Source organism: Thamnophis elegans, chromosome 14 (genome assembly GCF_009769535.1).
Source record: "Thamnophis elegans isolate rThaEle1 chromosome 14, rThaEle1.pri, whole genome shotgun sequence".
In the NCBI taxonomy this organism is placed as follows: Eukaryota; Metazoa; Chordata; class Lepidosauria; order Squamata; family Colubridae; genus Thamnophis; species Thamnophis elegans.
This window is the reverse complement of record NC_045554.1, coordinates 39,776,601-39,848,689: the sequence shown is the minus strand read 5'-3', so window position 1 is coordinate 39,848,689 and position 72,089 is coordinate 39,776,601. Positions and strand designations below refer to the sequence as shown.

Genomic DNA, 72,089 nt, shown 5'->3' with positions numbered 1-72,089 from the left:
TGCTCAAGCGTCAGATGTTACAGACTCCAGCTCTCACTACCCACAGACTATGGAAACGATCAGCCCAAACAATTCCACGGAGCTGCATTGAAATGCTAAAAGAGCCCCACCCAAGAAGATCAGACGTCCAGAAATCCCACCAAATCCTTCATGAATGTAGGGCAACTTCTCTTTTTGTTGTTGTTATTTATTTTCCCATTTCTGTTTTATTTTGTAGCCGGCCCTAAAAATGTCCCTGTAAAACTGTTGAGGAATGCAAATCAGGCAAAATCTCATTTGAATAATTAATTTCATTTAGAAAAACCAATTGATCTGATTTCATTCAATTAAACTGGAAAAATCAATCCGCTTCGATGAATCTAGTCGATTTGGAGAGTCATTTGAGTGCTGAGTTTGGACTGGCGACTTCCCGACGAAATCTCTCAAAATGAGTTTTTTTTGCCCAGCCTTGTTAAACACAGATAAAAACATATCAGTGTCTATTTTTCATTGTTGCTTCAAAAAGCAACAGATCACACGGGGAGATCTTTTGCTTCTCTTCTTAGATATTAAACACTGCTCCATTTACTGCTCATAAAAGCAGAAAAGGAAGGCTGTAACAGCGATGATGATAATAATAATAGAATGGTTTATATCGGAAACAGTGTTGATCCGGTCAACTTCCTGCATTATTGGCCTTTTCAAAGCTTTTAATGGGAGTATAAATAATATCCCATCACATCAGTTTGATTTTTGTTGGAGCTGAAACCCAGATGGAAATTGGGAATACAATCCAAAGACTGCAATGCAAAGAATGCAGCGAAACCTCGTTGGTTTATCTGCAACCATTGACATAGAGAGGAGAGGGAAGGGGAGGAGAGGGAAAGGAAAGGAGAAGAGGGAGTAGGAGGAAAGGGGAGGGGAGGGGAAGGGAAGGAAAGGAAGATAGAAGAAGGGAAGGGAAAGGAAAGGAAAGGAAGGGAAGGGACGGAGTTTGGAGTTTATTCAATTTGTAGGCCGCCCTATTCCCCGAAGGGACTCAGGGCGGCTGAACAAAAGCCAAGGGAGGGGAAATTACAAAAAGTAAGATAAAAACAATCAGACAATACGAACAATTTAAAAGCACAACAGACACAGCAAATTCTAGTGGGGGGGGGAAACTCAACCCCAGGCTTGCTGGGACAGCCAGGTCTTCACGGCCGTCCGGAAGGCCCGAAGGGTGGAGAGGGTAAGAATCTCCACGGGGAGCTCGATGGGAAGGAAAGGAACGGAAGGAAGACAGAAGAAGGGAAAGGAAAGGAAAGGAAAGGAAAAGAAAAGAAAGGAAGTTAAGGGAAGAAGATGAGGGGAGGGGAGAGGAAGGGAAGAATCACCCCCAATATTTCCTTTATAGTCTTGTAGGAAGGTATCACCCAGCCCTCTCCCAGAAAAATGAAATATCCTAGGAAATATTGAAAAGGGAGAATATTTCTTTGGATGTGAAAGAGAAAGAAACATGTTTTAAAAGACAGAATAGTTGCCTATAGCTTCCTGCCCATCCCCACTTTGTCAATGGGCCATTAAGAAGGCCAAGCTAGTCCCTTTACATAATAAAGACTTCTCCACTTCAGCTGCAGGGGGGATGGGATTAAAGCATGATAATATTGGTCCCAACTCACCACAGGGCATTTGAGAACTCAACCAAACCTGGATTCAAAACACAGCCTGGAGAGTTGCCCCTGCATGGCCCCATGGGAGTCTGACAACCAATCAGAATACATTTCTTACACAGGAACAGGAAACAGAGAGGTGGGACTGAACAGGTTATAAAAAGCCTAGCAAGCCCCTCCCTCAGCCCTTCTCTTTTTCTCCACCAACATTGAAGCATGCGATCACCTTTTCTGTTCAGGGCTCAAGCCATGTGGCCCTGTCCACCATTAAAACCATCTTTCCAAGCAGCCTCCATGTCTCCAGTGTCTTTTTCCCCACTTGGAGCCGAACCCAGAAGGACATTTCTTTCATCAGTCTAAAAGATATGGCTGATAGACAAAGGTGATAACATGTTTGCCACTTCCCTGGAATTTTACCTTGAATTTTCCCTACCTCCAGTTTCCCAACCTCCTGGGTTGAGATCTTTGAGAACTAGCACAATTCCTCGCCCGGCTGCTGCTTATATGCCGACTGACTCCCACTTGAGCAAGGAGGCACCAGCTCACCTTCTCAAACCCAGGGCCACCAGTGGTGGGTTTCAAAAATTGTTCAAACCTACTCTGTGGGCGTGGCCTCCTTTGTGGGAGTGGCTTGCCGCCCATGTGACCGGATGGGAGTGGCTTGTCGCCCATGTGACCAGATATGAAGATGCTGACGACACTTGTCAGAACCACCTTAAATTACCCCACACACAGCACTGGCATGCATAAGAATATGATGTAAACTTGTTTTTTAAAAGGCATCTTTGGTTTGCGTTAAAACAACTTCAACACATGCAATGTTCTGATTGCACCACAAACGCAGTAGTCATCCTTACCTTTCATAGAGGCACTGAGTTTTATAAATATGAGCATGATAGTGTAGAATAAACATATCCAAAGACCAGTGGTGGGTTTCAAAAAAATTTGGAACCTCTTCTGTAGGTGTGGCCTGCTTTCCAGGTCCAGTGGTGGAATCTCTTCTAACCGGTTCGGTAGATTTGATGGACCGGTTCTACCGAATAGGTGCGAACTGGTAGGAACCTACCTCTGCTGGCCACAAACCCATCTCTCAGCATTTTCTCCCCTGACAGCCTGGCTCTGATATTTATGAAGAGGCTCTTGGTTGGCGGTGTTTCTCCCCCCCCCCCCACCCCTCGCTGCAGTGTGCTTGGATGGTTATTTTTGCATAGCAGCTAGTCAATATGTTTCCCTTTGGTGATATAGTAAGTATTAGGAAGGAAATAACTGCAGGCAACTTTCTATAATAACTTGGGTAATAACAATATTGCCAGCTTTAAAACAAAAAACATTTTGGGCCTGGAGCTTATTGTTTAATCATAACAAGAGGAGGGGGCGGGGTGCACATAGATTTTCCAGGGTCTAGAGCTCCCATCCCCATTTCTAATTAAATTGCTAGTAGCAGAAAGCGATGACCTCAACAAAGGCAGGTTACAGAAAAAATGATGTTCAGAGAGGAGCATGCTAAACTTGACAATATGGCACTCTCCCTAATTTCACTTTACGGGTCCTCCCATCAGAAAAGGGCTCAAATAAAATGCACAGGTACAGTACAGGTGGCACCTGGCTCAATAGTAGTAACTGCGAGAGGGATCTTGGAGTCCCCGTGGACAACCATTTAAATAGGAGCCAGCCGTGGGCAGCAGCTGCCAAAAAAGCCAACACAATTCTAGGCTGCATAAATAGGGATAGAATCAAGATCCTGTGTAGAAGTAGAATTTGCAGATGACACCAAGCTGGCAGGAATAGCCAACACTCCAGAAGATAGGCTAAAGATACAGAAGGATCTTGACAAACTTGAACATTGGGCACTATCTAATAAAATGAAATTCAATGGTGAAAAGAGTAAGGTTCTACATTTAGGCAAGAAAAACTACAGTATAAGTGGCACCTTGTTCAATAGTAGTACCTGTGAGAAGGATCTTGGAGTCCTAGTGGACAACCATTTAAATAGGAGCCAGCCGTGGGCAGCAGCTGCCAAAAAAGCCAACACAATTCTAGGCTGCATAAACAGGGATAGAATCAAGATCCTGTGAAGTGTTAAGACTAATCTTACTGTGTTCTTTGACAAAGTGACAAAATTAGTGGACCAGAGGAATGCCGTCGATACAGTTTACTTGGACTTCAGTAAGGCATTTGATAAGGTAGACCATAACGTACTACTAGATAAAGTAGAAGAACGTGGGTTGGACAGCATCACCACCAGATGGATTCGTAACTGGCTGACCAACCACACTCAATGTGTAGTCCTCAATGGAACTGCATCTACATGGAGGGAAGTATGCAGTGGAGTACCCCAAGGCTCTGTTTTAGGCCCAGTACTCTTCTACATCTTCATCAATGATTTGGATGAGGAAATAAATGGGAAACTCATCAAATTTGCAGATGACATCAAGCTGGCAGGAATAGCCAACACTCCAGAAGATAGGCTCAAGATACAGAAGGATCTTGACAAACTTGAACATTGGACACTATCTAATAAAATGAAATTCAATGGTGAAAAGAGTAAGGTTCTACATTTAGGCAAGAAAAGCGAAATGCACAGGTACAGTATAGGTGGTACCTTGTTCAATAGTAGTAACTGTGAAAGGGATCTTAGAATCCTAGTGGACAACCGTTTAAATAGGAGCCAGCAGTGTGCAGCAGCTGCCAAAAAAGCCAACACAGTTCTAGGCTACATAAACAGAGGGATAGAATCAAGATCACATGAAGTGTTAATACCACTTTATAATGCCTTGGTAAGGCCACACTTGGAATACTGCATCCAATTTTGGTTGCCACAGTGTAAAATAGGGCAAACTCACCTAACCAATGTTTCACTTAGCAACATCTATTTCGGGTTCAATTGTGGCCATAACCTGAGGACTACCTGTAGAAAGTGTTGTGGCTATTGCTAAAAGCTTCCAGTGATGGAGTACCCACAACATTTGAAGGCAAGCCGTCCCATTGTTCATTGTCCATTAATTGTCCTCACCGTTAGGAAGTTTCTCCTTAGTTCTAGGTTGCTAATAGATTTTTGGCACAGCATTATTTTAAACACCATGCAGCATTCTACGCACGCTCCCTGACAATTGTGTCAAGTCCGTCTCAGCTGGATCTGAATGAGGAATTATACGGATATTTAATGCATACATTAGGCATAAACTACAGAATCTTGGAACCTGATAAAGATTCCAGCCTTCATTGACTACTTAGGCACTGAATTATTTGAATCTCTTCTTTCCAGTCTGGGCTGAAAAAGCATTAGAAAGTAAATCACTAAGAAACATCTCTCTTATCTTTGGATGGTGTAATGTCCCTTCCATCACTTTCCCAGTCTCTCCCAAATCTCATTGTCATCTTCTTTTAACGACCACATAGCAGGGTGGAGTCTGGGCAACGGAATGGAGCCAGCAGAGTGTTTTACTGGCCAGATGTCTTTCCTGTTGCCAAAGTGGAGTTCTGTTCGGCAGATATGTTCTCAGTGTGCCCAGAGAGAGAAATATCTGCCTCTACCTAGGATCGAACTCACAGCCCTCCTGATTGTGAGGGGAGAGCTCCACCCCTGGGCCACCACACCATTCTTCTCAGATTGGACCACGTGACTGCTTGTTTGCAGAAAGAGGAAAACTTTTAATTTTAATTAGGTGAAAACCGTGGGAACATCCAGAGTCGGTTTTCATCAGCCTGTACCAATATGCTATGTCCAATAAAACTATTCTTTGAGGAATATATTTGCCTCGGAGTTCTGTTTGCGATGGGTTTATTACTTGGAACCCTGACAGATGCTTGGGCAAGGAGGGATGGGCTCTGTCCTGATTTACCATGTGTCTATTTGTCATAAGAGATTCCCTGTCTATCAACTTGGAGTGGAAATCTCCTCCTCCTCCTCCTCCTCCCCCCTCCCCCCTCCTCCTTTTCCCTCCCTCCCTCCCTTCTCCTCCTCTTCTTCTTTTTCTGCTTCATCTCCCCCTCCCCCCTCCTCCTCTTCTTCTTCTCCTTCTCCCTCCCTTCTCCTCCTCTTCTTCTTCTGCTTCATCTCCCCCTCCTTCTCCTCCTCCTCCTCCTCCTCTTCTTCTTCTTCCTCTTCCACTTCCTCCTCCTCTTCTTCTTCTTCTCCTCCTTCTCCCTCCCTTCTCCTCTCCTCTTCTTCTTCTTCTTCACCTCCCTCTCCACTCCTCCTCTTCTTCTTCTCCATCTCTCCCCCTCTTCCTCCTTCTCCTCCTCCTCTTCTTCTTCTTCCTCTTCCTCCTTCTCCTCCTCTTCCTCCTTCTCCCTCCCTTCTCCTCCTCCTCCTCTTCTTTTTCTTCTTCTTCATCTCCCCCTCTCCCTCCTTCTCCTCCTCCTCCACCACCACCTCCTCCTCCTCCTCCTTCTCCTCCTCCTCTTCTTCTTCTTCTTCTTCCTCCTCCTCCTCCTCCTCCTCCTCCTCCTCTTCTTCTTCTTCCTCCTCCTCCTCCTCCTCCTCCTCCTCCTCCTCCTCCTCCTCCTCCTCCTCTTTCTTCTTCCCCAAAGACAGCAGGGTTTAATGAAGCAAGACGCACAAGCTCTTACAGCTACAAAATATGATCCCAACCAAGGAGGAGGAAATCCCTCCCTGAGAAGGGAAAAAAATATCTACAACCTGAAAAATGATTTTGACTGTCCCTCAACCCCGGGTCTATCCAGGTCTCCTGCCTCCATTTCTGCTGCTGAAACTTGCATAGTTGCTGAAACATAACTAACGCTCAATAAAAGGCAGCAGGGAGGCTGGACTTGATTAAAAGCAAGGTTTTCTGTTCCCCCTCATCAGCATCCTATGTTTTAATTTATCTGCCCCTGGGCCAGTGAAATACTAGCTTGTGTTAGAAAGATGCGCCTAGGATATACTGACAATGTAGATACTGGAGATGACATAATGGGTCATAGGGGAACCGGTAAAGGAAAAGCTATCAAGAGTGCATTTCCTCCATGGGAAGTAGCCATCCATTCTGAGACTTAATGAAAACTCCCACTCAGATCCTGCCTCGCATCAGCAGAGCCATTTCTTTTCAGATTCCCAAACAGTCAGGGGCAGCTCTACTTTATGTTGCTGGCTCAGCTCCAAAACTGATTCCTTACTTGTAAGGAGGAGGAGGAAGTCACAGGAGCTGAGCAGAGATATTATAGCTATTATTTAAGGAATTGAAAGGAATTCTAAAAGCCATGCTTGGCATGCTTTAACTGTTTCTTTCTTTCCTTCCTCCCTCCCCCCTTCCTTCTTGCTCCTTCCTTCCTTCTTTCCTCCCTTTCTTCCTTCTTCCTTTTTTCCTTCTTCCTTCCTCTCTTCCTTTTTTCCTTCCTCCCTTCCTTCCTCCCTTCCTTTCTTTCTTCTTCTTCCTACTTCCTTCCTTTCTTCCTTCTTCTTCCTTCCTTCCTTCCTTTTTTCCTTCCTTCCTTCCTTTCTTTCTTCTTCCTTCCTTCTTTCCTTCCTTCCTTCCTTCCTTCTTCCTCCCTTCTTTCCTTCCTCTTTCTTTCTTCCTTCATCCTTCCTTCTTTCCTCCCTTCCTTCTTCCTTCCTTCCTCTCTTCCTTTCTTTCTTCTTCCTCCTTCCTTCCTTCCTTTTTTCCTTCCTCCCTTCCTTTCTTTCTTCTTCCTTCCTTCTTTCCTTCCTTCCTTCCTCCCTTCCTTCCTTTCTTCTTCCTCCTTCCTTTCTTCCTTCTTCTTCCTTCCTTCTTTCCTTCCTTTCTCCCTCCCTTTCTTTCTTCTTCCTTTCTTCCTTCTTCCTTCCTTCCTCTCTTCCTTTCTTCTTCCTCCTTCCTTTCTTCATTCTTCTTCCTTTCTTCTTTCCTTCCTTCCTCCCTCCCTTTCTTTCTTTCTCCTTCCTTCCTTCCTTCCTTCCTTCCTTCCTTCCTTCTCAAAGAAGACACAAAACCATGTGAACTCATCCTTCATGGCTCTTACGCACGCTATTCCTCAAGTGATTTTTCCAAGCACATGGAACACAAATTCTTTGGGACTGATCAGTCATGCAAACTCTTGGGTCACCATGCAACATTACTGTTAAATAGAAAGAAATGGAAAGTTTGTGCTGTGATCACGCTGGCTATGCCTAAGGCCCTGATTTCATTAGGCAGGCAGCCTGAGAGCTGGACTGTAGCACTCAGCCTACTGGAGAAATCTCATTATATAACACTTACAGACTACATGAAGTGCACATCTTAACCCCAGGAAAGGACAGGATGTGAGAGAGGGAAAATGAGACTTCACAACAAGTCATACAACCTATAAGCAGTTTCAGGAGACCTCCAAAGTCTCCATAAAATAGTTGGAAAGATTCTGTAGGAGAAGAACAGGCAGAGTTGGGTTGGGGGGGGAGTTAAATGCACCATCAGCTTATAATCATTGCATTCCCACAAGTGCTCCAAATCCAACCTTCCTTGAATTCCATTGACCCTTATCAGGCACCAATTTAGTTTTGTACTTTAGTTGACCAGACTGTGTATAGACTTGTGTATACACAACAGGGACGTGCAGTCACTAGAGGCAGGGGAAGCATGGCCTCACCAGTCATGAGGAAAAGGAAAGAATTTTAAAGAATTTTTTAAAAATAATTAAAGCCAAGGTAGTTGCTACCAGATTCACAGTGACTTGGAACAGTGCTTTGTGTTAACCATAGGAGGAGGCCAGAGAAATAGGGGCCTCCTGTGCATAAGGAATTTTTTGCCTTTTAAGAGATAACCAAGGGTTAAAATGCGAAGAATTCCTTATGCAAATGAGGCACGTATTCTCTCGCCTCCTGTAGAGGGCATTTTTAGAGGCTTTTTAGAGTTCTCTGGGAGCAACTAGCTCAGTCTGACAGAGCTCTGGCCTTTCATGAGGGGAGGGCAGGGCAGGGCAGGCAGAAGCAGAGTTAAAATCATCTCTGAAACAGCTGGAAAAAGGTGCCTGTGTGGGGAGGGGGGAGGAATTCAAAAAGTTTTGATCGGAAGGCAGCAGGGGAAGGTGGGGTATGGCAGAGGAGCTGCTTTCAAGCCTTTGGAAAATATATCCAATCCAACTTCTGTGTTTGTTTGAGAGTGAGGGAGGGAGGGAGAGAGGGAGGAAGGAGGGGGAGGGAGAAGAAAAAAATGGGAAAACTTATTTTGCAAGGGGGAAAAATGCTGTCACTTTAAATCGGAACTGAGCATGCCTGGCTGTGGAATTCTGGGAGTTGAAGTCCACAAGTCTAAAAAGTGCCTCACCAGCCCTAAAGCTGACTGCACGTCTCTGATACACAATCCTATCCTATCTTTTCCTAAATTATTTCTGTATTCTATTCTATTCCATTCTATTCTAAATCTCATTCTACTCAACTCAACTCGACTCTTCTCTAGTCTATTCCTATTCTATTCTAAATCTTATTCTATTCTATTCCCTATTCTATTCTACTCTAAATCTTATTCTACTCTACTCTAGTCTACTCTGTTCCTATTCTAGTCTAGTCTAAATCTTATTCCATTCTATTCTATTCTGACTGCACCAATTTTAAAGGTCGCCCTTCACCACAAATCAGTGTAGGACCTTCTTAAAAGGCGACAGATTCTCAGCCTCACCCACTACAACGATAAGCACAGATGCAGAATAACTGACGAAGAGCCGTTCGTCCTCACTTCACCAACGTCTGCAACTTAACTAGTCAAGTTGCAGACGCCCAACAAAACAGGCTTCATCTTCTGTACTCTTTTGGGTGCTTAAACTTTCTTCCGTGGCTCTTTTTAGCTTGCTTTATTCTTGGAAGTGACAGCTACTATCCCTCCGTGCTGCTATTTTCTGTTGGAGGGTTTCTGCAGCTTCCTTAGCTTGTCTACACTTCAAGATCTGGAAAAAAAAAAATCTCCCGGGGAGAATTCCTTCCAGATCTTTTGCCTTGAGATTTAATTGCTGCCTTAGAAGCCACGGACCCTGCAGATCACTAGAGAGATGATGGGGAGGGGGAAAGTGTTCACACACAACCTTTGGACTCGTGCAACTAACTCCCTGCAAGAACACTAATTGCCACTTATTTTCCTTTGCCTTTCCAAGAAGTTTGAAAAATAGTAGCAATAGCTGTTCAAGTTATATATGGCCCCAAAGTGCTTTTACAGCAGCCTCTGGGAAGTTTACAAATATCAGCATGGTAGCACCAACAATCTGGGTCCTCATTTTATCAGCCGCAGAAGGATGGACATCAACTTTGAGCCCCATCAGGATTGAACTCCAGGTGGTGGGCAGAGTGAGCCTACAATACTGCATTCTAAACACTGCGCCGCCAGGGCTCTTAAAATAATAACAATAGCACTTAGGCTTAGCGCATCACAGCCCTCTCCAAGTGGTTTACAGAGCCAGCCTATTGCCCCAAATAATCTGGGTCCTTGTTTTACTGACGTCAGAAGGATGGAAGGCTGAGTCAAACTTGAACCGGTCAGGATTGAACTGCTGGCAGTGAGCAGAGTCAGCCTGCAATACTGCAGGAGGGAGAGGGAGGGAGGGAGGGAGAGAGAGGGGGACAGAGAGAGAATGTAGAGAAATATAGAGAAACAGACATACATTGATAGATATTGTAGATAAGTAGGTAAGTAGGTAGGTGGGTGGGTGAATGGATGGATGGATGGATGGATGATGATAGATAGATAGATAGATAGATAGATAGATAGATAGATAGATGATAGATACCAGTGGCACTTAGTTGATGATATGCCACTTCAAAGGGCTTTACAGTCATCTCTAAGTGGTTTACAGAGTCAGCCTTTTACCCCCAACAAGCTGGGTCCTCATTTTACCCACCCTGGAAGGATGGAAGGCTGAGTCAACCTTGAGCTGGTCAGGATCAAACTGCTGGCAGTGGGCAGAACCTGCAATACTGCATTCTAACCACTGCACCAGAGATAGATAGATAGATAGATGATAGATAGATAGATAGATAGATAGATAGATAGATAGATAGATAGATAGATAGATAGATAGATAGATAAAATAGACAGATAGACAATGACAGATTTTGTAGATAGAGATATGATAGATGATAGATGATAGATGATAGATGATAGATGATAGATGATAGATGATAGATGATAGATGATAGATGATAGATGATAGATGATAGATGATAGATGATAGATGATAGATGATAGATGATAGATGATAGATGATAGATGATAGATGATAGCTAACAATATCACTTAGACTTCTTTACTACTTCACAGTGCTTCACAGCCCTCTCTAAGTGGCTTACAAAGTCAGCCTCTTGCCCCCCCCCCCAACAATCTGGGTCCTCATTTTACCCACCTTGAAAAGATGGAAGGCTGAGTCAACCTTGAGTCGGTCAGGATCGAACTGCTGACAGTGGGCAGAATTAGCCTGCTATACTGCATTCTAACCACTGTGCCACCAGGGCTCCTAATAATGCAGGTACTCCTTGAGTCACAACCATTCACTTAATGACTATGACACTCAAAAAAAAAAAAAAGTGGCTTATAGCCCGTCCAGACATTGCAGCATCCCTATAGTCACACAATCAAAATTCAGCCGCTTGGCAACAGGCATGTACAGTATGTACTAATGACAGTTGCAGCATGTCAGGGTCATGTGATTGCACCTTGTGACTTTCCCAGCCAACCTCTAACAAGCAAAGACAATGGGGGAAGCTAGATCCACTTAACGACCCTCGTGATACACTTAAACAACTGAAGTGATTTGATTAGCAGTTGAGGCAAGAAAAGGGCCATTAACAGAACTACTTGTGGCTGTTGACTCAAGTGGAATAAGAGCGGCTGGAAGGAAACCGCATCGTGGTATCAATGCCCCCCCCCAAGCCTCCAGAAATGAGCAATTGCTGCTGGTAGCAATAGCAATAGCAATAGCAGTTAGACTTATATACCGCTTCATAGGGCTTTCAGCCCTCTCTAAGCGGTTTACAGAGTCAGCATATTGCCCCCACAGTCTGGGTCCTCATTTCACCCACCTCGGAAGGATGGAAGGCTGAGTCAACCTTGAGCCGATGAGATTTGAACCGCTGAACTGCAGATAACAGTCAGCTGAAGTGGCCTGCAGTACTGCACCCTAACCACTGCACCACCTCAGCTCTTGGTACCAGGCTTAAGAACTGAAACGATGCCAGCCACTAAACGTGGAGCCTTGTGGATGGAGGAATTCCAGGTGCTGCGTGTCCATTGAAGGATGAGTTACATTCTGTAGTCCAACCATCGCATTATAGATCAGGGATGGCTCACCTTTTCATCCTTGCGTGCCGAAAGCGTGCGACACCGCAGACATGCATGCTCACACCCATAATGCAATGAGCCCTGCGCCCCTGCCCATGCATGTGTGACAGCTCCACGCACGCCCGTGACCTTACTCCCCCGTGCATGCTAAAAACCGCCCCTCCCCATGCATGTGACACACACCGCCACACACCATTTTGGGCCTAGCAAGCCTCCTTGAAGCCTCCTGGGACCAGAAATGGGGCACCGTGTGTGTGTGTGCTGCAAACCCACCCACCCCCGTGCATGCACTTGTGACCCCCACTGCCCCCACCCACATGCCTGCACGTCTCCCGCATGTGCAGCAGAGAACCAAAAATCTGCAGGAGCAGTGAAACTGAGCTAGGCAACAACTCATGTGCCTGCAGAGGGCTCCGCGTGCCACCTGTGGCACATATGCCACAGGTTCGCCATCACGGTTATAGAGTTTCCCTCCAGCCTAGATTAGAGCCTGTTTTCTCTTCCTACGTTGCCAAATTTTATTTTCCTGCTATCTCGCGATGGCAACCTCTACATCTAAAAGATTAGCTTCAGTGCAGTTTTAAAAGGATCCACAAGCTAGAAAGTGTATATCCAATCAAATTTGTACCAGTGACCTCCCCCCCCTTCTCTCTCCCTGTATCCCCCCCACACACACAACACCACCAAGGGTGGGGTTTAATTGTTCAAGAGCTGCCCAGCTATGCCCAATGGATTAAACACTCCTCCCTCCTCCTCCCACGCTGGCAAGGTTTTTCAGGGTGCAGCTGGAGTTTATATTCCCTTCCAGTGAATTTTGTGCAAAGCTTCTCAATTAGCAAGTGGATTGATCAGTTTTCTGCATTCAAACAATACACAGAATGTTAAAGAAATGCCCATATGCTGGATTGCACCACATGCTGAAATTAAACCCAGGCAGGAGAACAGCTACCCAAAGTCAAACTTCATCATGCCTGGCATCATATGCAGCTGGCATAATGTTGTGACAGAAGCTTTTTGCCTCCAAATCCAAAAATCCAGAGGATTGTGATGTCTTTCTTAGGAGCAAGTAAAGCAGCAAAAAAAGAGAGGTTATGAGTTTTTCAGCCATTTTGGTTTATCTTGATACAGTTATTGCCTTCCTTCCTTGCCTTCTAACTTCCTTGCTTCCTTCTTTCCCTCCTTCTTTCCTTTTTTCTTTCTTTCTTCCACCATTTCTCCCTCCCTTCCTTCCTCCATTTCTTTTTTACTTTCTTTCTTCCTCCCTTCCTCTTTCCATTTCTTCCTTCCTTTCCCTTCCTTTTACTCCCTTCCTTCCTCCATTTCTCTCTTCTTCCTTTTCTCCCTTCCTTCCTCCATTTCTTCCTTCTTTTCTCTTTCTTTTTCTTTCTTCCTTCCTCCCTCCCTCCATTTCTTCCTTCCTTCCTCCCTCCCTCCATTTCTTTCTTCCTTTCCCTTCCTTTTACTCCCTTCCTCCATTTCTCCCTTCTTTTCTGTTTCTTTCCTTTTCTTTCTTTCTTCCTTCCTCCCTCCCTCCATTTCTTCCTTCTTTTCTCTTTTTCTTTCTTCCTTCCTTCCTCCATTTCTTCTTTTCTTTCTCCCTCCCTCCTTCCCTTCTTTCCTTCCCTACTATAATGCTACCCCCCCACACACACACACACCTTCTCCTTAAAGTATCCACAGGGAGTGAGCAGCAAGTGGAGAGGGGAGATAAGTCCAGTTAGCATTCTGAGAAAGAAGGGGAAAAAAGAGGTTCCAAACGCCCCCTGCCCACATTCAGCAATTCCAGATGAGAGCAGGTGAGTATCTGCTTCCCCCACTCCCCACCCTCTCCAAAGTCCTTTCACTGAGGATGGGGAAACGGAGACGTTAACACCCCCTCTTCGCTCCCCCGGCCCAGCAGCAGCGGCAACAGAAGTAGCCTTTCCTCCCAAGCCGGAAATCCATCTTGAACTGAATCAACTAGTCTCTCTCCTGTTCGGTCCCCACTTCTAGCTCCCCTCGTCTCCCACCACTCACTCACCACCGCCACGTCTTCTCGGCCTGTGTCCGAGCTCCGGCACGCTTCGACCTCTCCAATGCAGACTTCCAGCTAGGGTAGACGGGGAGGGGGATAACAACCCCCCCTCCCTATTTCCCTCCCCCCCCTCCAGCTTTCTTGCTCCCTCAGCTCCTCTAGAGGCAGCCGCATCCCGCGTTTGAACCAAAGGGACAATATTTGGGTATTGGGGAAGAGCTGGATGGCACCTGATTGACCTCCGGGCCATCTAAATCTCCTTCGGGCGTCCCCTCCCTGCCCCCACCGGCTCATTTCCCTTTCCTTTTAACCCCCCCTTTTTTTCTGGGGTCTCTCTGGGTCGTGAATGGCTTTTTTAAAGAAAAAGGCGATAGTAAAAAAAAAGGAGGGGGGAGTGACGGCCACTATTGCTGGGGGACGGAGCAGGGAGAGTGGAGAGGGGCTTGGGGGGGAGGGTCCCGTGCGTTTGCAAGGGGGGCGTCCAGGCGTCGGACGACACCCCTGACCTGTGAAAAGGGGTCGGGTTTTGAGAGAAGCGTCTCTTAGATTGATAACACGCCACCCACCCACCCACCCGATTTATTTCTTGTTTTGCTGAAACTTGAAGTGCAATTGGCGCTTTTGCAGGGGGGGAGCAAGGGAGATCCATCCAAACACACACACACACACACACACACACACACGGCTAGAATGTTGCTAGCCCGGATGGCTGGGGGGGGGGGGGAGAGAGAAAAGGAAGCTTCGTGGCAAGCGACGCCTCTTGCTCCCCGGTTGGGACAAGGCTCCTGTGGGATGAACGTGGGAAAGCGCACTTCGGGACCACCAGACGCTGGTCTCTCGCGGAAGGCGCTTCCCCGTCGGCTACCTCCCCCCAAAACACACAGAGAGAGGGACAGGGAGGGAGGGGGAGAGAGAGAGGGAGGGAGGGGGAGAGGGAGGAAGGGAGGGACAGGGAGGGTGGGAGTGGGAGGGAGAGGGAGGGAGAGAGGGAAGGGGTTCCCCTTCCTCCCACCCAGCCCCCTCCCTGCCCCTTCCCTCCCTCTTCGAGCAAGACGACCGAGCAGACAAGCCCAAAAAAAACCGCGTCTCCGAGGCGGACAGTTTGGGGGATCTGTCTTCCCTTTCCATCTCCCCCCCCTTCCCTCCCCCAGTTTGGATGGCGCGATGGGACCATGTTGGGGGTGGGGGGCGTGTCTCTTTCCGACGCGACCCCTTTTGATTTCAGGGAGGCACAATTTAATTTTGCCCCCTTCCTTCCCTCCCTCCCTCCCTCCCTCCCTCCCTCCCTCCCTCCCTCCTTCCTTCCTAACCCCACCCCCGCCGTCTCCGTTTCGGAACCGGCCTCGCTCCGGGAACGTCAGCTAGCGAAGTCCCTCGCATAGGTTGAGCGGTGTGTGTTTCGTTGGAGACGCGAAGCGAGGGGGTTAAAAAATATTTTTTTTAAAAAAAAAAAAGCAGGAGGAATTCAGCCTTTTGATTCCTGCGTTTAATTCGGACCTTGCAGCGCTGGGGTGGAGGGAGAGAGAGAAAGAGACAGAGAGAGAGAGGGAGGGAGAGAGAGAGAGATTTCAGATCTATCTGGCAGGAGCAAAGCAGAGCGCGGCGGAAGAGAAAGAAGAATATTGCAGAGATCAGGCATCTCCTTTGGAAGCTTAAAAAACCCACCCCTTAAGAGAAACCGGGGAGGGGGCAAGGGGAAAAGCCAAAAATATACGACCTCCGATGGGTCTGGCCAGCCGATTCTGGCGTTCCTCCTTCTCTTTGGACACCGGAAAATCCCATCCGACGCAAGGAAGTTGAACCGGAGGGGGGTTTTTTGCCTTAGGAAAGGGGAGAGACGGGGCGTTTGGGGAAGGGGGAGGAAAAAAAAGCCGACCAGATTTACCCTTCTGTGTGCTTCGGGATCCAAGCTTCCAGACCTCATGACCATTGGATTTCCTTGGGGCCACCTGGATGTGGATTTAATTCGAGCTTCCAGAAGCAGAGGAGGAGGGGGGGAGGCGAAAACCACACTGTTGAGCCTATTGGACTTGGAAGGCGTCTTGATTTTTTAGAAGCCATCTCTTGTTTTGTTTTGGTGATGGTGGCGGTGGCGATGATGATGATGATGATGATTTAACCAAATCCTGGACAACCGGTGGCCAACACTCTTGTCTAGAGATCTACGGTTTGCCATGGGATTTAAGAATTCCTAGCCTGGCGGAGTGAGGACCATTCCTCCCAATTTTTTCCCCCTCTTGTTCATTTGCACCTTAAAGGATACATTTATGAGATGGAAAATCGAGGGCTATTCGGCGCCCTGTCTTACTTGATGCTTAATGCTCCTTTGCTGCTCCTAGTACAGGGTAAGTCCGCAAACTTCTCTTTTTTTTTCTTTTTTGGGTACTCTAGGTAGCAAAATAAGGCAGGTCGGACGTGAATAGCAAGGGGAAGGAGGGGAGGAGGGGAGTGCCGGAGAGCCTACCCTTCTGTGTAGTTGCCACAGTTATTTTTTTTAATCAGTGCAATGTTTATTAACACATCTGTTTTCTGAAAGGCACAACACTAAATTGCTAAATTGCTACGCATGTTTGTGGATAGAGAAATGAGAGAGAGAGACAGAGAGAGACACACAGAGAGAGAGATGAAGGAACGGAGGGTGAAAAAAATGACTCTCTGTTAGGGGCAGCTATGGGTCATAAGTAGCCCCCCCCCCCCGCGCTGCAAATGCACGGTTTTGAGGCTGAAGCCAAAGGGTGCGTGCAAAACACACCAGCCAAAGCTGCAGGATTGGGGGCCAGCTGCACTCTGCTGCAGAGAGGGCGGAAGAAAATCAAAGCTAAACCGGAGACTGTGGGAAATGGTGGGGGGAACCAGGACGCCCGTTCCCGAAGCCTCACAGCTGCCGAAAGGGGGGCAAAGCATGGGTGCTGGCAGAGCCCAGGACGTGGGCATCCGAGGGGAGGGAAGGAAGGATTTCTGCAAACTTTTAAAGGGGCTCCTTAGCCACTTGTCTGACATGGATGGGTGCCGAGACTGCAGTGATGGGGAGGGGGGGGGGTGTCTACCTGGTATTGGGGAGGAGGAAGGGGGGGTTTCCCCAGTCCCTCATTCAGAAGGAGGGAGGGCTGGTGAACTTACTGGCTGGCACGCAGGGAGATGGGTGCCCTGGTTCGGAATTGGAAGAACGACTTCAGGAAGGTCTTTGGCATTCGGGAGGAGGGGGGTTGTTTAGATGCCTTTCAGATTTCCTTTGGTTTTTTTTTTTGTTTTCTTCCTTTCCTTCTTTCTTTCTCAGTGTTTGTGGTTGTGTACGACCAGGGAACCAGTTTGAGTGACAATGTCTCCATGGGTTTAAGGAGGCTGAGAAATTGCCCTGGTGCAGGGTTTTTGGTTTGCCTCTCTGGTTTTAGCAAAAGTACTTGGGAATGTCTGTCTTTCCTTCATTTCTTTCTTCTCCCCTTCCCTCCTTTCTCCCTTCTTCCCTTCCCTCCCATCCTCCCTCCTTCATATCTTCCCCTCTCTTTCCCCCCCGCCCTTCCTCCATTCTCCTTCCTTCCTTCTTCCCTTTGCCTCTCCCCCTCTCTCTCCCTCTTTTCCCCTCCCTCCCTTTCTTCCTCCCTCCCTCCTTTGCCCCCACTCTCTCCCTTCCTCTTTTCCCCTCCCTCTCTTCCTTCCTTCCTCTATTCTCACTCCTTTCTTCTTCCTTCTGCTTCTCCCTCCCTCTTTTCCTCTCCCTCCCTTCCTTTTTTTCCTTTCCTTCCTCGTTTTCCTCTCCTTCTTTCCCTCCCTCTCTTTCTTCCTTCCTTCCTTCCTTCCTCTATTCTTGCTCCTTCCTTCCTTCTTCCCTCTGCCTCTCCCTCCCTCTTTTCCTCTTCCTCCCTCCCTTCCTTTCTTTCCTTTCCTTCCTCCCTTTGGTTCTCCCTCTCTCCTTCCCTCTTTTCCCCTCCCTCCCTGTCTTCCTTCCTTCCTTTTTTCCTTCCTTCCTTCCTTTCTGCTACCCTCTAGTTTCCTTGTCCTTCTTTTTATCTTCAGCTACATTTACCGAAGTTCCTAAAGATGTGACGGTTAGGGAGGGAGATGATATTGAGATGCCTTGTGCTTTTCGGGCCAGTGGATCTGCCTCTTACTCCTTGGAAATCCAATGGTGGTACCTTAAGGAATCAGCACGAGAGCTCCCACACGAGGTAGCCATCAGTGGCCCCGGCAGCAGAAGCAAGGTAATGAAATAATAAATAAATAAACCTACTTCCCAATGATGCAATTACATTCCCCCACTATCAATTAACGTGATTTGCTACAGAGTCCTGTATGGCTGATAGAAACGGAGGAGACTTCAAGCAGCGTTTTAGAAACATAAGCAACAAAACTGCATTTTTCTGGGTTCTTTCTGTCTCCGGAGCTAATTCAGACACGCAGGGAAAGTACAGAAGCAACCCAAGGGGACCATTTATGCAGTCCTTTCCACGGGTGCTCAAAATAATTATGGATCTGTGCCTAGTTCACGAGTGCTGATTAGCATCTGAAAGGGTCAAAGGTGTAGGAGATATCAAAGTTCAGAGACCACATCCAGGGCATGATGTCACCACCCAGACTCTCCTGCGCATCTGGTTGCATGTTCAGACGTTGCTGCTTATCCCGTATGTTATGGTGCCCGATAACTAGTGAACGACATCACTGCGACGCTTTAGGAAAACCCATAGTTTGCACCCTGGCTTTTCCAATTTGTCGAGCTGAGATTCGTGGTTTCGGTTCTCAGAAGAGTTCTGAACGATGGTGAGCTGCCGTAGTCTAATCCTTCAACCTGGAGGCTTCGTAGCATCTGCAGGAAAGTTTGCCACTCAGATTTTTTTTAAAAAACCACGTCAGGAGTGGGCCATTCACCATCTTTCCTGGCCTTCTTCTGAAGACACTGTCCAGGGTAAAAAGGGTTTGACCCAGCCAGACCTACACTTTAGACATCTTTGGTCCTGACGTGGTGAATAGGTAAGCTTCTACAGATCAAATGGGAGAGCAGAGATGGATGGTGCTACTGATAACTCATATTATTTCAGTTCTGGTTAGGGTGGAGGAAGCCCAGGCCTCTCATAGGCAGACACTACATGCAGTGAAATGCAAGCAATCTCTCTCTCCGTGAATGAGACCTAGGTTGGTTTAGGGGTTCAGGCACCAGGCTTGAAACTGGGAGACTGTGAATTCTAGTTCGCATGGAAGCCACTTGGGTGATTTGGGGCCAGTCACAGCCTCTCAGCCCAACCCACCTCACAAGATTGTTGTAGGCAAAATAGGAGAAGGAGGGAATATTAGATGGTACAGGTTCCCTGCTTTGAAGGTGGGAGATAATAAAATTTAAAAATAAAATCAATAAAATACAATAATAATATAATAAAATTAAATTAAATTATAGAATTCAGGGGGGTCCACTCAGATCATTACCAAACTATACTGGGAAAGAACAGAGGGAGGAAAAAACGAATTCCGTGCATCACAGCATAAACACTGATTTCCGTCCACTCTCAGCTTCAGGATGAGAAGAAGGATCTCACGCAGGGTACAATGTTCCAGATAGATAGAATTGCAGAAATTCTTGTTATTGCGTCTACCGGCACATTTTGTGGGATTATTGTAGACCTTTACTAAGAAAAAAATTTTAGAGAAATGTTTTGGCGACATTTTGGTTGGTGCTAAGGTCTTTGTTTACAGATGTTCTTGCCTTTCATCTAACTTTGGTAACTAGATGACAGACAGACAGACAGACATATGTTGGATGAGATGGTGGGTGGGTGGGTGGGTGGGTGGATAGACAGATGGATAGATGGATGGATAGACAGATAGATGGATAGATGGATAGAGATAGACAAATGGATGGATGGATAGAAAGACAGATGGATAGGTGGACAGATGGATACACATGGATGGATGGATGGATGGATGGATGGATGGATAGACAGATATATGGATGGATGGATGGATAGAGATAGACAGATGGATTGATGGATGCACAGACGGACAGACAGACAGACAGACAGACGGACAGACAGACAAATAGATAAATAGCTAGACTGATAGATAGATGGATAGACAGATGGGTAGATTGATGGATGGATGAATAGACAGACAGATGGATAGAGAGATAGATGGATGGATAAATAGACAGATGGATAGGTGGACAGATGGATATGGATATGGATGGATGGATGGATGGATGGATGGATGGATGGATGGATGGATGGACGGACGGACAGATATATGGATGGATGGATAGAGATAGACAGATGGATGGATGGATAGACAGACAGATGGATAGATGGATAGATAGACGGATGGATAGACAAGCTGATGGATAGACAGATGGATGGATAGACAGATGGGTAGATTGATGGATGGATGAATAGACAGACAGATAGAGAGATAGACAGATGGATGGATAAACAGACAGATGGATAGATGGACAGATGGATACACATGGAGGGAGGGAGGGAGGGAGGGAGGGAGGGATGGATGGATGGATGGATGGATGGGTTGGTGGACAGACAGAACTATATAGGCCACAAATTCAATAAAGAGTAAGAAAAATATGATTGCAGTCAACTAAGTAGTATATTAAGGTTGGACTTGGAGATCTCCATTTGGTTACAAACTGCCCTTTGAATCATAAAAATGTAATAAAGTGGGCAGTCCTTTTTATTGTGTTCATCTTCATTCCTTCATAGAATTGGAAATACTTCAGTAGAGTTATAAGGGGGAGAGATAAAGTCGTCCAAATAGGCCTACACATTTGAAGTGGTCCAGATGTTGGACCAGGATTGGGAAGATCAAATCTATTCTCATCCATGAAAATTCCTGTGTGTGTGTGAGAGACTTGGGCCGAGTTAATCTCTCTCTGCCCAACCCAACCTACATGGTTGCAGGAAAAAGAGAGAAAGAGACCCAGCCCATACCCCCTTTTGCTCCTGGAGGGAGGAAGGAAAATATAAACCTAACAAAAGTAATCAATAACAATTAATTTAATAAACGTCCTGATGTTTTTCAAGAGGACGTTGTTTTCCCAAACAGTATACTCTGGACCATGAAATTGGCTGAAGTCATAAAACAATGAAATAACAGCACGGAGTTCAACAGGAAGGTTATCAGAAATAGCGTTGTTCAAGCTCAGCCAGTCAAGCTACAAAACCAAGAACGGATTCATATATGTCGTATTCTTCCAGTGCAAAGAGTCCAGAAAAAAAAGCCATATTTAGGGCCTATCTGTCAATCAACCAATCAATCAACCAGAAAAGGAGCTGGTTTAATTTTCCTGAAGAGGAAATGTCATCGTTAAAAGCCGGTCCCTTAAAAGATTCCACCTCATAATCTTCCAACCAAACAGAACATCTACCAGGAATGGTCAAAAAAAGTCAAGATGGTGACATAATCTAGAAGGTCTCTGGCTCGAGCAGGGGGTTGGACTAGAAGACCTCTAAGGGCCCTTCCAACCCTATGATTCTATGATTATTTTAAAATTGTAACACACACACACAAACACACACACACACACACACACACACACACACACACACACACGTGCCTCAGCAGCCAAGCCTTTCCTCCTCCTTCAGGCCAAGGTAGTAATTTTTCTCAAACCACCATAAGCTTTAAAGGTTCACAGCTGCATTTTGAAGGGAGTCCAGATGTGGACAGTCCCCGGGGCCAATGCAAAATGCCTTTCATGAAATCCCAATCATAAAAGCTGACTAAGTAGGGTCCGAAAGACAATCATTATCTTAAAAGTCATGGGCTTCTTTTTTCAGAGCTTTCACTTCTAACGAGGGTGTATACAGGCATTTTTAAAAGTGTTAAAAATATGTACACGGACAGATTTTATGATGATCCCCTGCATGGTGCAGCCCTTTTGACTAGTACTCTCACTACCAAAATGAGTCAAGTGGGTTTTTATATTTGTTTGTTTGTTTGCAATGGAACCTACCTAAAGTTGACTAATAATAATTAAATGGTGAGATTTAAGTGGAAGGCATAGAAAGTATGAGAGGTTTTTTAAAGATGATGTTTGACTGGAATCTCATAGCGTATGTATTTAACCATCCTTGGTGACCTGCCTGTCTGTCATCTATCATCTATCTACCTATCCATCCATCTATTCCTGTCTCAACATTTGTACTTAAGTTCTCATTAACTGAGAGGTTGATTCTCAAACTGAACCCTATTTGTGTGGAAATAAGGTTTTGTCATCTTTGCAAAGCCAATCAGCTAGTTCTATTGAGAGCTTAAAATTCATTGCTGTTAAGCATGCATTAAATCCTTCCTCCCTCCTTCCTTTCTCCTTATCCTCCATTCCTTCCCCCTCTTTTCCTCCATCCCTCCCTTCTCCTTCCTTCCATCCTTCCTTCCTTATTTCCTTCCCTCCCTCTCTTCTCCACTCCCTCCCTTCTCCTTATTCTTCCTTCCTCCCTTATTTCCTTCCATCCCCCTTCCTCTCTTCCTCCCTCCCTCCCTTCTCCTTCCTTCTATCCTTCCTTCCTTATTTCCTTCCCTCCCTCTCTTCTCCACTCCCTCCCTTCTCCTTATTCTTCCTTCCTTCCTCCCTTATTTCCTTCCATCCCCCTTCCTCTCTTCCTCCTTCCCTCCCTTCTCCTTCCTTCTATCCTTCCTTCCTTATTTACTTCCCTCCCTCTCTTCTCCACTCCCTCCCTTCTCCTTATTCTTCCTTCCTTCCTCCCTTATTTCCTTCCCTCCCCCTTCCTCTCTTCTCCTTCCTTCTATCCTTCCTTCCTTTTTTCCTTCACTCCCCTCTCTCTTCCTTCCTCCCTTCTCCTTCCTTCCTTCCTCCCTGATTTCCTTCCATCCCCCCTCCCTTTCTTCCTCCCTTCCATGCTTCTCTGTATCCTTCCTTCAGTCCTTCCTTCCTTATTTCCTCCCTTCCCTCTCTTCCCTCCTCCCTCCCTCCCTTCATAAATAAATCAACAAGATCTAAAGGACCGGTGGTTGTTTGACAAAATAAAGTCCACTATGCAGATGATTCATTCTAAATATCGAAGGGTTGCAGGTTTCCCTCCCCCCCCCGCCCCGCTTTTAAACTCAGTTGGGCTTGTGCATGTCCATCCTCCGGAGACATTGCGGGCAATCTCTGCAGAGGGATGATTTATGTCTTCTCTTGACATGTGATAATTAAATGTAGTCCAAGGGAAGCAGGTGAAGATTTCAAGAGCCTTTTTCCTAGGAAGCCAAGCTCTGAGCTGGCTTTGGGTTTGAAGGGGCTCACTCACCTTTAACGCATGAGCACCAGCAAAGATCGCTGTTCATCCGTCGACTGGATGAGAACTGCCTAAAGATCCACTCACAAAATCTATGGCTCTGTAGGTGTGTGATCAGACAGGGATTCCCACTGGGAAGGGAAGGGCACGGAATCGGAAAAGTAAAAAAAAATATGGCAGCTCTATCTTGGCTTTTTTTTCCCAACCCTACCCTCCATGGATCCTCCTGCAGCCAGGATCCTCTATAGCAGTGTTTCTCAACCTTGTCAACTTGAAGATGTCTGGACTTCAACTCCCAGAATTCCCCAGCCAGCATTTGCTGGCTGGGGAATTCTGGGAGTTGAAGTCCAGACATCTTCAAGTTGACAAGGTTGAGAAACACTGCTCTATAGAATGGATTTCAACAGATCCCTGAACCAAAATCGATTGATCCCCTCCAATCATAGAATAAGGGGAGGGTTTTGCACAAAAACGCACCCTGAACCCTCCCAATTGCATTCAAAGGTTACCTACGTGCGACGAAGGAAAAAAATGAATTTTACAGAGGTGGGAATCCTTATTTGTCTTTGTGACGGATGTGCAAGTTCACCGCCCCTCCAGCTGGTTCCCAGAAAATTACACTCGGCCTTCCCCACCTCTGTCAGATGTCCTGAGAATTACAGAATAGGTCCAGGGTGGGCTGCACTTCATTTGCATAGCTCCGCCTTGGCACCTATTCCTTGCTCTTAGTACAATGGAAAGGCTCCAGCCTTGCAAATCATGCTGGGCTTGGTTGAGAAGTCCACTCTAGGCCTCTCTCCATAATCCTGCCACTCTAGGCTTTCCACTTGTCTCCTGTCGGACAGTCAACAATGCTTCATGGCAATAGAGAGACCCAACTCTCATTGAGCTCTTCTTTTGGATGACCATTTCTTATTTATTTATTTATTTATTTATTTATTTATTTATTTATTTATTTATTTATTTATTTAATATATTTATGTGCCACCCAATCCCGAAGGACTCTGGGCAGCTTACAAAAAATATAAGAAAAAACACCTAACAATAAAAGAAAACAATTTAAAAACAACAAACACCCTCATATATTCATTCTAGTCGGGGCTGGACCTCAACAGTGAGGTCAACAGCCCCAGGCCTGCCGGAACAGCCAAGTTTTTACAGCTTTCCTGAAGGCCATGAGAGTGGGTATGGTCCGGATTTCTGGGGGGGAGCTGGTTCCAGAGAGTCGGAGCAGCCACCGAGAAGGCTCTCCTCTGAGGGCCCGCCAGCTGACACTGTTTGGCTGACGGCGTCTGAAGGAGGCCCAGTCTGTGGGATCTTACTGGCCGCTGGGAGGTATGTGGCAGCAGGCGTTCTCGAAGGCAAACTTAGCCTTGCCAACTTCTCACAATTGTGTGTAATTGTCTGACTTTTGACTACTTCAGCACGAGAGATGGGAATATAACACTGCAGGGCCAACAGAGCATGGAAAGTTGATGCAGGATGGCTCAGAATGCAAATGAGTATTTATTTCAAATCTGAAACCCCGGGCAGCTCACCGTGTCTCTGACTGATAGGCAATCCTCTGGAGTCTTCAACCTCCCTTGAGAGTCCAGGATTGCGGGAATTGATTTGCGAAGCCTACAGGCACCCAGCCACCAGCTGCTCTTGGCATGGGGTGGCATGTTAAGAGAATGGAACCGTCAAGGAAAACAACAATTCCATGTTGACGAGAGACCTTCTTTGGATGCATGGAATGCGCTGAGCCAAGTCAAGCTTGACTGGTTCTCTGCAGAGTCACATTTGACTGTGATGGGTTCTGCTTTTCTAGTCTTAAAACCAGTGGCGGGATTCAAACAATTTAACAACAGGTTCTCTGCCCTAACGACCAGCTGGGTAGGCATGGCTCGGTGGTCATGTGATGAGGTAGGCATGACCAACGCAACGTCACTCAGGTCGATGGGTGCTTCGCCTTAGCTGTGACAATGTAATAAGGGTTAACCGGAGAGGCAGTTTCTGTAATCAGGGCAATAAAGATTAGGCTAGAAACAACACCAGAATGTTTCCTTCCTGCCTTCCTTACAAGATTAGCCCTGTAAAGTGGGGAAAAACAAAAGGAGATTTCTTCCAACAACTGGTTCTCCGAACTGCTTAGAAAGTTAACAACTGGTGCAAACTGGCTGAATCCCACCACTGCTACTCAAGGGGAAATCATGGGGGTTGCCTTCCCGACACATCTGGAAGGCAGCCTATTGGAAGAAGTTGCCCTAAACGTTAGGATCTAAAAGCAGTTAGGTGAAAAGATTATTGAATGGACTATCGCATTGGACTGTGGGGCTGAGAGGTATAGCTTTTTGTCCATACCTGTTCAGAGTTAGCAATAGCACTGGCACTTAGATTTACATACTGCTCCACAGTGTTGTAAGTGCTGAGCAGCTTACAGTGTAAGCATTATTTGCATGTTGCCCCCAACTTCCTCGTTTTACCGACCTCGGAAGGATGGAAGGCTGAGTCAACCTTGAGCCGGTCAGGATCGAACTGCTGGCAGTCGGCAGAGTTAGCCTGCAATGCTGCATTCTAGCCCCTGTGCCACCACAGCTCTTAGTACAATCTTATTAGTTGGACTCTTAGGTACCTTCTTAGGGAAGTGGAGAAGGGAGAAATACATTTTCCCCTCTGTTGCAACTCTGGACTGCTGGAAGGGAAGGCCAATCATATCCAAGTTCTCAGAGCATTGAAAGGCAAAATCATTATAGCAATAGCACTTAGACGTATATACAGCTTTACAGCCCTCTCTAAGCAGTTTTACAGAGTCGGCCTATCGCCCTCAACAATTTGAGTCCTCATTTTACCAACCACGGAGGGATGGAAGGCTGAGTCAACCTTGAGCCTGGTGAGATTTGAACTGTCAAATTGCAGGCAGCCGGCAGGCAACAGAAGTAGCCTGCAGTTCTGCACTCTGACCACTGCACCACCACGGCTCCTATCCAACCCACCTAATCAAAGCTCTCCCTTTTCCTTTTTTAAAAAAATATGTGTCACGTATAAATAAAAGAAGAGGTCTTGTTCTCAGAGTTGCAGCTGCCATCTTGAGTTTTTTTGACCTTGCTCCCGATCAATTTGGATCAGTTAAGACAGTCTCTCTCTCTATCTTAAGCCAGCATCACCATCATCTTCTTTTAATAACCCCATAATCAGGGGTGAAATCCAGCCGGTTCTGACAGATTCTGGAGAACTGGAAGCAGAAATTTTTGAGTAGTTTGGAGAACTAGCAAATGTCACCATTGGGTGGCCCCAGAGTGGGGTGGGAATGGAGATTTTGCAGTAGCCTTCCCCTGCCACACCCACCAAACCACACCCACTAAGCCACGCCCACAGAACCCATAGTAAAAAAAAAATGAACTTCACCACTGCCCATAATCCCTTGCGCGGTGGAGTCTGGGCAACTGAATGGAGTGTTTATCTACCGGATGCCCTTCCTGTCGCCAATGCAGAGTTTTGTTCAACAGATATATTCTCTGTGCCCAAAGAGAGAAATATCCGCCTCTACCTAGGATTGAACTCACAGCCTGCTGATTGTGAGGCCAGAGCTCTACCTCTAGGCCACCGCACCACTTCTCTCTTAAGCCAGAATCTTGATCCCAATTTCCCCACTATTTCAAGCCAAAAAGAAAGGCCACGACATATTTATTTTATTGGAAAATAATGTCATTCTTCTGGAAAAATTACAAGGAATGTATCAGCCATTTATACAGGGCGGGGCATAACCTTTTCCTAGGGGGTCACAGCAACACTTGTAATAACAACACAAATAATTCATACACCATTCCAAAGCCCATCAAAAACTGAGTTTATTGACACGATTTAATAGTCAGTATGACCACCATTAGCCCTTCGAACAGCATTCAAACGAGGTGGATAAGAACACAACAAATCTTCAAACAGTTCCGTTCGATTTTCCAGATTTTTCAACACAGTTTCCAAATTCATTCTCAAAGTTTCAACCGAATATCGATTTTGACCTTGCTCCTGAATCATCAGAGCTTCCACTTCATCCTTAATTATGGCCCCAATGTTCTCTGCCGGATTGAGATCTGGCGAATTTCCCGGCCAGACGTCATTGCCCCAAAATTCGACATTGTTGTCCTTTAACAATTGCTGAGTCGCATTTGCACGCATGCAAGGAGCTTTGTCATGAAGAAAGACAGCCTCACCAACCACCAAGACATTGTCTGGATCACTGAGAAATGGAATGACATTCTCCAATAAAATTTTCTCACGGAAATAACTGCCATCCCAGGATTCCCCTTTATCCTTCAAAACCCAATGCAGTTTCTTGGCTGTGAAAATGACGAAAATCCCGATGCAAGTCGGATTGCAAACGATTTGTCGATATCGTTCATGTTTGGCGATGTCGTCGACGTCTTTAGCCCAAATTCGATCGTTCTGGAAATTCGGTTTTCGAATGGCATAAACGAAGAATTCGTCAGATGGCGCCAAATGAAGAAAATCTTCCTCGGTCCATTCAGACAACCAATCGCACAACCAAAGCCGATCTTGAACATGTGTTTGAGTTTTCAATGGTTTGCAAATGACGTGGAATGGCTTCAAACCTTCTCGTTCTCGATATCGGCCGATTGTCCTTTGATCAACTCGTTTTCCACGAATTTGAAGGATTTCTTGGGCCACTTTTCGGTTTCCTTTTCGTTGTTTGCGACTGCCAGTTGCAATGATGGCTTTGCTTTCTTGGGACAGTTGCAGAGGACGCCCTTCTCCAAATTTTGTGAAACATTCTTGGGCTGTTTTGTTCCAATTATCAGTAACCCAATCCGGATGACGTTTCAATTTGTTTGCAATCCATTTTCGATTGATAAACGTCGCTCCAGCATCGCGAGCCTCTCGAAAGGCAATGCATTTTATTCTGTCAATGATCCTTTGTTCTTCCGAATCGAATTTTCCAGCCATTCTTAAAGCAAATTTAACATTTAATAGCTCATTCAATTCAGTTTTTTATGGGCTTTAAAATGAGGTGTCGCGGAAGTTGTAAACTGCTGTCGATCTTGCTGTGACCCCCTAGGAAAAGGTTATGCCCCGCCCTGTACTTGGACGATGCTGCTGCGAAGCCTTTCTCTGATTAAGAAACACTGACACCCACTTGCTGCCGATCAAAACTGACTTCACCAAGAGCAATGCTCTTAGCCTGAAATAGCTTTGCTCTCTACCAATATAGTGGTGGCATAGCCAGTTGCTATCAAGGAAAGTTGCATGCTAATTCAGTGTCCCCTTTATTTCTCCCTAATATCTCCAAACACCAAGTGCTCCTTTATTAAAGGATGCAGAATAGCTTAATTATGTGTATTTCGGTCTTTGTGTTTTTCTCATTGCAGTAGTTGCATTGGTGCATTTAAGAAAAAAAGCAGACTCGCACACTTTAAAGTTCACACTTCACATTGGGTGGCTTTCTCTAGTAACTTATTGCTGTTTGTCTCTGTGTTTGTTAAATAGGCTGCCCGTCAAAACATCCCGGGTGGGGGGGGGGGTGTACAAAGCTATGTAAAATATAAAAAAGGAACCATGCCATGATGTAGAAAAGATGTGGAGACTCTAGAAAGAGTGCAGAGAAGAGCAACAAAGAGGATTAGGGGACTGGAGGCTAAAACTTATGAAGGAAGTGGGTATGTCTAGTTTAATGAAAAGAAGGATTAGGGGGGACATGATAGCAGTGTTCCAATATCTCAGGGGTTGCCACAAAGAAGAGGGAGTCAAACTATCCTCCAAAGAACCTGAGGGTAGGACAAGAAGCAATAGGTGGAAACTAATCAAGGAGAGAAGCAACTTAGAATTGAGGAGAAATTTCTTGACAGTGAGAACAATTAATCAATGGAACAAATTGTCTCCAGAAGTTGTGAATGCTCCAACACTGGACATTTTAAGAAGATGTTGGATATCCATTTGTCTGAAGTGGTGTAGGGTTTCCTGCCTAAGCAGGGGGTTGGACTAGAAGATCTCCAAGGTCCCTTCCAACTCTGTAATTCAATTCTAGAAATGTGTAGCTTTGTTGCACGATAGTTTTTAATCCAATAAGAAGGCCAAAGGAAAATTCATCCATCAGCCAGCAACTAAAATGCTTCCAGTATCAGTTCAAAGCACTGTTTTATCTTAGGGTAGTATTCCTCCAGCAAGATGGGCGACATACAAGTTTGATAAATAAATTATTCCACAAAATCTGGTTAATTATCGCAGCAAATGCCTGATCTTGTCTGAACATGGAAACTAAGTGAGGTTGCACTTGGTTGGAACTTAGATGAGAGACTACTAAGTATCCAGGTTGATTAGAAGCTCACAAAATCAGCCTAAGAGAAAGCTGTAGGACCATTTCTAAGAGAGCCACTAGATCTCCTGCTCGAGCAGGGGGGTTGGGGCAGAAGGCCTCCAAGGTCCCTTCCAACTCTATTGTTCTATGTTCTTAAGCTTCAGCATCCTCTGAATCTTCTTGGTTTTCTCAGCATGACAAAAACAATGTTGTGACATCAACCACAAACCTGGAGGGTGAGCGATTTTGTAACCCATGTAGAAAAGGGACAGGACTTGTATTAAAGGTGAAGGTAAAGGTTCCCTCGCACACATGTGCTAGTCGTTCCCGACTCTAGGGGGCGGTGCTCATCTCCGTTTCAAAGACGAAGAGCCAGCGCTGTCCAAAGATGTCTCCGTGGTCATGTGGCCAGCATGACTAAATGCCGAAGGCTCACGGAACACTGTTACCTTCCCATCAAGGTGGTTCCTATTTTTCTACTTGCATTTTTTTACGCTCTTTCGAACTGCTAGGTTGGCAGAAGCTGGGACAAGTAACTGGAGCTCACTCCGTTTACGCGGTGCTAGGGATTCGAACCGCCGAATGGCCAACCTTTCTGATCGACATGCTCAGCGTCTTAGCCACTGAGCCACCTTGTATTATGTATTATGGTGCCCCTTGCATTAAGCCCATCACTTGTATTATGATGCCCCAATGTTTCTTTCCTCAAGCTGATCCCCTTTGTGGATGTCCCTTGGTGGAAGAATCTATGAAACCTCCAGGAACTGAATTTGACTTGAATGGGCTTTAATTTTTTTCATTCAGCAAGTGCTCTGCACTCAGGAGGCCATTCCATAGTTGAGGTATCTCCAAGATACGTCCATAAACAGAGATTTTGCTGGCATGGCTCAACCCAACAGTTGGTTGGCAAAAACAGAGGGGTTTGTGACTGTGATTGATGCCCTGCCCTTGTTTTGACATCTACCACATGCCAAAAGAGCTGAGCCCTCCATCACGTGGCCATAACAGCCATTTTGACTTTTTATCGACTTCCCTTGCCAATGTCCCAAGAGAAAATGCTCTTCCGGAGCCCCTGAAACCATCCTTTTCACAGTTTGTATTTTGGACGCGGACACCGCCTTCCCTTTTCTCTTAAAGCTTCTTTGAATGGCTAAGCTCGGCGTTTAAAAGAGCCTCTTTTCGTTGGCTTCGACAACAGACCTGCAGGGTGGGAAGAAAAGCTAAATAACGTATAAAGACATTAAAATGATGGCACGGTAGGAAAATTGATTTTCAAAGCTAATATTTGAATGCCGAGTCTTTCTCCCCGCTTCATGCCATTGCAATTTCACACGCCCGTTGGAATTGTATTTGCTTGAAATATAATAAATTAAAGTGATTTTTAGCTCTTCTTGCCCTCAGCTGCTGCTTTCTGGTAGCAAAACTATATCTACACTGAGCCACAGTGGCACAGTGGCTGGAGTGCAGTACTGCAGGCTACTTCTGCTGACTGCCGGCTGCCTGCAATTTGGCAGTTCAAATCTCACCAGGCTCAAAGTTGACTCAGCCTTCAGCCTTCCGAGGTGGGTAAAATGAGGACCCAGATTGTTGGGGTGACCATGTAAACTGCTTAGAGAGGGCTGTAAAACACCGTGAAGCGGTATTTAAGTCGAAGTGCTATTGCTATTGCTACATAACAGGAATCTTCTCAATTCAGCTGTGGTTCACTCAGACCATCTACCCAATGAGTTAAGAGTCTTCTCCCAATCCAAATAAATTAGCACCACATAAATGGATTCTGAGAAGCACCATCCACTCCATTTTCGTGGAGAGGGAAAGAAGCATTGTTTCTGGTCTTCAGAAATCTCTTGTTTCAATTTTTTTCTCCCCTTCCTTTTCTTTTTCTTTTTCAGGTAACCAGTAAAGATGCAACTAAAATCAGCGTAAGTACCTATCAAAATGCATGCATGGGGGGGGTTGCCTGCATGGGGCTGTCTGTCTAAAATATTGCAGTGGTCCCTCGAGGTTAGATTTCTACCTGCCCTGAAAACAGACAAAGAGGCACCCAAAGGCAGCAGAAATAATTGAGCACGTTCGGAAACGAATGCCTTCCTATCCATTCATTGCACGCTCGTTATCAATTAGCGGCGAGGCCATTCTAGCCAGCTAATTGCACTGCTGATGGAGCAGAGTCTGTCTTTGGCATGTAGATAGGTGACAGTTTGAGGAAGTCCACCTTCCTCCTGAAGTCTGTTGATCCTCAGCTAGTAGAGAGACTAATTTGTCTTGGGGTTTCTCATCTCCACAAATTCTAGTCTCAGCCTGTAATAGGGAAAGCCAATATATTTGGAAGCCACGCCCCGGGAGATGTTTAAAGGGAGATAAGCCACTGTTGTTGTGGTTGACCAGCAACCAGCAGCCAAGTCGGACAGCGAGGAGGTTGGGGAGGATCATGAGCCAATCCTGGAGGCTGGGGAAGGCTCGGACGATGGCTCTGCATCAGAGGCAGAGACGGGGTCAAGGCCATCTGGCAGTGATCAGGTGCCTTGGGAGCTAGACAGCAGTGAGGCAGAGGAACAGCTGGAGCCTGTTCCCAGTGTGCGCATGCGCAGAGCTGCCAGAAGAAAAGAACAACAGAAATCGGGGTTGACTTGGGAGTAAAGCCACCGGTGGAAGGTGATTGGCCCCTCCCATGGGAAGTAAAAGAGGAGCGAAAGGGGAGTGGGAGTGTGAAGATCTGTCCGTGAGTCTCAGAGACTCTGTGCCCAGTCTTTCCTTGCACAGCACCTCATTTGGACAATATTTACATGGCAGCTTTCCAAGAATAGATAAGCTCTGTCGTCATAAATATTCCTTTGAAAGACTGTTTGCCAGGCCTTTGCTGAATGTGAATGAGAGGAATTCACATTCGTTTAATAAAAGGGGTTTTGTCGGGACCAGGAATCTGCCTCGTGCTTTTTGGGGAAGCCGAGGTCAGAACAACTGTTGGGAGGAGCCAGGATAGAAAGTGTGGATCTCTTCATTCTCTCTTCCTCTCCAAGCAGTGGGAACAGGGTAGATCATTTTGTGCTAGGCTTACTCTAATAACTTGTGGAGCACATTTGACACTGAGCCAAGGACCACATGAATTTAGACCAAGAGCTTCATGTAAAGGTAGGGCCACCAGCTGCCTACCTGGGGAGCAGATTATTTATACATTCAGAAGAATGAAAATGCTTTCTCCTTTCTAAGCTTGTTCCACTTCGAGATGCAGATGGGAATGTTACGTATTTGGATGAGAACGCTTGGGTTTTGCTTCAATGGGGAAAGAAATATCTGCCTGTTAATGGAGAAAAGAGGACTCCACAAGAAACATATTAATGGGAAATGTCCCCAGTGTTTTTACTAAGCTCCAAAGGCATCTTTTTCATCAAGGTTTGCTAAGGTTTCATCTTGGGCTTAAGGTCTGAAGCGAATGGTTGGAGAAATGGTAGGACAGATACAGAACACCATAGAGCAAAGGTTTAGCCCACTCCTCTAAATACAACTATCTGTGTAGTTTGGAGAGGGATAGGTTTAATGGATAGTCTTAATACCTCCATCAAGCAACCTTTTATTCTTGCCTTCCTTCCTTCCTTCCTTTTTCTTTCTTCCTTTTTCTCTCTCCCTCCCCCCTCCCTTCCTCTCTCCCCCCTTCCTTCCTTTCTTGTATTTATCTTCCTATCTTCATATCTCCCACCCTTCTTTATCTATCTATCTATCTATCTATCTATCTATCTATCTATCTATCTATCTATCTATCTATCTATCTATCTATCTATCTATCTCCTTTCCCTCATTTTCTTTTTTCCTTTTAATGGATATTCTTAGTACCTCCATCAATAAATCTTTTATTCACACCTTTCTTTCTTTCTTTCTTCTTTTTCTCTCCCTCCTTCCTTCCTTCCTTGTATTTACCTTCCTATCTTCATATCTCCCACCCTTCTGATATATCTATCTATCTATCTATCTATCTATCTATCTATCATCTATATCTACCTAGCTACCGATCTATCTATCTATCTATCTATCTATCTATCTATCTATCTATCTATCTATCTATCTATCTATCTCCCTTCCCTCATTTTCTTTTTTCCTTTTAAAGGATATTCTTAGTACCTCCATCAAGAAATCTGTTATTCTCACCTTTATTTATTTATTTATTTCTTCTTTTTCTCTCCCTCCCTCCCTCCTTCCTTCCTTGTATTTACCTTCCTATCTTCATATCTCCCTCCCTTCTTATATCTATCTATCTATCTATCTATCTATCTATCTATCTATCTATCTATCTATCTATCTATCTATCTGTCTGTCTATCTATCTATCTCCCTTCTCTCATTTTCTTCCTTTTTTCTTTTTTCCTTTCTTTTCTCCCTCTCTCCCTCTCTCCCTCTCTCTCTCTCTCTCTCTCTCACTCTCTCTCTCCAGCTAAATAATTGATATACTGTAATGCCAACTTTAAATTTGTGGTGTGTATCGTTCTGATTTCCAAGCTGCTTTCTCTTCTAACAAAATGATCCCGTACTCTTTTGGGCCTGCTGGGTGAGCTGGCATGGGTTTTCCCTGTGGCTGATTGCACCTTAGATTTCAGGGGCTAATCCATCATTCACCCACCTCTGTCAAGTTCATTTAGACAATATTACAGTGGAACTGCACTTGTTGATTTGAAACACCCTTCTGTTATATATATCGCCTACTCTCTGTCCCTACTTTAAGGTGTGGCTTAGTCATGCTAGCTAAACCCTGCCAGACCCTGCTTGTGAAGTTATGAGCTATTCAAATACAGGAATAATAATAATAATGCTCTCAAAAAATTGAGGTATGCCATTTTTTTTTGTCTGAAGACAATGGAAACGATGTAAAATCCAAGTTTGAAGTGGAGAGCAGCTAGACAAAATCTATGAGATGCTTAAAATCTCATTTCATTCAATGAATAGAACAGTTGATATGTTACACACGTTGAATAGGATGAAGAAGACTTGACTGAATTGGTCTCTTCTAACTGTGTGTTGCTATAATTCAGTGATTACCCCCAAGGCATTTCATTTTTTCTTTTCTTTTTCTTTTTTCCATTTTCCACCGCTTTCTCCTTTTCCTTTCCTTTCTTTCTTTTTTTTTTGGAGGGGAAAAAGGAGAAATCTTGAGGGGTGGGGGTTTGGGGGGGGTCAGCTGGCAGAGATTTTTTTTTGAGCTTTTGCAGAGAGGATTAAATGGAGATGCTGTGTTGGTACTTTAATGAGGAGAAAGGAGGCCTGGGTTTTAGTCTGGGGAACAGAAGCACAGAATGAGTGTCTGGGTGTGATTGGATCCCTTTCTTTCTGTAAAAGGATGAAGACGGGATTAAGAAAGCCCAGCACGTTGGGGCTGATATTTTGACAGGTGATATATTTTAAATGCATTGTTGCTGAAAAGGGGAATGGCTAGGATTAACGGCCCGGCTGTTGACTGTAGTGGAGAGATGCATTTAATTAAGGGAAGAAGGAAATGGAATTAGTAGCTGATTTTTGGAGGGGGAGAAATCAGAGCTTTAGAAACAGTCAACTGTGGGCTGGAGAAATAGAAATGGACATAAGCAAAGACTAACAATGGGGAGGCATTTCATTTGCGAAAAGGACAATTCAATTTGGAAGATGAAGGGCACCGCCGAAAGGCATCGTATGTTAGCTTAAAGTAGGAGAATCAAAGGACGAGATGATTTTTCAAGCCGTGGCTTTTTTTAGTAATCCCGTCGTGAACGTTGCTTGGGTTTCAGCCTCTGTAAATAAACCAGTCTTTGCCATTTTCAAATCTTGATTTGTGCCTTAAGGCAACGTGGGAATGTGTTTGTCGTCAGTGTCATAAATCGCGATAAAACAAGCCAGGGCTTAGAATAATATAATTATATAAAAAAGATGTGGAGATTCTAGAAAGAGTGCAGAGAAGAACAACATAGATGATTTGGGGACTGGAGGCTTAAACATATAAAGAACAATTGCAGGAATTGGGTATGTCTAGTTTAATGAAAAGAAGGACTAGGAGAGACAGAATAGAAGTCTTCCAATATCTCAGGGGCTGCCACAAAGAAGAGGGGGTCAAACTATTCTCCAAAGCAACTGAGGGTAGGACAAGAAGCAATGGGTGGAAACTAATCAAGGAGAGAAGCAACTTTGAACTATGGAGAAATTTCCTGACAGTGAGAACAATTCATCAGTGGAACAACTTGCCTCCAGAAGTTGAGAATGCTCCAACACTGGGAGTTTTTAAAGAAGATGTTGGATAACCATTTGTCTGAAGTGGTGTAGGGTTTCCTGCCTAGGCAGGGGGTTGGACTAGAAGACCTCCAAGGTCCCTTCCAACTCTGTTAATTCTGTTAAATGCTGCTTGTTTAAGAAATCTACGATATTAGCAAGACTAACTTTACTTCTTGCTACCTCTCTCCCAGCCCTTGAGACCATCCTACTGTATGATTAGTAGATCTTTGGTCCATGAAATGGACTTTGAATTGCGCAACATGTTTGCCTGACTGCTTAATTGTCTCGCCTCATTAAATCTTCTTTAGATTTGGCTGCACAGAGCAATTTATAATGAAGGCAAAGCTATAGGGAAATAAGGCCATCTCAACCTCTCAGCCCCAAAAATAGAATGTGTCCTAGGACAGACACATTGTGGGATCAGCTGCAAAAAAAGTGGGGGTAGAGTCACAGCACAGAAGAGGAGGAGCCAATGACATGTTGATACAAAAGGCCATGCCTGGGAGATTCCATGGGAGTTCTGGCTGTGGAGACAGAGGTCCAATGCTCAACACATGTTGGCTTCAAACAGATCTAATAACCAATGGAAGATCATCAGTCAGAAGCCCATTAATGTGGTTCCTTCCCACTAGAGTTCTTTGACTCAAAGTTCCATCAGCTCCAATCGGTATTCCTGTCTACTGGGGGGGGAAAACCATTGAAAAAAACCAACTTCTATCTCCAGGGTTGCCACAAAGAAGAGGGAGTCATTCTCCCTCTTTGGAGCTATTCTCCAAAGCACCTGAAGGCAGGACAAGAAGCAATGGGTGGAAACTAAGGAAGGAGAGAAGCAACTTAGAACTAAGGAGGAATTTCCTGGCAATTAGAACAATTGACCAGTTGAACAAGTTGCCTCCAGAAGTTGTGAATGCTCCAAACACTGGAGGTTTTTAAAGAAGATGTTGGATAACCATTTGTCTGAAATGGTACAGGGTTTCCTGCCTAAGCAGGGGGTTGGACTAGAAGACCTCCAAGGTCCCTTCCAACTCTGTTATTTTATGCTCTTGCACAGTCCAAAATATCTGGAGTGTGCTGGATGGAGGAGGGTTACTAGTACTAGGGAAGGGAGTTCATGGTTAGAACTGTATCGGGTAGGCATGGAATAAGTTGGCAGAAGCTGCTTCTGACCTCCCCTCTCTCCTTTGCATGTTACTCTGATGGGAAGGTGATCTTACTGTCCACAATCTTCAGGCTTTGTTCTGCCTCTCCCAAAAGAAAAGAGTTTTTATCTGCTGTCTACTATGAAGCCAATCCCCTTGAGTTCAAGGAGGAATAGGCGAGGGCACCTTTGGGCATTGTGTGTGAACATCAATGGGTCTTGCTTTTGCCTCCCACGATTCCCCCTTGGCTTTAAGGTGGTCTCTAGGGAGGACGAGAGTCACCCGAGACCCTCGCTCTTATGGCACCACTGTTGCTCCCTTTCCTCTTTCCTAATTTGTCCTTCTCAGTCCACAAACTCAACAGGAGAGAGTAGAAAATTTCTTTTAAGGATCACTCGTGGCTTTGTTGCGGTGTAATTGCCGCAGAAACCTCACCATGCTTGGTATCCTAATAACAACGGTTGTTAAGCGGGCCCACCACGTCTGAATAACCTCTTCTCTCTCTCCTCTTTCCAGACGGTGCGCGTCCAGGGCAATGACATTTCGCACCGGCTGCGGCTGTCGGGGGTCCGGCGGCAGGACGAGGGCATCTACGAGTGCCGGGTGTCGGACTACAGCGACGAAGACACGCAGGAGCATAAAGCCCAGGCGGCGTTGCGGGTCCTGGCGCCTTTCTCGCCTCCCGACGTGCAGGCGGCCGAAGCCGTCTCGCACATCCAGAGCAGCGGCCCGCGGAGAAGCAGCCCGCCCGGGCGAGCCACGGCCGAGCCGGGTCTGGGAAACAAGCGCCTCCTCCCGGCGCAAGGCGAAACTGCCGCTGCGGCCGCCGCTTCCTCTTCCCTCTCTTCCTCCTCCTCCTCCTCCTCTTCTTCTTCCTCGGCGTCTTCGGCGTCCGCCGCCGCCTCTTCCTCTTCTTCCAGCCCCGCGACCGTGGCGGCGGCGGCGGCGGCAGCAGCAGCCTCGTCAGCCTCGCCTCGGCCGGCCTCCGCGATGGTCCTCCCGCAGCAGCGAGGATCAGGTAGGTGGAGCCGCAGCGACACCCGGCGGGGAGTGGCGGAAGCGCATGGAGCTGTCCGTGGTGCTGAGCGCCGGCTTGACTGGACAGCCCAAAAGGCGTAATCAGATTCACATTAACAGAGTAGGAATGGACCTTGTAGGTCAACTAGTCCAGCCCCCCGCCCAAGCAGGAGACCCTACACCATTTATGACAGATGGAAGTCCAGTCTCTTCTTGAAAGCTTCCAGTAATGAAGCTCGGGAAGGCAACTTCTGTTCAACCTGCTGTGGCCTAGAGGTGGGAGCAAGCTGCTGTGGCCTAGAGGTGGAACTCTTGCCTCACAATCAGGAGGTTGCAAGTTCAATCCTAGGTAGAGGCAGATGTAGGTTCTCCTACTTGGGCAGGGGGTTGCACTAGATGACCTGCAAGGTCCCTTCCAACTCTGTTAATCTGAAAACGTTCCATTGGTTGATTGCACTATCAGAAAATTTCTCCTTATTTCAGGTTGAATCTCTCCTTGTTCAGTTTCCATCCATTATTCCTCGTCTGGCCCAGATGCCCATGCTCTGGCTGTTGATCCAGACTTGCTTCTTTGCTCTGCTCCATTGGAGTTGTGTTTGTTCTCATCTTTTGTGACCTGTAAAATCCTCCTTTGATGGCTCAGCTGAAACATTCTTCTTGTTTTTATTTGGTATGCTCTTCTATCAAAGCACAGGGCAAGACATTGCCCACCACCAGAATCTTAGGAAGTGGGTTAAGCTGGGAAGAGAGCAGTTGATCCAAAGGTCAACTGTCCGTGGTGATTCTCAGTCATCAAGGTCATGGTTGTCCCAAAGGCATTTTTTTAAGGGGCAAGTGGACTTTCTGGTTTTTCTTTGAAGATGTTTCCGTGGCACGACAAAACCGCGGTCCACTAAAGCGCACCCGATTAAAGCGCGTCGCTGACGTCATCAGCAGCGCGACAACAACGACCACGGAGAAAAAAGGTGCTTTAAAAAGCGCTTTTAAAGCAAGCCGATTCACGTAAAGGTAAGGGTTAGGTTTAGGGTTAGGGTTAGGGTTAGGTTAAGGGTTAGGGTTAGGTTTAGGGTTAGGTTAAGCGTTAGGGTTAGGTTTAGGGTTAGGTTAAGGGTTAGGTTTAGCGTTAGGTTAAGGGTTAGGTTTAGGGTTAGGTTTAGGGTTAGGTTAAGGGTTAGGTTTGGGGGGGTTAGGTTTAGGTTTACGCATTAATTTTAGCTTTACCGCTCACAGCGTGCTTTTTTCGTTGCGCTGTGATGACGTCAGGTACGCGGTTTCGTCAAGCGCTTTAGTCGACCGTGGTTTTGTGGTGGAACCGATGTTTCACTTCTCATCCAAAAACTTCATCAGCTCCTTCTATTCCTCACCATCCAGTCAGGGCTGAAGAAACCTCTTCGCTGAGAAACTAAATGTCTTCAAAGAAAAAACATAAAAGTCCAGTTGCGTCTTGAAAAAGGGACAATTGGGCCAAAGTTAATTTCTGAGTTTGGGTGTATTTGGGTGGAAGCTGGGTCTTCTATCCCAACATTGTATAAGCTTAACACACCTTGGCTTTCAGTATGGTCTCAATATACTTTCCCAATAGCCTTCCATTCAACTAGAAAGAGTTAAATACTTCTCAATGCACGTTTTCTTCCCCAGGCTGCTTTGCATTAAATTTCAAAGAATTAAGCCTGATGACAACAGAAAGTATTTAAACTGAAAATGACAAAAATTGGGCATGGCTTGTGATAAATTGTGTTTGGGGCATGTACAGAAATGTTTGTTTTGAGAAAAAAAAATGTTTCTTTGAAGGATGAAAATATTTCTATGGGATTGGATGGTGTTTTCAGACCTTGAGTATATTTCTTTCAATGAAGCGCTTACGCTATGAATATTGCCCTAGAAAAGCTCTTAGTTGATCCAAGAGGAAGCTTTGTATTTCTCACAGCTGGATAGTAAGTGAATGTAATGCTTTAAAAGGTCAGCTGAGTACTTGCCTCCCTAGGACTCTCTATAGAAACAATATAGACTCATTGTACGAAGAAAACTCTATTACAAATTATTATATAAAGCATTTCCCCAAAGCACTATATAGCATTAACCAGTAATAGTAATAACAGCAGAGAGGCCCCTTTGCTCTTTCATAGAACTGATTGCAATAGTTCTTTGGATTTATTTTCAGGCAAAATCATAATTATATTACATCACTCTATTTGAATGCATATTTATGTAATAGAATAGAATAGAATTCTTTATTGGCCAAGTGTGATTGGACACACAAGGAATTTGTCTTTGGTGCAGATGCTCTCAGTGTACATAAAGAAAAAGAAAATAGAATACATTCATCAAGAATCATAAGATCAACACTTAGTGATAGTCATAAGTTACTAATAAGCAATCAAATTATACTAGGAAACAAATAAACAATATACATTTTAAAGATACAAGCAACATAGTTATAGACATAAGTGGGAAGAGATAGGTACTAGGAATGAAGAGAAGATTAATAGTAATATAGTCTTAGTAGATAATTTGACAGTGTTGACGGTGATAATTGTGGGGATTAGTTGCTTAGCAGAGTGATGGCGTTCGGGGGGAAAACAGTCCTTGTGTCTAGTTGTTCTGGTGTGCAGTGCTCTATAGCATCATTTTGAGGGTAGGAGTTGAAACAATTTATGTCCAGGATGTGAAGGGTCTGTAGATATTTTCACAGCCCTCTTTTTGACTCGTGCAGTGTACAGGTCCTCAATGGAAGGCAGGTTGGTAGCCATTGTTTTTTCTGCAGTTCTAATTACTTAATTCCTCAGTCTTTCCCTTCTCTATTTATGATACAGGTAGCCCTTGATTTACAATTCATTGAGTGACCATTTAAAGTTACAACGGCACTGAAAAATGTGACTTGTGATCATTTTGGTAATTACGACCTTTGCACCATCCCCGTGATCATGTGATCAAAATTCAAATGTTGGCACCTGGTTCATATTTATTACCTACGCTGTGTCTCAAGGTCACGTGATTCCCCGTTTGTGACCTTCTAACAAGCCAAGTCAAGGGAGAAGCCAGATTTACTAAGCAGCCCATGTTGTCAAGTTAACAACTGCAGTGATTCCATTGGCAATTGTGGCAAGAAAAGAGCAAAACTCACTTGGGAAATTTCTCACTTAACAGAAATTTGGGGCTCAGTTGTGTTCAGAAGTCAAGGACTGTCTGTCTATATGCATTATCATGAGTAACGTCCTCTTGTGAAGGCATTCAAGAGCCGCGGTGGTGCAGTGGTTAGAATGCAATATTGCAGGCTAACTCTGCTGACTGCCAACAGTTCGATCCTGACTGGCTCAAGGTTGACTCAGCGTGCCATCCTTCCAAGGTCGCTAAAATGAGGACCCAGATTGTTGGGGACAAGATGCTGATTCTGTAAACTGCTAAGAGAGGGCTGTAAAGTCTAAGTGTTATTGCTTTTGCTATTCATTTTGCTGTGCTTCTAGTGATCGGCGTGTTTTATTTAGGGAAATCAGTTCAGTCGGTCTTCAAAGAGGTTGGTTTTGGAGTGTGATTAGGATTGGAAAGTACAGTTTAGACTTGGATTTCAGAATAATAGAAGGGAAATAGGCAAAAAGTAGAAATGTTAACGAGACACAGTGGCTTAGTGGCTAAGATGCTGATCTTGTCTATCAGAAAGTCAGCAGTTTGGCGGTCCGAATCCCTAGTGCCACATAACGGAGTCAGCTCCTGTTACTTGTCCCAGCTTCTGCCAACCTAGCAATTCGAAAGCATGTAAAAATGCAAGTAGAAAAATAGGGAGCACCTTTGGTGGGAAGGGAACAGCGTTCCATGCTCCTTCGGCATTTAATCATGCTGGCCATATGACCATGGAGATGTCTTTGGACAGCACTGGCACTTCGGCTTTGAAACAGAGATGAGCACCGGCCCCTAGAGCTGGGAATGACTAGCACATAGGTGCGACGGGAACCTTTACCCTTACCTTAGAAATGTTAAGAAAAGAAAACATTCTTATCAGTGACTATGTTAGATCCAGAGGTGGGTTCCTACCAGTTCGCACCTATTCGGTAGAACCGGTTTGTCAAATATACCAAACCGGTTAGAAGAGGTCCCACCAGTGGACCCGGAAAGCAGGCCACACCTACAGAAGAGGTTCCAAAAAATTTTGAAACCCACCACTGGTCCTTGGATATGATTATTCTACACTATCATGCTCATATTTATAAAACTCAGGGCCTCTGTGAAAGGTAAGGATGACTACTGAGTTTGTGGTGCAATCAGAACATTGCGTGTGTTGAAGTTGTTTTAACGCAAACCAAAGATGCCTTCTAAAAAACAAGTTTACATCATATTCTTATGCATGCCAGTGCTGTGTGAGAGGTAATTTAAGGTGGTTCTGACAAGTGTCGTCGGCATCTTCATATCCAGTCACATGGGAGACAAGCCACTCCCATCCGGTCACCTGGGCGGCAAGCCACTCCCAAAAAGGAGGCCACACCCACAGAGTAGGTTCGAACAATTTTTGAAACCCACCACTGGTTAGATCCATATAGTTTAGTTTATGTGCTCTAAAAGTCGAAAGTGAGATTTGTAAGTATAAGGTTAGGGTTAGGGTTGGTTAGGGCTCTTCATTTCCCTCATTAGATAGATGCAATCTATATACTACTAAAACGTCTTGTGCCTGTTTGATTGTTTGTCATCTTCAACTGGTGAAACAAGGCATCATTGGGCAACAAATTTTGAAACATGTCTCAATGGGACTAATTAGCGAAAGAAACCAAAATCAGAGTTAGCAGTAAGGATTGGAAATAGCAGTAACATGACTGTGGCTGTCCACTGAAGCCATCATACACTTCTAGTGGGGTTAAAATCTAGGAAAGTTGTGGGTAGCTTCAGTGGACAGCCACGGCCAGGGAATTGCCATTTCCAATGTTTGCTCCCAACTTGCCCCAAGGAAAGTCCATAGGGGAAGCCAGCAGGAAATTGGAAGTTGCTTCCATTCCCACTGCTTTTTTGTGTGCCCTTGGACATCTACTTGAAATAGAATAACAGAGTTGGAAAGAACCTTGGAGGTCTTCTAGTCCAACCCCCTGCTCAGGCAGGAAACCCTACATCACTTCAGACAAATGGTTCTCCAACATCCCCTTAAAAACTTCCAGTGTTGGGGCATTCACAACTTCTGGAGGAAAGTTGTTCCACTGATTCATTGTTCTAATTGTCAGGAAATTTCTCCTTAGTTCTAAATTGCTTCTCCTCTTGATTAGTTTCCACCCATTGCTTCTTGTCCTACCCTCAGGTGCTTTGGAGAATGGCATCTGATGGCATTTTCACAACAAGATCATCATGAACATAACAGGAACCCTAGCGGGGCAGTGGTTAGATTGCAGTATTGCAGGCAAACTCTGCCCACTGTTAGGAGTTCGATGCTGACCGGCTCAAGGTTGACTCATCCTTCCATCCTTCCAAGGTTGGTAAAATGAGGGCCCAGATTGTTGAGGGCAATACTGTTTGATTAATTGTTCTGTCAGGAAATTTCTCCTTAGTTCTAAGTTGCTTCTCTCCTTGATTAGTTTCCACCCATTGCTTCTTGTCCTAACCTCAGATGCTTTGGACCTGACTTTTTTGTGGAATCTTACTTAGATATGGAAATATATCTGAAACCATGATCCAGTGGATCATGAGTTATCTAGTGGTTTATAAAGGTGTCCATTTTGTTAACAGGTAGCTAGTCCCAAAAATGGAACCCACAGTATCGCACAGCACGAAGTGTGTAGAGCAGAGATGGACCTTCATCTTGCAATCGAAGAACATACCTTTGGGGGGGGGGTTGGAGGAGAAAGTTTGAAAGATAATTGTATATGCACCATAACTTACAAAGGCCTTCATGGCTTAGGCCTTTAGAACAGTTGCTCCAAGTTGAATCTACCCACCCAAAGCAATTTAGCTGAGAAAGGGAGCCGTGAATACCTGCTCCCTGATAAATCATATGTTAGGTATCAAAGCCCAGGTCCCCACATGAAGATTCGATGCAACTGATTTATTGCTGTAGCACAGTGGTTCCCAAACTTGGCAACTTTAAGACTTGTGGACTTCAACTCCCAGAGTTCTCCAGCCAGAAGAGCTAGCTGGGGAATTCTGGGAGTTGAAGTCCACAAGTCTTAAAGTTGCCAAGTTTGGGAACCACTGCTGTAGAATATGCCCAAGACTCTTCTCAACTAATAGCCTGCATCTGGTGAGAGTTAGATATGGGTCAACGTCACTCAAGGATTGTTGGCTTTAGTTTGTTGTGGCTGCATAGGGATTCTAGGCTGATTCCTCTTTTCTCCCTGCCCCCCAGGCTCTGCCACCCCTTCTCCCACCTCATGGGAGTAGGATAGCAACAGCAAAACTCCCTTTCTTTGCAATATTCAGCTTTCCCAGGTTTGAACGAGCCCACCATTCTATCATTCCAAAACGAATTTGGTAGCTTATTCTGTTCGGCAAATACAGTTAATGTGATGTGTTGTTTTTTTTAATCTGGTCCTCTGACATGTATTTATTTAGAACTAGTGATGATAATCCAGAATTACCCAAGTATTTATTTATAAGGGGAAAATGTCCGGACCAAACATAATTTCTAATGTTGGATTTTCCCCCTTACCAGAGGGAGCCCCCTTGTGGAGTACTGTGAAGCCGTTACCATGGCAACTCCACTGCGCTGTACAGTAGAAGCTATGTTACAGCAGTACAGTAGAATCCATTTTAAGGCACAACAGCTTGTATCTTAACAGAACGCACACCCCGAGGGGTGTTAGGGATGTCTTACCCTCACAGTGTTTTGTTTTCAGAGGTTAAGTCATCTGTATACCAAGTTTGGTTGAAATGGCTCGAGGTGTTCCAGGGTTATGCTGGAGAAACACACACACACACACACACACACACACACACACACACACAGACACAGCCATTATATATACATTGCAAGCCACCTAGAATCTAATAAGTAATATATAATGACAGTGGTTGCAAATAAATAAATCTGTAAAATAAAAGTGAACAACTAGAGCAGTGGTGGGTTGCAGGCATTACGCCCCAGTACGGGCATACCAGAGCCTGCCCGGAGCACCGGATACCATTCCGGTACGGTGCTCCAGAGGGCCCACCTGCCCACCCGAGGTCCTTACCAGTCTTTTAAGCCTTCAGCGCTTCCAGGCACGCGCATGACGCATATAAGGCCTGCGCGACACTACACTGAGCAGCTAAAGCATCGCAGAGGCACTAAGATGCATGCGCACGCTAAGATCCAGAACCCACCACTGAACTAGAGACACCCTCCCCCCGTCCCCAAACGCTTACATTTTTGGCAGCCTAACTTAACCTGGGGATGCTGAGGTTTTTAATATCCAAAGTAAAAGTGTATTTTCCTTATGGTATTATCACCTCTGCTTTTTTTGTTTTTCCATCCCATTTCCAAGTTATCTATTTTCTTTTTCTTTTGAAAAAGTTTTTATTTTATTTTCATACATGACAAGTAGACCATTACATCTTAACAATCACAAGGAGGCAGGGCGGTATCTGCTCTCCCTCTCTGCTCCGTCCTGCCTCCTTTCTTCCCTCTAATATTCCTCTCTTCTCTACGTCCCCTTTCTCTCTCCTTCTCCTCTCTCCTCTTTCCACTCCTCTCTCTCCTACTCTTTCTCTCCCTTCCATTTCCCTCTCTCCTATCCCCTCTCTTCCTCCTTCCCTCTCCCTTTCTCAGAGTCATCTTCCTTTCCAAGTCATCCATTTTCCAAGACAGGTCTGCCATTTCAATACTATGAGGAATGGATATGCATGACTGACAATTCTAGAAGATATTTCTATCCAATAAAAAAAAATACAGTGAGCAGTTGAAAAATAGAAGCGACGCACAGAATATGTGAGCGGGTTGTGGTGGAACAGTGGAAGTAGGATTGTCAGCAACGTGACAGAGTACAGACACAGCCATAAATATAATACCTCCACTGGAAAAAATATTTATAAAAATTGAAATAGAATCCTCAATATATTGTAGGTGCCATCCCAGGCATCACAATACGATTGCCAGAATGGTCTAGATTTAATCATTTGCATCTTGAAGCATATGGCATACGGAACATTGTTCCTATCAATTGCATAATAATATCATGACTGCATGATGTCACTTGCCTTTCTCTGCAAAGCAGAGAACTTGCTTTCCTGGATCAAATATTAGAATTACAGTGTTGGAAAGTACCTTGGAGGTCTTCTAGTCCAGCCCCATGGTCAAGCAGGAAACCCTATACCAGTTCACACAAATGGTTGTTGAATCTCTTCTTAAAAAACGCCAGTGATGGAGTAACTTCTGGAGGCAAGTTGTTACACCGGTTGGTTGGTTCTCACTGTCAGGAAATTTCTCCTTAGTTCTAGGTTGATTCTCTCCTTGACTCATTTCCATCCATTGTTTCTTGTCCTGCTTACTGGTGCTTTGGGGAACAGGTTGACTCCCTCTTCTTCTTTGTGGCAGCCTCTTATATTCTAGATGAGTAACAACCTTCAAGTAACTCTTTGAAGGCAGGACTTTTGGAAGCTTTGGTTCAGCCTCCAGATATTTCAATATGGCACGTGACGATTCAGACTCAGCTGGCAGCCAAAAATGTTTGTCTGCTAGGAAAGTTTCCTTGGTATAAGGTCTTGTTTGTTCTGACCTAGGCTTCCCCAAGACTATAAAGCAAACTACTTATCCCAACAAAAACCCCTTTTATTAATTGACTGTGAATTCTGCTCATTCACATCCAGCAAAGTCTTTCGAGGGAGGATTTAAAGTCACAGACCTTATCTGGCTTGGAAAGCTGCCAGGCCGATCTCTGCAAAACTTGCCAAGGAGTCTCAGAGAGTCACGAACCAATTAAGCGAACTAATTGTCTCCTGCAAACTCCACTCCCCTTTCGCTTCTTTGTATTTCCTTTATTTCATTGTGCACCTTTGGCTACTCCCAAGTCGATCTTTGTTCTTTAGCTGTTCCTTTCATCTGGCAATTCTGTGCATGTACACATTGGGAACAGGCTCCAGTTGTTTGTCTGCCTCACTGATGTCTGGCTCTGAAGGCAGATGATAACTGGCATACGACCCTGGCCCCCTCCCTGCCTCTGACACAAAGCCCTCATCAGAGCCTTCCCCAGACTCCAGGACTGGCTCATCTTCCTCCCCAACCTCCTCACTGTCGGAATCTGCTGGCAGGCCACAACACTGTTCACCTGTAGCCCTTTTGGCTAGATAATTTCTGATGACTTCTAAATAGACTGAAGATGTGTGTTCTCAAGACATAGCATAAATACCTATAGCTTAAAGCAGATGGTGCAATACATTGCCTTGAATTCATTGGTGCGTCTTGATTACCTTGTTTCTGACGTTTTGTTCCCAAATTCTGAAGCCATGTTTCTTACTTAGAGAAAGCATGCACCAGCTGTTTCTTAAACTATAATTAGGAATTCTCTGATGGCTGTTCCTTCCACAACAGTGGAAAGTCCCAAAGAAAGCAAAGTCCACATTTGATGTTGATGTTAGTTCTAGCCATGATAAGACATGTAGAAGATGCCTTCTGGAAAATCTGAAAGCACAGAGTGAAGAACAATTGAGCCTAAACGTAACCCTGGTTCAAACTATATATACAAAAAAGATGCTGAGACCCTAGAAAGTGTACAGAGAAGAGAACAAAGAGGATGAAGAGGATGAAGGCTAAATCATATTATGAATGGTTGAGGAAACCAGGTGGGTCTAGCCTATTGAAGTGAAGGGCCAGGGATGACATGATAGCAGTCTTCCAGGACTTATGGGGCTGTCACAAAGAGGGGGTTGACATTCTCCAAAGCACTAGACTAGAGGGTTAGAATTAAGAGGTGGAAAATCATTAAAGACAGACCCAACCTGAAGATAGATAGATAGATAGATAGATAGATAGATAGATAGATAGATAGATAGATGATAGATAGATAGATATTATCATACTTATAGTTGAAAACCATCTCTATTTTAATACATTCATTGTCTTATTCCCCCCTCTAATTCCTACCCATTGCCTCTAGCCATACATAGAAACTGTTCCATGTCAGGTAATAGTCTGAATCTTCTTCATCCTTAATTTTAAAAGTTAACTTATCCATTTCAGCACGTTCTAAAACATTTCTGAATTACTTCCTCATATGATCGAGTGTTTTCATTTTTCCAGTATTTGGCAAATATAATCCTTGCTGCTGTCAGTATGTGTAAAGCTAAATATGTGGGGCCTTTATCGTAACCCTCTGGTATTATTCCCAACAGATATCATTCCTGCTTCGAATCTATATTCTGTTTAGTGATCTCTTCCAGCCAATTATGTAATTTCTCCCAGTGTTTTCTTGGTTTGCTGCATGTCCACCACATGTGGCAGTATGTGCCTGGGGACTGATTACATTTCCAGCACTTTGTAGACAGCCAATCTGAAGGATTTTCTCACTGTGAGAAACAGTTAATCAATGGAAAGCTTGCCTCCTGGAGATGTGGGTGCTCCATCACTGGAGGTTTTTAAGAGACCTGACAACCATTTGACTGGGATGGCATAAGGCAGGGGTGTCCAACTCAAGGCCCACGAGCCAGATGCAGTCCGTGGGGTGCTTAGATCTGCCCTGTGGGGCTTCCCTGGAAACAGCGAAGGACCAGTTTGCGGTGCCTCTGCTGGCAAAAATAGAGCTTCTGTTTTTGCTGGTGGAGAGCTGCAGGAGGCCATCACAGCCAAAAATGGGGCCCAGGGGAGCCACACACAGCCCCCCCCCTTTTCTGGGCTTTGTTTTTGCCGGTAGAGGGCTAGCAAAACAAACTAAAACCAAAACCAAAGGAGAGATGCTTCCCCTTTTGCATTTGAGCATGCAAGAAGGGACAGGAAAGGCGAAAGGGGAAAGAAAAAGAGAGCAAGGAAGGTAAAATAAGGAAAGAGAGGAAGGGAGAAGAAAGGAAGAGGGAAGGAAGGAAATTATAATGAGAGTGAGGGAGGGTCAGAGGGAAGTCCTGCCTTAGCACTTGGCCACCACAGGTGCCCCCAACACAAGTGACATCAAGCTGGCCATGCCCACCCTGGCTACGCCTATCCCCACCACACTCACCCTGCCCCGCTTAACGTCAAACACAACCCTGATGCGGCTCTCAATGAAATCAAGTTTGACACCCCTGGTGTAAGGTCTCATGCCTTGAGCAGGGGTGTGGATGAGAAGACCTTCTAAGTCCCTTCCAACCACCGTGATTCTAAGCTCTATGTTTCAGAAAGCCACCAACCATTTCAGCCCAGGGATTATAAGGCAGAACCCAGAAGTAATATTAACAGCCTAGATTGCCATGTTCTGAGAGAACTACAACGGCCACATTACGTTCCATGAGCAAGAGGAATAATCTTGAAGTCACCGTGGCTGTTTGCCTCCTCCGGCTGTTTCCCCATTAAATGTATACCTTAATTGGAGCACTTCTAAACAGTGTGGGTCATTATAAGCTTTCAGTAAATTATTGAAGGGCTGATCACAACAGTAAACTCCATCTTCCTCCACAACTGATTAATTTATGCGGAGTGCTTGTGAGTTACATATATAGTACATATGCCTTAATGAAACAGCCAAATTGTAATCGGCACAGAGCCATGTTAACAGTTAACAGATGGGCATAAACATTTGCAGCAAAAATAGCATGTGAGGGTAACATTTCCTGCCCAGATAATTTCATTTTAGCTAATGTATCTGTTGCGCTGTTCTCTATCTCTGGTGGGTTTTATGTCGGGGCGGGGGGGAGGACACAAGGTTTGGATTGGGCCAAAACTGAAGCAACCAATGGCAGAGAGGATATTTGGGATGCAAAGCACATCAACTGTAAGAGGTGAAGGTACCTTAGATGAGATATTCAATTCTATTGTGATGTACAGGTAGTCCTTGACTCACGCCCACAATAGAGGCCAAAATGTATGTTGCGAAGTGAGACGGTTCACCAACAAATGCACGCTCGACAAAAGCGCACCGATGAAACCGCGGCGAGAAAACCGCGAGGTCGAAATCGTGCTGATGAATGCGTGCAGAAGCATGCCGACAACAGTGCGCTGACAAAAGCGTGCCTTCAACAAACAATAACAACCTAATAACCCTAACCCTAATCCTAACCCTAACCCTAAACCTAACCCTAAACCTAACCCTGAACCTAACCCTAACCCTAACCCTAACCCTAACCCTTACCTTAACTTAAATCGTGCTTTTGTGGGTGCGGTTTTGTCGGTGTGTTGTTGTGGGCGCGTTTATGATGTCATGGGTTTTTCGCCACGGTTTTGTTGGCGCGGTTTTGTCGTGCGCGCATTTGTCGGGTCACGAAGTGAGACGTTTGTTAAGTGAGTTTTGCCCCATTTTACAACCTTTCTTGCCATGGTTGTTAAGTGAATCACTACAGTTTGTTAAGTTAGTAACACAGTTAAATGAATCTATTCTATTCTATTATCCATCCATTCTATTCTATTCTATTATCTATCTATTCTATTCTAGTCTATTCATAAAGGCAAACCTATGTGTCCCAGGATAATATTGCCGGAGCCAATCTGGGCTGGTCACCCGGATCAGGTTTAGTCTTCTGAGCTTTCAAACTTGTGCTGGAGCCCATTCTCAGTGAAATTTCTCTCTACCCGAATGTGTGCTTTCGGCTCTTCTATGCGTAGAACCCCAATCAACAACTAAAAAGCCGCATACAACGAGAGGCGTATAAATACCACACACAGAATATACACTCTGCTAGACAGAAGTTTCCCAAGGGTGGGCTCCAGCAGGTGTCCGAAAGCTTGAAAGACCAAACCTCTTGTCCCGGTGACCGACCCAGATTGGATCCTGCACGAAGGATTTTACTTCAAATGTCTCTTTAATCATGAAGCTTACAGAATATCTTTGATTTGGTAGCTATTTGTCATGATTTGAAAGGATAGTTCATCAGGACAGCAATTAGAATATAATTATCTCTTAAGAGGTATGCATGAGTCGGTGTAACATCATTATTTCTGGAAAAGCCTGCATTTCCAGAAACTCTTCAGTTTATGATACATTAGCATCATTTGGTACACATATTGTTTCTTTGGTATACGCTAAAGTGCAGCAAGCACCTCTGGAATTATTTGATTTAGCAAATAGATCTATCCATCCCTTTCCCCCCTGGGGTTAGCGGAATGTACGCAGTTGGCAGCAAGTCTATGAATAATGTATTTAGGAGGCTGTCGCACCATAAATACGTATATGCCCAGAATTCAATTCATTAAATGTTTTAATGCACTTATCCAAGATGGGTTTCATTACCTAGATTCAACCCAGTTTTTATTACTCGTTTGGATTTTGAAAAGAAAATATTTACTACCTTTCAGATAGGAAGCACTTATTGATGGCATAATGGATCCCTGGAGTGATTGGCTGTGAGATTTGCAATGCATTTTACCAGTTTTTGCCATTTACTTCAGGTTTCCAGCAAAAGACACCATTTACTTAATGGCTATTGTTAAAAAATGATTGTAACTACAAATCTGGTCCTATTGTATCTCAATTTTTAAGTCCAAACGTATGACTGTAATTTCTTTAGAAAAGAGTAGAGTAGAGTAGAGTAGAATAGAATAGAATAGAATAGAATAGAATAATTTATTGGCCAAGTGTGATTGGACACACAAGGAATTTGTCTTTGGTGCATATGCTCTCAGTGTACCAGGGGTTGGTTCCTGCCAGTTCTAACCTCTTCTATAGAAGAGGTTCCACAAATCTACAGTGCCGATTAGAACCGGTTCCAGCTCCCTCCCCCTGCCCATCTCCACATCATCAAGATGAAGAGCGAGAGGAGGAATTCTGGGAGTTGAAGAGAAAAATGCATGGAAAAGTATCACCTGGGATGGACTGGTTAATTAATTAAACAAAATGTCAATTCAATGACATTTCGCATTCAGCTGATCATCCCTGGTTTTTAAGCTCTGAATATTTTTTAGGGCTGTTTAGATGATGTATCCACAGGTCATACATTGTGAGGTTCAAGCCCAGAGAGAAGAGAGCAAGATTCAATCAAATCCATTATTAGCCTGAACCAAATAGACAGAATCTTGCCAGACTATAGTTATAACATTCTAAGCTGCTAGATACATCCTGAAAGATTGTAGGGTGTGAGTACCCTGAACCTCTCCCTCATCCCTCCTCCATCCAGCCTGGGACTGTGAAGTCTCTTAATCTAGGCCCTTTCTAGGACAACTCTGTTGTGCTACTGCCAAGGTATATTCCATCCCATATGTGCTTTCTTCTGGCTGAAAAACATCCCACAGCCCTGGCAGAAAAATAACATTCCAATAAAAAGAGATACGGATGCCAACTAGTCCACTCAGCTGGAGGAATCTTACAAATGCAGACTCTCTGAAAGACTGATGGTGCTACCTAGTTTGGTAATGAAACATCTGCCAGAAATTCACCTATCAAGGTTCTTAGCAATAGCAGTAGACTTATATACCGCTTCATAGGCCTTTCAGGCCTCTCTAAGCGGTTTACAGAGAGTCAGCATATTGCCCCCAACAATCTGGGTCCTCATTTTACCCACCTCGGAAGGATGGAAGGCTGAGTCAACCCTGAGCCGGTGAGATTTGAACCGCTGACCTGCTGATCTAGCAGTAGCCTGCAGTGCTGCATTTAACCACTGCGCCACCTTGGCTCTTGGTTCCGACTAATGAACCCAAATGAGTCAGTACTCTGAGACTTTCAGCTTCCTCAAAGAACTGCTTTATTGAGTGCATCATTTCAGCATGCAGGATGATCTTAAAACCAGCTCTAGTTATTTCCTACGGCTTCATGATAATTAAACGTTAGAGATTCCCCCTCTCCTAGTGTCACAAGTCACATTGTCCAATTAGGTGTTCTGGTGTCTTCTTGGTGACCAGTTTCAGTCTCTGGCTGGCACCAGTTGAGACCGACCTTGGTTCCCATGAGATAGTTGGTTGTTTCCATTCCACAGTTCCATTCCATTCCATAGTTGTTGGTAGTTCGCATTCCACTCCTCTTTCCCCCCTCCCAGACCTGTGTGCCAACTTGAGAAATGGAAGATGGCTGCCGCGGGCTCGATCCATTCAGAGTTGACCAAGCTCAGAGGACAACCAGGACCCCAGAGAGCAATACCTTCACCAGGAGCATTCATAGGGCACAAATGCCCATTTAAAAATGGGCAGAGTTTTGATGGTACCTTTGGGACATCTGGATGTTTTCAACCGTGCCATCCTCCCTGATCTTCAATGCAGGAGAATCACTGCATTGGGATTCAAAACATTTTTACTACCGGTTCTGTGGGTGTGGCTTTGTGAGCATGGCGTGGCTTTGTGGGCGTGGCTGGGGAAGGATACTGCAAAATTCCCGTTCCCTCCTCATTCCTGGGGGAAGGTAACTGCAAAATCCCCATTCCTTCCCCACCTCACTAACCTGCTTTCCAGCTCCGTTCTCCTGTACAGGGCAACGAAAGAAGATCAGCTGGGCATCTGGGAGACAGCAGGGGTGGGGCCAGCCTATTTGCCGGTTCTCTGAACTACTCAAAATTTCTGCTACCGGTTCTCCAGAACCTGTCAAAACTGGCTGAATACCACCTCTGGTATTATGCAGTTTCCATGGTACAAATGGTCCCAGCAGTGATTCTACTTTAATAAAATACCAGAAAGAGTATTCAGCATAAATGAAATCAGAATCAGGTTTTTAAATGTCACGAGGTAATAAACATGCAAAAGGCACTTCTTAAACACATCCCTAGCGTTTTAAAAGCCAGGTCTATTAAGGGCTACCTTAGACCTGAATAAAGTCAAATGAGGGAAGAAGCTTTTTTTGCTATGGGATGTAGATTAATTCCTAGACTGAAGAATATAAAAATGCCATTGGAGAAATGGCAAAAAGGTGTGGGGGAGAAGAGTTAGCTACAGGATTTTTGAGTCATGGTGGCGCAGCGGTTAGAATGCAGTACTGCAGGCTAATTCTATCAACTCTCAGTAGTTCGATCCTCAGCAGCTTAAGGTTGACTCTGCTTTCTGTACTTCTGCTTTCTGTACTTCTGAGGTGGGTAAAATGAAGACCCAGATTGTTGTGGGCAATAGGCTGACTCTGTAAGCCACTTAGAGAGACCTGTGAAGCACTGTGAAGTGATAAGTGCTGTTGCTATTCCCATTCTTCATTTGAAAAGTTAGTGCCAATCAGGAACTGTGTTTACCAGTTCTCAAGCCTTAAAATGAGAAAAATACAGGTTTACCTGTGTTTGAATTGAGATATACACCAGAGAGAGGGGAGAAGGGGGGAGGGAGGGTGAGAAGAGAGAGAGAGAGGGAATCTAACCATCAAATATATTGCAATATATATTTTCATGGGATGCAAATTTATGTCATCTAGCATAGGAATGCTTCTCTTAATCATTGCACCCATGCACAGCTGATGCTTACAGTAACAAGACAAAAATGTAAGATGCTTTATCATCCATCATATCTTTAATTTTTTAACTCAGAGATCAGAAGAGAAGCAATGTGGTGTAGTGGTTAAGGTGCCAGGCTAGAAACCGGGAGACTATGAGTTCTAGTCCTGCCTTGGACACAAAGCCACGTTCTCTGAGTCCTAGGAAGAAAGTAATGGTAAACCATTTCCAAATTGTATGTCAGGGTTCCAAATAGCATCCAAAAGTAAATCAGAGTCCAAGGCAAAGTATTGCTCAAAGTCCCAATTTATTAAGAGAGTCATGTTGGCACCTATGGGAAAACCCGAATCTGAAAGCTTCCCGATTTTCCCCACCCAGTTGAAAGTTCAAGATCCATCACATGGTCCAATCTTCCACTGCCATGTTGGCAGTTTAACCCATGCAGTTCTGGTCAGGTGCAGAGGTGCAAAGACAAAGGATGACCTTGGCTTTCTAGAAAGAATTTTGTTATGGCTACACAGCATCTAACTCCTTACAATCCCCCCTCCCATTTTTCCACAATAGAAAATGCATGGTTGAATAATAGAAAGTGTGGCAGGCCAAAGATCCAAAAGAAAAGATAGCTGCAGGCCCGACACTGTAGTCAGCAGGAGTCATGACTGACTCAAAGGCACCCTGCCCCCCCCCAAAAAAAAGATAAGATAAATTTTGTGTTCTTCCAGTGAGAAATAAAGTGCCTTGTTTATAAGTGGATTCAGTCAATTCCGATTTCTGTTTGAAAGAACCAGCACTAGCAATTGTTCCTGGAAAAAAAAAAGAGTTTAAGTGCTTTAAGTCTACTCAGTAAGGAATACATCAGTGGTGGTATTCAGCTGTTTCAGACTGGTTTGGACAAACCAGTAGTAGGGACCTGCAGGTGGGCTGGCCACCCACCCCAGCACTATGCCGTTATATTTAGCCACATTTTCTAAGCCACACGCAAGCGAGCAAGCTGCGCGGGGTCACATTTTCGGTACACGGCGAACCAGTGGTAAAATTTTGTGAAATCCAGTTCTGGAATCCATGCTTGGGATTGTGCTCCACATTTATTTCTGCAATATATATATTTTTTCTCTTCTTCGTCCCTTCCCCACCACACCGCCCACAAGCGCCAGTATTAAAAAAAAAAACCGATGTTGTAAATTGTGAGGTTGCAAACGTGTTTTACAGATGGAACGTCTTGTATTCCGCAGCCCTGAATCCCACTGTTGTAATTTTACATCCATTTATGCCTGAGTAGTAGAGCTTGAAAGTTACCAAGTGGAAGGAAGATAACTTTCCCCTATTTCCAAATTCCAAGAATGCTTGCCAAGGAAACGGTTGCCAAAAAAAGGCCCCTGAGAATCTGTTCAGAGCATGTACAGAAGTGCAGAAAAAATTATTCAAGTAAGAGGGATAAAGCCAGCCAAAAATCAATCTGCTGAACATATTCTAAAACTGTAGGACATCTAGGGGTGAGATGTTCTGATATTTCAGGGGCTGCCCCAAAGAAGAGGGAGTCAAGCTATTCTCCAAAGCACTTGAAGGCAGGACAAGAAGCAATGGGTGGAAACTAACCAAGGAAAGAAGCAACCTAGAACTGAGGAGAAATTTCTTGACAGTGAGAACAATTAATCAGTGGAACAGCTTTCCTCCAGAAGTTGTGAATGCTCCAACACTGGAAGTTTTGAAGAAGAGATTGGGTAACCATTTTTCTGAAGTGGTATAGGGTTTCCTGCCTGAGCAGGGAGTTGGACTAGAAGACCTCCAAGGTCCCTTCCAACTCTGTTATTCTGTTCTATTTTTGGAGCATCAAAACTGCACATTGTGATGGAAATACCCAGCTGAGACAATGAAACGCACGTCATTGTCGACAAAGAACTTTTCATTTAGTGACTGCTGGAAGCTAACAATGGCACTGAAAGACGTGACTTGCGACCATTTTTCACACAACCGTTGTAGCATGGTCACGTGATCAAAATTCAGACACTTGGCAAACTGGCATGTATTTATGATGGTTGCAGCATCCGGGGGCTCATGCGATCACCTTCTGCGAACGTCTGGCAAGCGAGCTCAAAGGGGAAGCCAGATTCCCTTACGAAGTTTACGAATGCGGCGATTCGCGGTGTCAGGAAAGGGCGTAAAATGGGGCCAAACTCGCTTAACAGCCATCTCACTCAGCTGCAGAAATGTCAGGCTCAGTGGTGGCCATAGGTCGAAGAAACCCTGTACACCAAAGGAGGGCATGGATCAATGGTTGGTTTCCAATTTTTTTACTACCGGTTTCCTTGTGTGAGTGCACCAGTGGTGGGATTCAGCCAGTTTGCACCTATTCGGGAGAACCGGTTGGTAACTTTCTAAGTAGTTCAGAGAACCGATTATTGGAAGAAATCTCCTTTTGTTTTTCCCTACTTTACAGGGCTAATCCTGTAAGGAAGGCAGGAAGGAAACATTCTGGTGTTGTTTCTAGCCTAATCTTTACTGACCTGCTTACAGAAACTGCCTCTCCGGTTAACCCTTATTACATTGTCGCAGCTAAGGCGAAGCGCCCATCGACCTGAGTGACTTTGAGTTGGCCAAGCCCACCCAGTCACATGACCACCAAGCCCAACCTACCCAGATAGTCATTAGGGCAGAGAACCGGTTGTTAAATTATTTGAATCCTACCACTGGTGTGCACGACACTTCTACGCATGTGCAGAAGCGTCTGGGAGGGTGGTTGGAGCCTCCCACCGCCACTCTACTGGTACTCCCAATCCGGCTGAACCAGGAGCAACCCATCTCTGGCATGGATGGTTCCACAGACTTTAAGTTACAACCTTTTGCTGCAAATTCCTTTGGGGGTTTTGTTTGTGCATCTGTTGGCTAGGCCAGTAGTTCCCAATCTTTCCTTCCACCACAGGCCTCCTTTAAATACCCTTTATGGCCACGGATCATAGCCATGGACCCCCAAGGTTTAATTCAAGATTTAAATCATAATGTTTTTTCAAGCCTTCTGTTCTGCCCCAGGCTTTCCCAGCAGCACAAAGCCGAGTCCTCGTCCCGATAAACCTTTTTTATTTAATTTAAAGTGAATTTCTCTCCAGCAAAGCCCTTTCTCTTCCACAGTCTTTCAAGATAGTTCAGAGTTACCGACTTTTATCAGGTTTGGAGAGTGGCCAGGCTGATATCTTTCAGATGCCACAATACTTGGCAAGAATACAGGAATGAACTAATTGTCTCCTGCAAACTCCACTCCCCTTTCGCTCCTCTTTTATTTCCTCTGGGAGGAGCCATTCACTGTCCACCTGTGGCCTTACTCCCAAGTCGACCCTTGTTTCTTAGCTGTTCTCTTCATCTGGAAACTCTGTGCATGCGCACACTGGGAACAGGCTCCAGCTGTTTGTCTGCTTCACTGATGTCTGACTCTGAAGGCAGCTGATAACTGGCATACGGATCTGCCTCCCCCCCTCTGCCTCCGACACAGAGCCCTCATCAGAGCCTTCCCCAGACTCCAGGACTGGCCCATGTTCTTTCCCAACCTCTTCACTGTCCAAATGTGCTGGCAGCTGCACTAGCCACTGGCGGGCCATAACACCTTCATGGATTCCCTGTGATGACATTGCACATCCCCGCCCCCAGAAGTCCACAGATTGAGACCCACTGGGCTAAGCAATTGCTGAGAAGAACATCTCACCCACCGGATCATATGGATTCCCATCCATACAACCTGATACCAGTCGGGCAACTGTAATGTTTGCAAGCTCTTATTTGCCGAGATTTTGCCATGGTAGAATAACGGTTACCCCTTAGTGCTTGTCACTTGGGAATCCTTCCCACGAACCCAGATGTGCGTCAATAGGATGGCTTACAACATTATAATTATGCAGTGATTGGAAGGGTGGGTCCTTCTTCCTTCCCAAAAAATTGAAATGAAATAGCAATAGCAGTTAGACTTATATACCGCTTCATAGGGCTTTCAGCCCTCTCTAAGTGGTTTACAGAGTCAGCATATCGCCCCCACAGTCTGGGTCCTCATTTCACCCACCTCGGAAGGATGGAAGGCTGAGTCAACCTTGAGCCGGTGAGATTAGAACCGCTGAGCTGTAGATAACAGTCAGCTGAAGTGGCCTGCAGTGCTGCACCCTAACCACTGCGCCACCTCGGAAAAAGGCATGACCCAATGCCTAGCCAACAAAAGAGTCTAAAAGCTATCCTACAATGGCGACCGTACGAGTATCTGAAGTATCTATTAATACAGGAATAAAAGGCCCACGAGTTAGGAAAGGAATAGATCTCAACAATTTCATTTTGAATGCACGCAGAGAGGAATAATTGCTTCCGAGCCTGTTGATGTATCCTAGAAAGCTGTTTTAGGGTTGTTGTTTTTTTGCAGAAACAGTTTTACTAATGCACACAGTTTTCCAAAGGGCGAGTGTGGCTAAACAAAGGAAGGACAGCAGTGATAACCTCGCTTTATATGTCCAAGTGGAGAAACGAATGCTAAAGAGTATTAAATTGGCAAGCGCAATTCAGAGTTAGCAACCAGTGCATTGTATATTAGAACGGCGAAGGCAGTGGTGAAATTCATTTTTTTTTTTACTACCGGTTCTGTGGGCATGACTTGGTGGGCATGGTGTGGCTTGGTAGGCGTGGCTTGTTGGGCGTGGCAGGAGAAGGATACTGTAAAATCTCCATTCCCACCCAACTCTGGAGCCAGCCAGAGGTGGCATTTGCCAGTTCTCTGAACTACTCAAAATCTACGCTACTGGTTCTCCAGAACCTGCTGGATTTCACCCCTGGGCCAAGGGATCCTAATATGTGAATCCAGGGGTGAAATACTACCGGTTCGGGCGAATATTTCTGACAATCAGCTGGGCGATGATCAGCTGTGATGCATTATTTATATTAGCTAGAATTGTCAGATTTCCTGCCTTCTAGCTGATCTAAATCAATCCAATGGGCAGAAAAGGAAATTATGCAGACAAAGCAATTGAGGAGAAGACTGTTGATATCATGTCTTTATAGAAATATCTATTGTGGCTGTGGTCACCTTATTGTGTAGAGCTACAGTTGGCTCATCTCGAGCAGAATTGAGGGCTGCTGAACATTTGGCAGGAACTCTGCTAATAAATTTATCAAGAGGCCGGAGTGATTTCTCCAAGAGTTCAAATTCTCATGCTTCCAGGGTTTTGGCTAAAGGGAGAGAGATAAAATTAAGTAGGAAATGCGGTAGGGATGTGCAAAGTCATGCATTTGTGGAAAAGAAACTAAGACAAGTGTGGCTCTCTTAAGTTTCTCGTAATTTATTTCTCATATTCGACGACTAGTGTAATTTGCACGGGTGCCCAGCAGTTTGCATCCATTAAAACGCATTAAAATGATGACATGCAGGAGGATGCAAATTGCTCTGGAGTGAATTTTAACAAGTGAGGGAGTTTATCCATCGTTTTTTTCCCTTCCTGTTATTTTTATCTTGATTTGCTTGGACTGTTGATTTGCTGTATTTTTCTTTCCTTTTCCATTTTTGCTGCATTTGAAGATTGAACCTTCGTGTTTCTACAGTAGGCAAATTGGCAAGAATCATTTGGCTGGCAGACAGAGAAGGGAGGGAGCAAGGGAGGGAGGGAGGGAGGAGAGGAGAAGGGAGAAGGGAGAAGGGAGAAGGGAGAAGGGAGAAGGGAGAAGGGAGAAGGGAGAAGGGAGAAGGGAGAGGCATTCTTGCATGATGTTATGTTTGTGGTCTTCCCAAAGAATATCACATCAAGATAAGGATATCTAGAGCCAGGCCCATCTTCCACTTATCTTTGAATTAATTAATTAATTTGTTATTTATTTATATTTCATTTATTTAGTTTGTCAAACATGTACAAGATAGCAGGTATAAATATAAACATGGACATGAACAAAGGAAATAAGTCCAAATAAACGGGGACAGTAGGACAGAGACAGAAGGCACGCTGGTGTGCTTATGCACGCCCCCTTTATGGACCTCTTAGGAATGGGGTGAGGTCCACGGTAGACAGTTTAAGGTTGAAGCTGTGCGGGTTAGAGGAAGTAACAACGGAGTCGGGTAGAGCATTCCAGGTGTTGACCCCTCTGTTACTGAAGTCGTATTTTCTGCAAGCGAGTTTGGAGCGGTTTACCTTGAGTTTGTATCTATTGTTTGCCTGTGTATCATTGAGGTTGAGGCTGAAGTAGTCATTGACAGGTAGGACGTTGTAGAAGTCACTTTTGTGTACTACGCTTAGGTCGGACCACAGGTGGCACAGTTTCAGGTTGTCCTTTATGAATGAAGAGAATTCATGCTTGGACAACAACTTTGAGAACTCTGAGCTTTTAGCTGAGCAATCATGTACATATTTAAGCAGGATTATGCACGCTCGCAATTTTATTCATAAGATTATCAAACGTTTGCACAGCAGCTTCTGGATGTTAGTAGGTGTTTTGATACTTTCCCAAAGGAGAAGGCTTGGGCGCCTCCCATCCCTACTTCAAGGCAATGATATCCTTGTGTTGTAAATAGGTTGCGTTGATTATGGGTTCTTAATTTAAGGAGTGATTTGGGTGGGAGGTTCACAATGAGAGCATCCCACCGCACGTCTGCAAGTGAGACAGTGACAAAACAATTGTGTGTTTCTATTTTCAATAACCCCAGTGGAGTTTGCACTGAGGAAAGGGGGAGGGGGTTGAAAGTGTCAGTGCAATGGAGTTATTGTGGAGACAGTCCTTAGCTACGGGTTATTTTTGCGTCGTGGGCTGGTTCTCGCTGGAAGGCAAATGATTGTCATTTGAGAAGGGAGATATTAAGCAAATTAAGGTCTGTGTTTTATGATGCTATTTTGGGGCAATTGAAGAGCCTTGTAAGCTTCCTTATGTCGATGGTTGACTACTGAGAGAACAGACTGTCAGACTAGATGGGCCAGAGGTCATATACAGCAGGATACTCCTTATGTTCTTATATTAAGAATATCGCCTTTTCCTGAATAAACTCTTTATTTAGCCTTTAGAACAGAACAGAACAGAACAGAACAGAAGAGAAGAGAAGAGAAGAGAAGAGAAGAGAAGAGTTGGAAAGGTTCTTGGAGGTCTTCTAGTCCAATCCCCGGTCTAGACAGGAAACCCTACACCACTTCAGAGAAATGGTTATCCAACATCTTCTTAAAGACTTCCAGTGTTAGGGCATTCACAACTTCTGGAGGCAAGCTGATTAATTGTTCTAACTGTCAGGAAATTTCTGCTCAGTTCTAAGTTGCTTCTCTCCTTGATTAGTTTCCACCCATTGCTTCTTGTTCTACCCTCAGGTGCCTTGGAGAATAGCTTGACTCCCTCTTCTTTGTGGCAACCCCTGAGATATTGGAACACTGCTATTATGTCTCCCCAGTCCTCCTTTTCATTAAACTAGACATACCCAGTTCCTGCAACCATTCTTCATATGTTTTAGCCTCCAGTCCCCTAATCATCTTTGTTTCTCTTCTCTGCACTCTTTCTAGAGTCTCCACATCTTTTCTACATTGTGGTGACCAAAATTGAATGCAGTATTCCAAGTGTGGCCTTACCAAGGCATTATAAAGGGGTATTAACACTTCACGTGATCTTGAGTCTATCAAGATCATGTGAATTTGGAAAAGCTAGCCACAATATCAACCTTCGACATCTGTAGAAGGAGAACACGCAGAAGAGCTTAATGAAGTTAAGTTAGTTCCAACTGCCATTCAAGATGGCTGCGCAGAGGGATGAACCCTGTGGGGCAAGAGGCATCCATAGTCGGCAACCCTTGTTACAAATTGGATTGAAATGTGAAAAGATTGTTACAGGCAATTTTATACATTCTCATAAAATACCGGAGAGGCAGCTAGGTCCCTGGAGGAGCCATGGATTACTATCCCTGCAGGAAGGAGGAGGAGGAGGAGAAAATGGAAGGGCAGGAAGAGAAAGAGAGGAGGTCATGCAGGCCTTAAAAAGAACTTTTAAGCTGAGTAGGTTTCCACCCAAGCCTTCAATTCCAAGTAGATTTCTTCCCAATGCAAGATCTCTTACTAACAAAATGGGTGAATTAAGGATACATATTGCAACGACTAAATACATCAAGAAGTGCTGTGTTTTGCTAATCATAGAAACTTGGCTTCATTCGCTCATTCTGGATGCAGCTGTTGAGCTAGAAGGCGACATAGCTCACCGGCAGGACAGGAATAGTGAATCTGGCAAGAGCAAAGTGGGAGGTTGAAGCCTTTATGGGAACAAAATCTTGTAGGCTGAAGATGGCATTTAATTTCGTTGTACCATGTGCAATGACAATAAAGTAAACTAAACTAACTGGACCATTTTTAATACATGAAAAGCGACGCAGTATGTTCTGACCCAGCACCCCAAACATGACAAACCATCTGATGTGAACTCAAAAGATTCCTTTATTAGGAATGCCAGCAGCCCCAGTAAAAAGTTTCTCTCGCAGGCTAACAAATCCCTCTGGCCAGAAGATGAATTGTATGTTGTATGCCAGGCCTATTCATCTCCGCCCCCTTCCTTTTATCCCCAGGGCTAGGGCCGGGCTTCACTAACAGTGGTTGCTCTTCTGTCCCAAGGACCGGCCCATAGATTTCCACTGCACTCCTCTCCTCTGCCTTCTGCACATCTGTGCATCAGGCACTGTTTCTCCTCTTCCTCATCAGCCACCTCCACACCTAGGGGCTGTTGAGGGCTGACAGACAGCACAGGCTCTGTTTCTGTCTCTGTCTCTGTCTCTGTCTCTGTCTCTGTCTCTGTCTCTGTCTCTGTCTCTGTCTGTCTGTCTGTCTGTCTGTCTGTCTGTCTCTCTCTCTCTCTCTCTCTCTCTCTCTCTCTCTCAGCTCCATTCCCTCTTTCCCCTTGGAGTTCTCAGGTTGTCCTGATAATGACACTGACTCCCATGCCACCGCCTCCTCCTCCTCCTCCTCCTCCTCCTCCTCCTCCTCCTCCTCCTCCTTCTCCTCTGATTCAGCGGCTGGAGGAGCCGGCGGCCTACATGCCACAACACAGTGATCTAGATTGACACATTGTGCCAATTCCATAACACATTTTATTGGAGTCTGATACAGCATGTTCCGTGAATCCAACCGTTTGTATACTAGACTTTATGGCATAGTGTTGTCCAACTTCAACTTTGTTTGTTCAGTAAATTGGGACTAAGCGAACCATGCTTGGTTTGAAGTAAGCATCATCCCCTAGACTGAACACAATCTTGGAAACCTGGGTAGTTCCAACTCTGTTATTCTATTCTGTCTCTAATCCAATTCTAACCAAGCCACTGGCCAAAAACTAACTTGTCTGAAACTATCACGCTCCATTATAATCCATTCTAGGCTCAGGAAGGTCACAATTGGATTCATTTACAAACGACACAGCAAGTTCTTTGTCTCTGAACTGGCAAGGCAGATAGCAGATTGTTCTCCAAGAAGGGGGAAATACTGCCGGAGATTCTTTGTGCCATTGTTGCACAAACCAACATTTGTTTCCCAATGTTTTACAACATTCATAGCTTGCATGGAATCCATTCATAGCTGTGTGGGTGGAAGAAGCATATACTGATGAGAGGGTTAGAATTGTTTTGACAAATTGGAAAAGAGTCTTGCGTCCTCTAAGACTGATTTCCTACTAGTATCCAGAGAAGAATATCAGAAGAGTATCATATTTTTTTTGAGGGGGTGGTGATCAGAGGAAGTGGTAACACAAACTATCAAAGGTAGCTACCCATAATGATAAAGCTTCTACTAGTAGCCAAATTTCTAGAGTCACTTGGTCAAGATTAGGGGATGAGATCTGTCTCTAATAAACAAAATGCACAGGTACAGTATATGTGGTACCTTGCTCAATAGGTATGACTGTGAGAGGGATCTTGGAGTCCTAGTGGACAACCATTTAAATAGGAGCCAGCCATGTGCAGCAGCTGCCAAAAAAGCCAACACAGTTCTAGGCTGCATAAACAGAGGGATAGAATCAAGATCACGTGAAGTGTTCATACCACTTTATAATGCCTTGGTAAGGCCACACTTGAAATACTACATCCAGTTTTGGTCGCCATGATGTAAAAAAGATGTTGAGACTCTAGAAAGAGTGTAGAGAAGAGCAACAAAGTTGATTAGGAGGCTAAAACATATAAAGAACAGTTGCAGGAACTGGGTATGTCTAGTTTAATGAAAAGAAGGACTAGGGGAGACATGATAGAAGTCTTCCAATATCTCAAGGGCTGCCACAAAGAAGAGGGAGTCAAGCTATTCTCCAAAGCACCTGAGGGCAGGACAAGAAGCAATGGGTGGAAACTAATCAAGGAAAGAAGCAACTTAGAACTAAGGAGAATTTTCCTGACAATGAGAACAATTAATCAGTGGAACAACTTCCCTCCAGAAGATATTGGATAACCATTTGTCTGAAGTGGTGTAGGGTTTCCTGCCTTATCAGGGAGTTGGACTAGAAGCTCTCCAAGGACCCTTTCAACTCTGTTATTCTATTCTATCCTGTCCTGTCCTGTCCTATTCTGGATGTAGCAAGCAGACGAAAAAGCGAGCAGTAAAAATAAGCAGAAAGTCAACATGATGTAAGTCCTCCAAGGTCTCTTCTAACTCTGTTATTCAATTCTATGAAGAATTTACATTGGCTGGATATATATTGGGTTAAACTACTAGGGAAGCATAATTATGAAATTCCTTAAAATTGGGTTGACTTAGGATGTATTTGGGTAGATTGCTTGGCAACAGTACAGATGTGATATCCCAGTCTGCTGGCTCTGCTGGCTGGAGAATTCTGGGAGTTGAAGTCCACAAGTCTTAAAGTTCCCAAGTTTGGGAACCACTGTGATATCCTCTTGTTTTCATGGCTTTTTCAACTTCCTGGTCTAGTCTAAGTCCTGAATTTATATGATGGTGTGTCCATCTGTGTACTTGACCAGTGGCAGTAATGATGGTGGTGATTACCACCCCTCAGAAGAAAATACAATATCAAGCAAGCTCAAGAATGGATTGAAAATGCAATTAAGGACAAAGTTAGCATATCTCATAATTGCAGGAAGCATGAAACATCAAATAAGGAGCATACACTAAAATCCACCATGAAAGCATCATTGAAGGCCACCTTGTCAAGTGAAATGCACCAATGCTTCCATTCCTATTTTTAAAAATTTATTGCATTAGGCTTATTTGTCTTTCTGATCCTAACCAACGTTGAGGTGCGTTAAGTTCAGGCAACAACCAAGGTTTGATTGTGCAAAACTGATGTGACATACTTCCTGCAAGAATGAGGGTAATTATTACCCCTCCCGAGATCAGATAAGATCAGATGGAGGGAGAGGAGGAGACACACCTGGAGGAATGGGAACAAGATAACAGTACAAGGTCAGTGATGGCAGCGTAAGAAAACTTTAATGAAAGGCATTGATCTTGAACCAGAAGATGGAATAGGGTGGTAGAATAGAAAGATGGATGCTACATGCTCACATTTAATTCTAGTGTTAGTCCAATGCTGAAGCCTCAAAAGCGATAGAGTTCTCCCTTCTCTGTGGGTTGAGCTTGCAAGTATTTTTAAAAAGTGATAGAGAATCAAATACTTTGGTTGTGCGACAGAACAAGTAGTCTTTAGGTTAAGGTAATGATGATTTAACAGCTGACCGGCTGCTGTAAGGCTGTAAACCAAGATGATGCAATGAGAATGAGTTGGCAGGGTTATCACTTTAAGAGGCTGTCTATGTAAGGGAGGTACTGTAAGGGTGATTTCTCTCTCCATGTGTGCTTCCATGTTATAGTTGAAGATTGATTGGTTGCCTGGTTTTGCCTAGTACATGTAATAGAGGTGGTATTCAGCAGGTTCTGGCCATTTCTGGAGAACCAGTAGCAGAAATTTTGAGTAGTTCGGAGAACCTCTGACTGGTCCTGCCCCCATCTATTCTCTGCCTCCCGAGTCCCAGCTGATCAGAAGGGATTTTGCAGTATCCTTCCCCTTCCGTGCCCACCAAGCCGTGCCATGCCCACCAAGCCATGCCCACAGAACAGTAAAAAAAATTGAATCCCACCACTGACATGTATATATGTATGGACAGACAGACAGACAGACAGACAGACAGATATGTGTTGTGGCCCGGAAGGAGCTGTTGGAGCTGCCACCAGACTCCGATAGCGAGGGGCCCTATGAGTCGGCCCTGGAGGATGTGGAGGACCCTGGACAGGGTTCCGACTCTGAGCAGGGTGCAGAGAGACTGGTTGGCCACCAGGTGGTGCCTGAGCCTTGGATCAGTGGGGAGGAGACAAGAGAGAATGATCCAGAAATCAACAGTGAGTTGTTCCGAGATGCACACCATTGAAGGGCTACTCGGCGTCAAGAACAACTACGTAATTACAGGAGGTAATTATGCTCAGCTGATGGTCATTAAGCTCCTCTACAGACTATAAAAGAGACTGCTTGTGCCACGCCCTTCTTGCAGAAGTCAATGCTTTGACTAAAGAGAAACAAACTTGGCAGGCTGGATTGCTGCCAGAGTTTGTCTGAAGTTCTGCCAAGGTTTGTTGGCCTTGCTGCCAAGGTCCTCATCTGTTTGTTTATTCGGCTTTCAGCCACCGAGATTCTGGTCTTGTTATTAAAGGACATTCCATTTTACGCTTGTCTCGACTTTCGTTACTGGACGGAGGAGGGGGTCAGAACAGATATGCCTTGTAGATAAACCATTGTTTGAAAGACAAAAGCTCTGTGTACTACATTTTGCTCCTGGGTTGTCTCAAAATAGTACTCACACTGTTCACACTCTAACACTTTAATACAAACAACCAATGGAGCAGCTGGTCTTCAGAGGTTGTGGGTGCTCCATCACTAAAAGCTTTCAAAAAGAGACTGGACAACCATTTCTCTGAAATGGCATAGGACCTCCTGATCAAACAAGAAGTTGGACTAGAAGACCTCCAAGGTCTCTTTCAACTCTTATCATTCTCTGTTCTACCTGCATGGGTAGACTGCCTCTAATTCATTGGATTTCATTTGGATTATATATTTGTGAAGGTTCTCCCCTGCCCATATCTTCATCCTAGACCCTGCAATAGTTTGGAGTGGAGTCTTCAGCACGCCACTCAAAAGTCAAGGGAAGTTTTCAGTCTGGGGGGGAAAATGCTTCACACTCATGAGATGGTTAATGAAAGCAAGAGAGAGCTTGGTATGCTTCTGTAATTTCCAAACCTCTGACCTTCTGATGGTCCACAGAGGTCTTTAACAGGTCCCACATGCAGCTGCATTAACACAGATAAATTGTCTGCATCATAGTACTGCTATGTCAGGATTCCTAATTGCACGATGGTATCACATTAAGGGATGCAGTGGCTCAGTGGCTAAGATGCTGAGCTTATCAGTCAGAAAAGTCGGCAGTTTGGTGGTTCGAATCCCTAGTGCCACATAAAGGAGTGAGCCGAGGTGGCGCAGTGGTTAAATGCAGCACTGCAGGCTACTTCAGCTGACTGCAGTTCTGCAGTTTGGCGGTTCAAATCTCACCGGCTCAGGGTTGACTCAGCCTTCCATCCTTCCGAGGTGGGTAAAATGAGGACCCGGATTGTTGTTGGGGGCAATATGCTGACTCTGTAAACCACTTAGAGAGGGCTGAAAGCCCTATGAAGTGGTATATAAGTCTAACTGCTATTGCTATTGCTACTTGTCCCAGCTTCTGCCAACGTAGCAGTTCGAAAGCATGTAAAAAAATGCAAGTAGAAAAATAGGAACCACCTTTGGTGGGAAGGTAACAGCGTTCTGTGCTCCTTCAGCATTTAATCATGCCGGTCACATGACCATGGAGACATCTTTGGACAGCGCTGGCTCTTCAGCTTTGAAACGGGGATGAGCATTGCCCCCTAGAGTCAGGAACGACTAGCCCATATGTGGGAAATCTGTGGAAATGAAGTCTTTCAGATCAACAAAACAGTCTGGAACATATATTTTTTTTTGGAGCCATGCTCACTTAATGGACAATATTGTCCTCTAACTATTGAGTGGGCAGAAAGCTGTCATTTAAATGAGATCCAAGAATAATTAAGTAAAGCTGTTGTGTCAAGGTACCCACGGAGAGAGAGAAAAGAGGAGAGACGGAATTGTACTGAACAGATGGGACAAAGGTAATTGCTTTAATTCCCTGTCTCCTTAGTCAATACACAGCGTAGATCAGTTCTTAAAAAGCAGGAAAGGCCATGTTCTTCTGTCCATTTCTTTATGACACACCACCGAATGAAGGTTCGTGACGAGGGGTTGAGGAGGCCATGCTTTTGCTAATGTTGGTCTTTATCCAATTTGGCAGAGCTAGAACAATCATGATGTCAACACAGATTGGCAGTTGCTTCCCCAGAACATCCTTCCAAGCCCTACCTAGAGATGAGAAAAGAAACCTGAGAGATGAGCCATGAGCTCCACCACATGACCATGAGTTTTTTCTCAACTGTGAACTATTTGTGGTCCTCCTAGAAGAGCCCCAGCTGGTTCCTGTTTAGGTGAAATTTTGCAGAGCGGTTAGAGAAAGTTTGCTTGGGACTGGTGAACTGATGGCTCAGTTCATCCAAAGAAATCCAATAAACTGTTCAAATTCCAGTTGTTCTGTCCTAAGCTTCCCAAGATCATGAAGCCGACTCCTCGTCCCAATAAAATCTCTTTTATTTAGGTTAAAGGGAATTCCTCTCCAGCAAAGTCCCGGCCAACAGTCTTTCGTGAGATTTCACAACTACAGACCTTTATCAGGCTTGGAGAGCTGCCAGGCCGATATCTTCCGAATGCCACGCTGTAGCAGCAATTACTTGGCAAGAAGTCAGGAACAGAACTTCACCCTAATGAATTGAACTAATTGTCTCCTGCAAACACCCCTCCCCTTTCGCTCCATTAGAGAGAGGGCTGTAAAGCACTGTGAAGCAGTATGTAAGTCTAAGCGCTATTGTTATCGCTTTTCCTTCCTTCCTTCCTCATTCATTCATTCATTCCCTCCCTCCCTCATTCCCTCCTTCCTTCCTCATCCATTCATTCCCTCCCTCCTCTTCCTTCCCTTCCTTCCATGGTGGTGCAATGGTTAGAATTCAGCATTACAGGTTAACTCTGCTATTGCTATTGCTGTTATTATATGAATAATGAAGAACAGGTTACCTATTTTCCCCCCCACTGGATTTAGTCAATGTGAGCAGCTGTCATCCTGCAAGTTTTGATAAAATCTCTATATGAATCCTTATTACTTGAAAGCAAGGATTTTTGCATCAATGCAGACGGTAAAATTCTGCTGGGTTCTGCTGATAGCCCAGGCTTACATAATGTATGTATGGGAATCCCTGGGACATCATTGACACCATATCCATCATAACGACATTACCGAAGTGAGAGGAATGACTTCACTGCTGTCATTTGTGGCTGATGCAAATGACACCATTTGTATCATTTATGCAATGACACTGTGAGGAGTGGTGTGGTTTGGTGGGCTAGAGATGGAGCTCTTGCCATAATAAGGAGGCTGTGAGTTTGGTCCTAGGTAGAGGCAGATATTTCTCTCTCTGGGCAGTGAGAATTTATCTGCTGGACAAAACTCCGCATTGGCAACAGGAAAGGCATCTGGCCATTAAAACACTATGTTCAGTTGTCCAAGCTCCACCCCGCATGGGATTATGGAGTCATTAAAAGTTGATGATGTGCAATGACACTGTGACCTGCATAGAAATAGCACTTAGACTTATATACCACTTCATAGTGCTTTGCAACCCTCCCTAAGCTGCTTACAAATGTGAGCTATTTTTGGGGCTGTTTTCAGGCCGTTTTGGGGGCTGTTTTTGGCCTGGAAAATGCCCCAAAAGCAGCCTGAAAACAACCTGGAAAGTGGCCTGGAAAACTGCCTGAAAAATGGCCTATTGGTTGTTTTGGGGGGCTTTTTCTGGTTGTTTTCTGGCGTTCCGGTCCCTGTGAAGACCATATACACACTGGAAACCAGAAGAGCAGCAGGCGATGGTGCACGTGCCAACAGAGAGGGCTCTGCGTGCCACGCATACCATAGGTTCACCATCACAGACCTAGTACCTAAGTTCGTATAACCTCCTCAACCAAAATGGGATCAAATCATGGTTTCTCGCGACATGTACAGCAGCACACGAAGAGGTCCCTCTGCAGATATCCATCTTCCTATTTTACAGACAAAAGCACATTCGATACATCAGCAAGAAAAGCTTCCCTGAACTGCTCACCTGCTGAATCTGAATCCACAATATTGCTCAATCTCTGTGTGGTGTGTAGGTGTGAAGCAGTGCAGAGCCTTGCTTTCTTGTAGAAATGTACTCTCTCGCTTGATCTGCCTTTTAGAGGTGACTTATTTTTAGTGAGTCGCTTGGACAGGTTCTCGGAAATGAGATCCCTCGTTGATGTTCCAGCATTTGACAACGTGCAGCATGAATTGCCATCGTAATAGTCTTGACACTTGTGGCCAAGGATTGAAATGACTTTAGACCACAAGCCAACTCACCATTCTCATTGATTCTGGTTGATCTTCATGGCAGTGCTCAGCTACTTATTTCACAATCGGGCCGGTTCTTCTCTGTCAAATATATTTTTATTCATTTTCACATTCCATTTTACAGTCACTTATATACTGGATATTTGCTATAAGAAAAGAAATAAAACAAAATAAAAAAGAAAACACAACTCATCAATAACAACCCCACCTGACACTTCCATCCTCCATACACCCCATCTTCCCCCTCCAACTTTCCTTTCCTCCCTCTAACACTCCCCTCCTACTTCCCTTTCCCCTCAAACCTTCCTTCTCCCCTTGCTCCCGGCACGCCCTCCTTACATTCCCCTTACTCCTTCCTTACTCCTCCCTCTTCTTTCCCTCTACCTCTCCCCTTGGTGTATTCCTTTATTCAACTGTTGTTTATTAATATAATATGATAAAAAATAAAATAAACCAAGGAAAAAGAAAATATAAAGAAAGAAAAGAAAAAAAAAAGAACAACCGTATACAAGTGCATTCTTTTTCTTATTGAGACTATATTAACACCCACCCACCCACCCCCCATGAATCCCCATCCCTGATCCTCCCGACTTCCCAGGGCCCACACCTGGCACTGCCCTCTGTCTAAAGTATCTTATGATCGTGTGAATTAAAAATAAAAATAATATATATATAAAAAAATAAATAGGAAGAAAATACAAATTATATAAAGGAAAAGCAAAGAGAAAAAAAAAGGAAAAAAAAAGAAAAAAAAGAAAAAAAGAGCTCTTTGTATTAAGCTCAGCCCCCCATCTTTATTTATGTTTAAATAGTGTAAATCATTCTATATATATTTTATTCTGGTCTCTTGCTTCTTTGTTATTTACCCCATCCTCCTGTAGACTCCCCAATTCATCTTCCTTAACCTTATATTCAGATAAACATTTATACAAATTTGTGCATACATCAGTTTACAATCTAGCTCAAATAATCTCACCAAAACTTTCCCTTCTAGTAAAATTTAAGCAGCGTGGATCAAATATTACTTTACACAAAAATCAGTTTGCATTCTGTCTTAAAATGATCCCCTCAAGCTTTCCCTTCTAATAGGATTTAAACAACGTAAATCATTCCGCGTGCATTTTACCCTCATCCCTTGCTTCTCTGATATTTACCACTATCAAATTTATGCAGACATTAGTTTACAATCTAGCTCAAAATAATCTCACCAAGCTTTCCCTTCTAATAAAAATTAAGTAGTATGGATCATTCCACATATTCAAATAATACTTTAAACAAGAACAGTTTACCTTCTATTTTGAAATAGTCTCATCAAACTTCCCCTTCTAACAGGATTTAAACAGCGTAAATCATTCTGCATGCATTTTACAAATATACAAACCCCCATTCAATCCACAACTTTGACGAATATTTTAGAATGTCTAAATCCTCGATTTCCGCTTTTCTGCTTCTCCGAGAGAGG

The 72,089-nt window shown here is 44.6% G+C and overlaps 1 protein-coding gene across 1 annotated transcript; it reads left to right on the top strand.

The window, feature by feature from the left end:
- The first annotated feature begins 16,131 nt into the window (after positions 1 to 16,131).
- On the top strand, positions 16,132 to 37,866 carry VSTM2B (V-set and transmembrane domain containing 2B). Its single transcript, XM_032231131.1, has 4 exons — positions 16,132 to 16,204; positions 17,874 to 18,058; positions 31,274 to 31,303; positions 37,264 to 37,866. Exons 1-4 carry the CDS (start codon positions 16,132 to 16,134, stop codon positions 37,864 to 37,866), a joined length of 891 nt encoding a protein of 296 aa, XP_032087022.1.
- Positions 37,867 to 72,089: the final 34,223 nt, after the last annotated feature.

Bases quoted from the DNA above. Each gene is read 5' to 3' on its own strand.
- VSTM2B (XM_032231131.1), top strand. From the start codon at position 16,132: ATGGAAAATCGAGGGCTATTCGGCGCCCTGTCTTACTTGATGCTTAAT. The intron at 18,059-31,273 runs GTAATGAAATAA...TTTCTTTTTCAG, and splicing joins GCCCCGGCAGCAGAAGCAAG to GTAACCAGTAAAGATGCAAC. The intron at 31,304-37,263 runs GTAAGTACCTAT...TCCTCTTTCCAG, and splicing joins AAGATGCAACTAAAATCAGC to ACGGTGCGCGTCCAGGGCAA.